This window comes from Schistocerca serialis, chromosome 6 (assembly GCF_023864345.2).
Source record: "Schistocerca serialis cubense isolate TAMUIC-IGC-003099 chromosome 6, iqSchSeri2.2, whole genome shotgun sequence".
Taxonomy (NCBI): domain Eukaryota; kingdom Metazoa; phylum Arthropoda; class Insecta; order Orthoptera; family Acrididae; genus Schistocerca; species Schistocerca serialis.
In genome coordinates this window covers 94,883,896-94,955,984 of record NC_064643.1, presented here as the reverse complement: position 1 = coordinate 94,955,984, position 72,089 = coordinate 94,883,896, and the positions used below count along the sequence as shown (strand labels likewise).

The window sequence follows — 72,089 nt, the reverse complement described above, 5'->3', positions numbered from 1 at the left end:
TCTCTTGCTACACACAGATCTCGCTGTGCTATGGTACTCAAAGGAGCCAATATCACATGGTTCAGGCCATTAATAAAGTGGAGTACTCTGCGGTAATTCGTTTTCTGCCTTTAAAGCGGAGCAGCTCACCTTCCATGCCGGAATGCTGGAAGTCATATGTCACTGTGGTTAGGTGGCACAGAGTCTTCCAGTGTGGTCAAACAAGTCTGAACAACAAGGAACAAAGTCGTAGACCATTTCTGAAGAGAACCAAGAGTCGTAAGGGAATTGGATTCGTTGGTGCTCGAAGATCGACAATGGCGAGACAATGGCGAAAAAAGTGAAAATCAGCGGTGGATCAGTTTTCATCTTGCACATTTGGAAACGGTCACCGCTTGGCCTCGCAGCTGCTCTCCATCAGTCAAGAGCCCGCCGAACTGAGACAGCGGCGGTAATGTTGCAATCCAGATGACTCCTTTAGCTGCGTAAGCATCGTGGACAAGTACTCGGTGCATCCGTACGACAAGAGAAGCACTGGAAACGTGTGAGTTCACTGCGGCCTAGAGAGGCTAAAACCCCACCATCACAAAGCTAGGTGACGGTGTTTTTCTGGGCCTGACATTGTACGGTGCTAACAGATGCCGCTCGTAAGGCTCGTTGACGAGCACACCTCAGAAATCAGAAATCTCCTCCCGCGCTGATGGGAGGCTGTCGAGACGGAGCGTCGTGCGAATCTGCGGGAGTGCTGCTCCACGGCAGCGGCCCGGCTGACTCCGCACAGGACACAGTCACACGTGTTGCTTTTTGAGCTGTCAAATTCTGCCTCACCCTCGTATTTACTTGACGTCACATGCACGTCATATTTCATCGGATGAAGAAATCACTGCGTGGAAGGCATTATCAGAATGATGACCAACCGATTTTCAAGATGTAACGTTTCCAAAACAGCGAACATGCACTCTAATAGTGTCAAAATCTCCACCTCGTCATTATCTTTGGGAAAAATGTGTGGCATTGACGGCTGAATATGCAGCATCCTGCCCACTCGTCTAATATAGGGTATGAGTGTGTGAGTGCTATCCTGTCATTCTGCGCAACGGATTAATCTGAGGTGTACCCTTTACCCTGTGGCTCCTGCAAGATGCAATTTCCACCCCCACACTACTACAGAAGTCAGACAGACGCTCCTAACGTTCTAAAGAGAAATGCCTGAAAAACTTTCAGCAATAAATATCTTCTGGAGTCGTCCGCTGTAAGGAAATTGATGTGTCGACAGAAGTGCCGACACAGTGTTATTTTGAGGGGGGCCGATATGCACGCTATAAGCTAACGCAGAATATCGTGAAGTCTGAAACAGGACGCTCAATTAATGCTATAAAGAAAAGTACGTTGCTTTTGGAATACTTAACTTTAATCCATCCTTGTTGTATACATCGTTCTTGTTGAGACATGCTTTAGACGATAATTATCAATTGCTATGTAAGGCTAATGGCGCCTTGATAGGTCGTAGCCATGGACTTAGCTGAAGGCTATTCTAACTATCTGCTCGGCTAATGAGCGATGCTTTGTCAGTGTAGTCGCTAGCAATGTCGTCCGTACATCTGGGGCGAGTGCTAGTCAGTCTCTCGAGACCTGCCTTGTGGTGGCGCTCGGTCTGCGATCACACAGTGGCGACACGCGGGTCCGACATGTACTAATGGACCGCGGCCGATTTAAAGCTACCACCTAGCAAGTGTGGTGTCTGGCGGTGACACCACAGAAATGACACAAAAATTCACAAAATTTCTTACGTAACTAGTGGGATACTTGGGTACTGGAGTAGTGCTAGTTAGTGTAAGAAAAACATGAAACTAACGAAAATTATTATTTATTTTGCAAAAATTCTGAGAAATCACCATGACACTTTTAGTTATGAACTGAACAAGTTATTTCCGGGTTCTTTTCAGAATGTGAAGTTACCTCTTCAGGATAGGATTCGCTAATGAAATTTCTATACAATGTTTAAGATTGTTATTGACTTGGCAGAATGGCTGATAGCCGCGCCTACTCAACTTGAATAATTATCCGTTAGAATGTTTCTAGGTACGGTTGAAGCTGTCGCATGTGAAATACAGTGAAGAGTATTGTTGTGGAGGAAATATGGGGCTCGCAATAGTTGTAGCGCACAATACCGTAAGCTGCGATGACTGCTGTCTGCGCCGCTCGCTGCTGACAAATAAGATAACTCTCGTTCTATCTGGAGTGACCTTTGCCAATCAAACTCTCCCTATGCCTTGATGAAGTCAAGGATTCCTTTTCGCCCCTAGTCTAACTATTGGTGTGGTACACCGGTCAGATAACCAGTCCACTGCGATACCACTCAAAAATTAGCTTTCAGGCGTTTAGTTTAAGGCGACCAATCTGGAAATCTGTAGCATCGGCGTTTGGCGTTTGCTGCCTCCCTGTGAAAACCTCTGAAACTGCGTGCTATGTTTGTAAAGAATGCGTAGGCTGGGCGCTCCCACACAATGTAGCGGAATTCTCTTTTAAGCCGAACACGGGGTCGTTCTGCCTTTCACTCGGGCAAACACTGTCCGCTCCATGGGCGGTCGCCGTCCGACGTAGATAGGCTGAATCGTCCTCTGAAGGGACCGGCCTCTAGGCGTGCGGTCCGCCTCTCCCGAACTAAAAGCTCTTGTGACCGTCGTGCCTTGAATGTGTGTGTGTGTATGCCAGCCTAGAGTATCTCAACCCCAGTGCGCACTTGTCATTTGTGTATCATTTACATGAATTCACACAACATTGACTTTATCTTATCGAGTTTGGGTTCGAATGAAGCGTCTTGATGTGCTAAATATGACTGTGAGGGCGGAATAAGTAAGCAATGAAGGTCAGGAGACCACGACGTCTTACAAGGGTGCCTAGGGAGATAGTTTCTCGGATCGCCAGACAATTCAAGCAAATCGTATTAATGAAGTTTATTACAGTAAATTAAAATGTCAATACTTAACTTTGCGTATTCACAAAAGTGTGTCACAAGCAATTGGCGACATGCAAATAATCAATGTCCTTCGGTATTTACGATGTCAATGCAAGCAAAGCAATACAATTCATAAGTCACTGCTTTAGAGTTTGTATGACGGCTCTTCTTCCACTCTGCCGTGGCGCTTATATTCTCTCCGCATAGATGCCGCTCCTGGCTTGTTGTCGTCCTAGAGAGGGGTTCGTCAGCGCACTAGTGGCTGACGTTGTCTCACAGCCCTCTCTGTTCTTCCGTTCTTGATCGTCGTGCCGACGCTTATAGTTACGCCGGAACAGCTATACAGGGCTCGGACGGAAATATGGAAACACGAGAAACACAGCAATTTATCATCTAGTGTAGAAAAACTGTTGGCATTCAAAATAGCTTCCTTTCGTCTCTGAATCGATCAATACAGGTCATCTGTCGCTTTCAGCGAAATCTTATACCATTCTGCTTGCGAAATAGTGACAAACCAGATAACAATGATGGAGATGGAAATCGATCACGCATTCGTCTGTCCATAGTAGACCACAAAAGCTCAATAATATTGGCATCCAGTAACTGTGGTGGCCAGGGCACATGCGACAGTTCATCTTTGTGCTCACAAAACCAGTCCTGGACGAAGAGAGCTGTGCGAACGGGTGATTTGTCGTCTTGGAGCACAGCCTCTGTAGTATCGTTGAAACAGATACTACTGCAACGCCGCGCCAACACAAGGTTGGCAGCCCGCCGTCTGCCGAGCACAGCGCACTCTAGCGGGCTGTGCAGCTCGACGGAACTGGAGTGCGCCTCGTCCACTCCTTAGCTAGATTTCACCCTAGTGAGACGCACTTTCATAATCGTCCCTCAGCCAGTTCTGTAATGTTTGCACTGATTCTCTGAGGAGGGCCCATCAGGCTTATTCCCTGAGAATATGTTGTATTAGTTCATGGTATTCCATGTTACAAGATTGTCAGTTCATAACCGCAGCTGCAGTCCAAAAAACTACTGAAGATTGTAACCTCCCCACAAAAATTTAAAAATGACAATATTTAATAGAAATGGAGCCAAGAAGCAATATCGTCCCCACAGAAATATTTAAATAAAAAATATAATAATAAATGGGAGCCAAGTGTAACCTCCCGCAATGAAATCTACTGACAATGACAATTAAACAAAAATTAGCAATCTGACCCAAGTATAAGTTCCTCACCAAAAAATGAAAGTTCATTCAGTGATAAGAAAATCTCAGTGATAATGATAATTCAATTAAACCGAAATATCGGTCTTTGGCCCTGTGCAAAAAATCAGAATTAAATTCTTACCTCAGTATAACTGCATGTCAAATTTCTCCTCTTATTGTTGGCCACGGCTTGGAGGAACTGCATTGCAAATAATATTTTTTTTTTTTTGAAATTTAACTGAAACTTTTCTTTAAGGGAAATGGAAGGAAATCGTTGGTTCAATTAAATGATTTTTTTTTGTTAAAAATATTGCTTTGAAATGAAAATTATTATTGGGGCACTTGTTGAAAATTAATTACAATAAATAAACTTTACATTATCTGATGATTACCTTAATTAACAATGTACCTCATTCAGCATCTTGACCAGAATGCCATCTCGACGCTCGCCGACTCCTCACACACAACTGCATTCGACTGCTACTACCGACATACTGCCCTGCTCACAGACTGCCCACTGACAGACTGCTCGCAACTGTACTGCACGACTACTACTAGCGTACTGCTCGCAACACTCGCGCGGTCAAGCGCAGACTAACCACGATAAATGGCTCTCTGGTCAGAGACTCTGCAATGCCTCGCCATCGCCGCCTCACAACATACGTGTTTCAAGATAAGTAATTTCATTGTACTATGTGTTTCTTCAATAATAATCCTTCTCTCTAACAGTGTGCCGTACCGCATATTATTGCGACCTGGACTCATTCAGCTCCTATCAACTCGGCCTCCTACTTATTTGCATTTAGTAACGAGCTGAAAACACCCACTAGTTTTGTACCTCTAAACAGTGAGACACAATAGCCTCACCACTGGAGAACAAAAATTGTATCACGTAATGATCCAAAAATTGGTCAGTTACCCTGTCAATAATGCGAGCTTGCGGAGTAATCATGCGGCCTTCGAAATACCACGATATGGCTGCACAAATCACCACTGAACCCACGCCATGTTTCACTCGTGGAACGTAAACTTGGACAGAAGTTAGCAACAAGACACGCTCCACCAAATGACTACCTTCCATTGCTCCACAGTCCAGGATTTATCGCTGCGTCACCACATTTTCCTGTTACGGGCAGTTGCATCGATGACGCGTGGTTTTGGAACTGCACCTCGCCCCGCAGTTCCCTGCTTATGGAGCTCCCTTCGTGTTGTTTTGGTGCTGGCAGGCTTCGCGAGTGAGACATTTAGTTTTGCACTGACTTTAGCAGCTGTCGTCACAATGCTCTTCGATGACCGTCTGCCACGACCGCTCAACACACACTTTCAACCGCGTTATGACTGAGAGGATGATGTTTTCTCGCTTTCCTTGTGTGCGGTACAAATCTTCAACAAGGTGTCTCTCGAAATACCAAACACTTTGGCTACCCTGCTTACGGAAGCGCCCAGTTATCGAGTACCTACAATTTGCCCACGTTGGAATTCACTTGCGTCCGTAATAATGCACTCACAATTTTGTAGTACAATGTTCTGATTACAACTGACACAGGGCAACTATTATTGATCTATATGAAAAAACTTACAAACTACGGCGTGTACACACTGTATTCAACATGTAAACGTCACTACAAGAATTCGGATTTAGGTTATGATATGTTCGAATCGCTAGCCATCACTGGCCTTGATGTGACGCAAGCGAATATCGAAATTCTGCATTACCCGCTGAAGTGTCGCAACGTTGATGCTGTCGATGACCTCGTGAATGGCTGTTTTCAGCTCGGCAATGGTTTTGAGGTTATTGGTGTACACCTCGTCTTTAATAGAGCCCCATGAAAAGGAGTCGCATTGTGTTCACATCCGAAGAATATGGCAGCCAATCGAGGCCCGTGCCAGTGGCCTGTGGGTACCCCAGAACCAGAATGCGGTCCCCAATGTGCTCCTCCAGGACATCAAACACTCTCCTGGTTAGATGGGGTCGATCTCCGTCTTGCATGAAACACATCGTGACGAAATCAGGATCACTTTGGATGATGGGGATGAAATCATCTTCCAAAGCTTTGACGTACGGTTCGGTAGTCACCGTGCTCTCAAGGAACATCGCACCAATTATTCCGTGACTGGACAATGCACACCACACAGTCACCCACTGAGGGTGAAGAGAGACTTCATGATCGCAAACTGCGGATTCTCAGTCCCCCACACGCGCCAATTTTGCTCATTGACCAACCGAACAAATTGAAAGTGGACTTCGTCGCTAAACCAAACCATACAGTGCATATTCAATAAAGCGCATATTCCCATCGTGTCCCGCGGCCAACCGTGCAGTTGGATCGTCCTAACCCAAATGTTAAACCGTTCAGAAATGACGATTTTATTTCATATATATGAATAATTGCCACCCTGTAAAAAGTATTGCGGACATTGCAAAGGTGCCGTTCGTGGTCAAATACGGCAGTGCAAACTGCACACTTGGCTACCAGTTGCATTTCTCTTCAAGCAACTGTTTCCGGCCGTGTTGCCATATTTTTGTACAACCCCTATATATACAGCATGTTTCACAACTCCTATTGTAGATTTCTAAGGTTGCAGAGGGGAAGTAGTAAATGACATCACTGCTAGAGTGACATTATGTTTGACCAAAACTACTGCCAGGACGTGCATTAGAAGTGTTCTTTAGGTGAAATGCAAGTGATTTATTTTTATTATGTGAATTTGACGTGAAAGATGACATGAAAATTATTAAAAAAGACATGAGTGATAGCACGAAGTATGTAAATAATGCGGTTTTATACTGCAACTAAGTGAGTCTCCCACTAAAGTTACCTTTCTGTGCTATTTCTGGCGTAAGAATGAGAAATATCTACAAAGAGGTGTCGCACTTCGACAGCAGGAGGTTCAAGTCCTGTCGAAACCGAGCTGCGTCTTTTCACGACATTGTTGCTCACGTTGCTCAGGGTCTGACGAGAACCGCACGTTCAGCGGTGGCTCGTTCAACGCCGTGTAGGAACTGACCAGCGGCACGCGACTAGCGCCCGAGGGTAGATGTACCAGTACTGTTCACTCGGCTGTGCAGTACCACGTAGCCTCTTCGCGTTCATTTACTTCAGTCGGAGAGCCCGACGACGTGTGGATCGGGACAGCCCGTCAGCACGGCGACCATCGACAACACGGAGACACCATGACGCCTCTTCAGACGAGTCCCAGTTCTGTCAGCAGAACCGCAATGCACATATACATTTGTGATGCTTCCTCTGAAGAACGTTGTCGTATTGCGTTCTTCATCACAATGTGGGCCCAGTATCTGGAGTCATGGCATGGGATCGATTACGATCACCTATTCTTCACACAGCCGATAATTTGGACAGTAGGCGTTAAGTGTTAATGCCTGTGGTTGTGAAACATATGGTCATGGGTTGCCAGGAGATTGGACGCCACCACTGTGCAGCCGCTATGAATAAAAAACTCTGGTGAGGACCTGTAGCGTCATGCAGTCATGGAATGATGCGGCCGTGTCTGTCCTCCAAGCTCAGTTCGAATCAGTGCCCAGCTGGGTCAGGCGCCGTTATAGCTGCTAAGGGTGCCAGCAGTGTGTACTCGATTTCGCACCTTGTGTCCCACAAATCACCTACGTACAATTTATGAATTGTTTCTGCTACACTATATACGTTCAATAAGTCAGGTATCGTTATTTGCTTCCACAATGGAGGCAGGTAGTATCAGTGTCCCTCAGGGTTCAGTACTAGGAACTATACTCTTTTCATTGTATGTCAATTGTCACCAATTTTGTCCCACTGCAAATATCACATGTATGCTGATGACCTCCAGCTGTATCTGAGCATAAAACCAATGAACCTGAATACAACTATGGAGAATCACAATACCAACCTGTGCACTCTATCAGAATAGGCACAGGATAGAAGGTTAAAGCTTAACCCGTCCAAAACCCATTCCCGAAATATCGAGAATTCCTACTATCTTTAAGCATAGAAGGGACAAATATTACTTCTCTGCTTCAGCAGACAGTATAGGAGTAATAATAGATGAAAATCTTAATTGGACTGAGCCCGTAGCATCTCTCCATGTCCTACAAAAATACAAAAAGCTTTTCCCTCTTGACCTGAAAAAGAACTTCGTGTAAAAATTTATAATTCCAGTTTTTGACCATAGCGATGTTACCTTGTAAGGTGTTTCTCAGGATAGCTCACGGTGCCTGAAATTGGTTATGAATGCCTGTGTTCGTTGTATCTGAGATGTTCTACTCTTAGACCATATTTGACCATCAGGTGCACAGTTATCCTGCCTTCGTGCAGAGCGAGTGCAGAGATTTCCATACCCTCTGTCTTCTCTACTGTCTTATCAAGAGAAAAATGCTTTCTGTTCATTCCATTGTTCAGCCACTTTGTCGAAGCCCTTCTCAGTAGCAGCAACCCAACTATGGAATAACATTCCGCTTGACATTAGACAACAGCGTAACATGTCATGATTCAGAATACAGTTAATGATATCTACTAAGCCGACGATAGGGACTACCATTGTCACTGTGTGCACTCGCTACCCTTGTACATCCTTCTTTCCAGCCAGATCTTCCTCTTTTCCCACTATTCTTAGCTGGTGCGATCTCCTTAAATTTCTTTTCCCCAGAACTCGCTATACCAGAAAATACCTATCCTGTTCATCTGCAGATTCCTTTTATATCTGAAACTGTCACTATCGTTATTATTATTATTATTATTATTGTTGTTGTTGTCACTATTAGTGGCAGCGTCAGCGTTGGGAAAAGTGCTGCCAGTATTAACTTTTTTAGATCGTAGTCAGCATCATTTACACACATTGTCACTCTAACAACTCAAATCATTTAAATACTATTTTTCGTATTAACATTGTTATTTCTTTAGGTAACTACGGTGTAAAAAAGGCACTGTATGTGTGAAGCCCCCGTCTGATGCAAAAGAGGACCTTATGGCCCTAATCAGATCAGGTTAAATAAATACTTCAAGCTGCAATTTTAATGTCCAGCAAGGTAGTAATATTTACGAAGTTGTGGGAAATTCTGTATTATAATTTAGATTTTAGTAATATTCATTCAGCTGAGTGTTTTTAGATTACAATTGCACGTGTAAAACGTACCTCTGCCGAATAAATGCTACTTTTAAAACAGCTGTTTAATTGAAATTTAATAATCCCTAGAAGACGACCTATTGGTAAGAGAGTAGATTACATTGGATAACATGCAGTAGCAACACCCATACGTACGACAGTAGCAGGTGACTCTAATACACAGAAAAGAAGATGGGTGGTGCTGACGCTGGTGATGACTTATCGCTTTCATTTTCTTTGTAAATATGCAGGGTGATTTAAAATTATGTTACCACTCAAGTGCGATGAGTACGTATGCATTAACCATGCACCAACTATGTACGATATTACACTTCAGTACAATAATTAAACAAATTAAAAATTCTTAAGGAACAAGTTGTAACATTATGTGATTGCCTTATCATTTTAAATCATTCACTAATCGAGCAGTCGCTCGGCAACAGCTACAGTTAGCAAATAATGTTGCGAGAATGTAAAAGGTGAACGACCTGTGACGTCAGAGATGCAGTGAGTTACTGACTTTGAAAAACCGCGGCGCGAAAAACGGACAGAAGAACACTTTTACACATTCTTTTGATGTACGAGATATTCTCGATTAACAGTTACTCAGTTACTCATTTTTTTCTTCTCTTGTGTCTTGTGACTTGTGTCGGACGCGCATGTCTTGCCGCCGTATTATTATCGTTAAAAATAATATTATTTTAGTGTAAAGTAAAAGTGCAATACTAAAAGTGCAATACTGCGTAGCAGTAGATTTATTGTGCGACGTGTCAAAGGAAGAGAAGAGAAGTGCCAGTCAAACCGGCATCCATGTTAAATCCTTCATTGCAGTGTAACTTCATCTATTAATTGTCATAAATTCAGAGTTAAATGGAACTGGTGTATGGACTATTTATTTAATATAGAATCTATGTCTCACTCCTTCACGTAGTTATTTAATTTTCTTTATGTTTCTGCCAAATAGAGAGTACACAGTCACGAATTCTTTCGTCGAAATCGGACGGAAGTTGCATGCGGCGAAATATTTTCTCCGCGCCATATTCTACTGGTAAATGCATGATAAACTACGGTCCCTTAGGAAATTCAGGTTGAGCTATCCAAAAATAATTATATTTTGAATAGGCATTTACTCTCCTCTGCAATGCAACTTCCGACTGATGAGACGATCCAACAATAAACACCCGCACACGGTCGGCGTTCGCAAATATATTTCCAACGCTGATTATAGCTATATGTTACAGCACAAAAGTAAACATATTGTTATAATTAGCGACTACGATGGGGGACATTTATAACTGTATGTTTATGTATACACATTACGTAAACATATCGTTATAAAGCTCTGCTCTCACCTGCATATAACATTAGTTAAATCCAGGTACGAAATTAACATGAGAAATTTAGCACATTTTGAAATTAAAACAGGAGTCGGACAAGATTATGGACTCTCTCCATAGCTTTTCAACTGTATCTTAGAAACTGCAATCCAAGAGTCGGGCAAACTAAAATCCGAGCTTGAAATTGACGAACAATTAGAATTAAAAAGAACCAATAGATTGCTTAGCTTTTGCAGTTCACCAACCTATTCTGTGAAGACACTAAAAAACAATGAATGTCTTAAATAAATAGTGGAAAGAGTAAGGTTTCAAATATCCTTCCAAAAAAATGTCTAACAACAATCTGGCATCCAAAATCGTATAAACTAAATGCAATGAAATTGAATTTTTCAGTTCACATATTTATCCGAAAGCATTACGAAAGCGAGCCTGGAAGAGATTAGTTACGAAATTCGTTGTCACAAAATGGAAACAGCTTTCACGTTCAAAAGAGACATCTATAAGGAAAAGTGCATCGCAAAACACGTGTGACTGTGACACTACAACACAGTCATCAAATCAGACTGTCTTAATGGGGCTGAGACACTTATTTTAAACAGAAAGAGAGACATTTGAGAAATTCAACGGAGAGAACGAAAAGTAATCAAGAAGAAGGAACGTACAGACTTAGAACAAATAAAAAAATTATAAAGTATGCCAATACGACTATATTCGGGTATCACAAATTCTATTGGCTTATCAAAACAATGGAACCAACAAGATAAACTAGATAATTTGTGGAATTCTGCGAAACTGGCATTAAAGCAAAAGTTGGAAAATAAAATGGATCGGTGCAGTGAAAAAACACCTGAGTGCAAGAATAGCACAACTTGATATACCAGGGAGAAGAATATTTACGCAGAAAATTCACGACTGGGCTCCTGACCTAGCAGAAAAGCCCAAGGAACAATTTGGACAGGGTGTGGGTATGGCGAATGTCCGGTGAACGTCATCTGCCAGCGTGTGTAGTGCCAACAGTAAAATTCGGAGGCGGTGGTGTTATGGTGTGGTCGTGTTTTTCATGGTGGGGCTTACACACGTTGTTGTTTTGCGTGGCAATATCGCAGCAAAGGCCTACATTGATGTTTTAAGCACCTTCTTGCTTCCCACTGTTGACGAACAATTCGGGGATGGCGATTGCGTCTTTCAACACGATCGAGCAGCTGTTCATAATACACGGCCTGTGGCGGAGTGGTTACACGATAACAACATCCCTGCAATGGACTGGCCTACACAGAGTCCTGACCTGGATCCTACAGAACACCTGTGGGATGTTTTGGAACGCCGACTTCGGGCCAGGCCTCACCGACCGACATCGATATCTCTCCTCAGTGCAGCACTTCGTGAAGAATGGGCTGCCATTCCCAAAAACGTTCCAGACCGGATTGAACGTATGACTGAGAGAGTGGAAGCTGTCATCAAGGCTAAGGGTGGGCCAACACCGTATTGAATTCCAGCATTACCGAGGGAGGGCGGGCCGGCCACTGACGCCGTGCGGTTGTAGGCGCTTCAGTCTGGAACCGCGTGTCCGCTACGGTCTCAGGTTCGAATCCTGCCTCGGGCATGGATGTGTGTGATGTCCTCAGGTTAGTTAGGTTTAAGTAGTTCTAAGTTCTAGGGGACTGATGACCTCAGATGTTAAATCCCATAGTGCTCAGAGCCATTTGAACCAAGATGGCTCACCGCTGGATTCTAGCGCACTGTCCGGGCGTATCTTGACCAAATATTACCTGGCAGATGGATCGGTGTAGGTGAGCGATGGCGCTAGCCTCACCGATATCAAGCGATCTGGTGGGAACAGGAAACTATAACGTCCATGTCATCGTTCCTGGATCACGCTAAACGTAGTTTCTTACCAACTTTGTACTATACAATCAAATTTTCAACACTAAGGCATAGTTCGAAAGTAAATATCAACCGTTAGAGCACAAATGCTTTAATATACATCATAAATGAAACATAGATTGAAATCCGTCGTTTCTTAATCGCAAAGCCAGGCAACACTTGACATTTGTGGAATACAGCTCCATCTACCACGAATGGAAACGAATGTTTCGAGTATGCCGCAAGTTTTTTTTTCCCCCTTGAGAAGATACTAAGTTGATCCCGGCCAAGGAGGGGTGGTTAGGAGGTGGGCAGTTGTAGTACAGGCATATGTCCCCTTGACTAATACTAACTTTTCACCTACATCATTTTTCGTGCGATGCGTCCTTCTCGAGATATTTAGTTGTCTCAAGTTAAAACAAACATGCCGTTTATCTATTAGTAAAACATCCTCGGGATTCAAGCCGCGTCAAGTAGTTTGCTGCCCACGACCTTTCGGCAGAGATCTCCTCTGCCATCGTCAAGTGGATGACTGTCGTGTGGTTGTCATTGACGTGCCTATACAGCTGCGCCGTCGCTCGTGACGTCACTGGTGCTCCGTCCCGCACCAGATATGGTAATGTTTTGGCCGCGCGACCGCCGGGCCCGCTTCAACTCCCTCAGCACCGGATCCCACGCTGTACTCAGCTGCAATTCACCGTCTCTACTGAAGGTGATGTCAGAAATTCTAATCTCTATAGCCTCGTTTATCACGCTATCCCAGAAGCCATTAATAATCGAATGCAATTCGGTGTCCGTTTTCCAGAGCATGCTCTGCTACAGCTGACTTTTCGGGATAGCGCAGACGGTAACACCTTTCATGTTCTATTCGGCCCTGTTCAATAGTGCGAACAGTCTGGCCGACGTAGAACTGCCCACATCCACACGGTATCTTGTAAATTCCTGGCGTTCTGAGGCCTACATCGCCTTTCACAGATTTCATTAGTTGCCGGATCTTTGCCGGAGGCCTGAAGATTGTGTCTGTTTTATGCCTCTTCAGTAGTCGACTAATCTTCCCTGTTGTCGAACCACAAAACGGTAAGAACGCAACCTGCTTCGTATCTTCTTCAGAGGTCTTCTTCCTTGGATGACAGTGCTTGTGAGATCTGTTCGTTGTTGTAACCGTTTTGCTTAAAAACTTTGCGTAAGTGACTCAATTCTTTCGGGAGGTTTTCAGCCTCTGAGACGGCTTCAGCTCGATGTACTAAGGTCCTTAAAATTTCTGGTATAGCGTGATAAACGAAGCCATAGAGATTAGAATTTGTGACAACACCTTCAATAGAGACGGTGGATTGCAGCTGACTACAGCGTGGGATCCGTTGTTAGTTGAGAAGCGGGCCCGGCGGTCGCGCGGCCAAAAAATTAGCATATAGTGTGAGACCGAGGACCAGTGACACCACGAGTGACGTCACGAGCGACGGCGCGGCTATACAAGCACGGCAGTGACAACCACACGACAGTCATCCACTTGACAATGGCAGAGGAGATCTCTGCCGAAAGCTCGTGGGCAGCAAACCACTTGACGGGGCTTGAAACCAGAGGATGTTTTACTAACGAATATCGCCGCGAAAGCATGCATTCGTACATGCTGTACATCTGGCTAAAACAATTATCATTTATTCTTCAGTCCCAGTTGCACATTATTAAATACATGACATGTTTCGATCTCTCTGGATGATATTCAGAAATACTTAGTTGCGCCAAAAACCCGTCTTGTCAGTGGCAGAACTTCATAACATAGCACTGATGTGAACTTCACCCTGTAGGTGTGGCACAAACAATTCTCATTTAGTCTCCAGCCTCAGATGTACCTTTTTAAATACACGTTTCGGTCTATCTGAATAATCTTCAGAATTATGTAATTGCATCAAAAACAAGTCCTGTCTGTGTTACAACCTATTATCTTAGTAATGATCTGAGTTTCTGATACGAGTTTCTGACACATACAGAACACTGATTGAGGTTCTGACATAGACACGACTGGTTTTTCACGCAAGTGTATAGTTCTGAAGATGATCCAGGTAGATCGAAACATGTCATATATTTACAACTCTGCAACTGAGACTGAAGAACAGGTGAGAACTGTTTTAAATATCAATACAATTGCTGTTTTGTCGTGACGAATATGTCGACTATAGTGAAAAATTCCTGGCTCAATTTTCACAAAGACGGTGAACAGAACCACTTGGGTAGCAATGTAAGATAGCATCACCTGCCCATAAAGCGTTTAAGGAAACCGTATAAAATTAGAATCACGAGTTGTGGCGGTGTTTGAAACCAGGACACCAGAACGGTTCTAGTCACGCGTCCAGCGTTCAAGCTGACGCTGTAGTGTTGTAAGAGAGGCGAAACAGTTGTACGACAGCATTTATCTAAGCAATGTGGTACTACGGCATTCACGATTGGAATGCCAAAGAGTATTAAGGCAAATTTAAAAGGGAGCTGCGATAGTTCTCTTCAGAAAACGGGGCGTCAGCTATTCCGCAGGAAAACATTGAATGAGGCGGCATCGACCTTGTTAATGTTCGCGGAGTCGACTGACTAGGCGGCGGGGGAGGGGCATGGTCAGCTGCCAGTGGGAGAGGAGGGGTGGGGGAGGGGGAGAGGGGGAGGCAACCTTATATAAGGCACCGGCCGCCGCCGGCCGCGACACTGCACGTCGTTCGGCGCCGCAACGGGACCATGAAGGTGAGTGGACACGCTAAAGTGCCGCGCCGCGCTCTGCGGGGGAGTTGCCGCCAGTCGGGTATCGGGAACGGCCTTTCGCACCTGGAGGTCACACAGTCAGCACTAGCTTTCACTCTCTCCGCCAGCGTGAATGTGCCCCGCAGACGTTCGTCAGCGTCTAGCTCAGAACACAGAGTGTGCAGTTTAGATATGTAGTAGATCTGCATTTCAGATGTGTTCTCATCCTTAACTTCCCTAAGCACGTTCGCTGCTTTCTCGACGTCCCGCATTATCATTCTACGCTGCCCGTGAGCTGAACTGGCTGCCCTACGACGTGTACACGAGCGCAGCAATGGATAGACGAGGGAGAAGCTTCTCGTTTCCGCTGCTGCAGGGCCTTGGAGCACGTCGCAAACGCAAAATTTCTCGTTCCCGGAGACTTCAATGCTTCAGCAGAACAGCAACATTACTTAAGCTCATTGTCTATAGTTGGGGTCGTTAGCTGCGTACAGTGAGTTATCTATTTAAGAGGATCACGTTTTTATCTTAGTACGTCAATTGCAATCGGCCGTATTAAACATGTCTACAAAGGCTAAATGGTTCAAATGGCTCTGAGCACTATGGGACTTATCATCTGACGTCATCAGTCCCCTAGAACTTAGAACTACTTAAACCTAACTAACCTAAGGACATAACACACACATACGTGCCCGAGGCAGGATTCGAATCTGCGACCGTAGCGGTCGCGCGGTTCCAGACTGAAGCGCCTAGAACCGCTCGGTCACACAGGCCGGCTACAAAGACTAGATTAGTTGTAATATTCCATGTGCATTTCACACGTATCGAGACCCTTAACTTTTCCAAGCACGCTCGCTAGTTCTCGAAGTACCGCATTATCATTCCACGCTGTCCGTGGGCTGGTTACCAATTGGCGGCTTTACGACGTGTCCAGGCGCATCGGTAGATTATCTGAAAGGAGGGGAGAGCGAGGCGTCTGTTTCCGCAGCCACTGTGAGCTGGATCACGGCACGAGTGGAAAATTTCTCAGCCCCGGAGGCTTGAACGTCCGAGTAGAAGAGCTGCATTGCCCATTAAGCACGGTGTTTCCAGCTGAAGTCGTTAACTGCGTAACAGAGCTGGTAAACATATGACGGAAAGTAAGTTGGGCTCTCTGGAAGTTATCTGTATTAATGGATCGCTTTTTGATCTCATTACAGTCCCGCCAGAGGTTCGAGTCCTCACTCGGGCATGGGTGTGTGTGCTGTCGTTAGCGTAAGAGTTAGTTTAAGTTAGATTAAGTACTGTGTAAGTCGAGGGACCGATGACCTCAGCAGTTTGGTCCCATAGCACTTCACACACATTTTTTTGATCTCAGTACGCCAATTACAATCGGTAGCATTAAACGTGCCAGATTAAGGTAAACTTACAGTCGTGTGATTAGGGCTAGCCGGTAACCTCCGTTCCCAAACATGCGATGGTCTGTGCATAACGTGGAGCATATTGCCATAAGAAACAGCAGGAGTATCAATATGTAGCGTGAAAAAAATGAAAAAAAATTGACTCCGCTATCGATGAAATAAAATCGGTCAATCAATGAAATAAAAAAAATAAATCAAAATAAAGAACATTACAACTTTAAAGAAATATACGCTAATATTTTTAAATTGTTTATTGTCCAACACAATCACATACGATTTCAAAAGTATTCGGTCATCGCCAGCCATCGTCAGATCATAAGAATATTCAGAAGATCACTTGAAAGTACACTGAGAAAACCGCGTGGGAAAGGCGGTTTTCCCAATGTGCTTGCGAATGATCTACTGCTACCTGTTATGATCTGAAGATGTGTGATGACGACCAAAACCGGTAATTTACTTTGGACATGTTATATGATTGTGGCGGACAATAAACCAATATAAAAAGATTTTTAAAATCGCAGAGCTTTACGAATTATCGTTCTTGCCGGTATTAATTACGCTCCAAACTATAATTAAAGGAATAGCAGAGGGAAAAGATTGCAATTACAGACCTAAATACGAGTACATAAGGCAGGGCGTTGATGATACGGGATGCGATAGGTGTGCTGAAAAAGAGAAAACAGTTGACAAGCTACAGTAATAGAGCGCTGCATCAAATCTACTTTAGTACTGGTGACCAAGGAAACAACGTCAGCTGTAACTGAGTAAGTCATTACGCACGTAACCGTCATTTTACAGCAGCGTAATTTTCAAAAGATGAAGCTACACGCTAACTGTAAGATTATGGTTCAGGTGCGTGCTGATTCGGTACAATGCACTTCTATACTATTTATAATTCTAAAATCTGTATGAGATGTTACCTATAATCTACTTGCTCTTCCAGCTGTGTAAATGAGTCGTTGTTGATCAGCATGTATCCGACATCATGAATACCTAATATATTCCAAAACGCCGCTCATAAAAACGAGATGTACCGCTTCTTGCCCTCGAGTTATAATGGTGATAAAAAGATAGGGACAAGTGCTTCGGACAGGCCTTGGGCAAGGGACGATTTTTATACCCAACAGAAGGATCATGTTCCTGTAACTATCCTACAATACAGAGTAAAAGTATGAATGTTACAAACATCCCCCTGCTTATGCAAACGGTGCAAATCGGTTTTTTCTTTTTGGATTTAATGTGGTTTATGGTGGTCTTGATGGAAATTATGGATGCACAGTTGGTTCATGGGTGGTTCCTTGGAAAACCCAGCAAAATGTTTTTTTTTCTATTTTTCGCCGTCACCAGCCGAGTATTCCAAGACAGCATTTTTGCAGTATATTGCTAATATCCAAATATGGAACAACCTTGAAAATATTCGTGATATCCTTATCTGTTTCCAGAACGCAGAGATACAAAGGTACACAACTTCCACACGTAAAATCCGTTATGAGGTGAAATCAAAATATTAACTAACCTTGTAAAACAATAAACAGGTAGCCAAGATCGCAGGTACACTTTTTATTCCATGACTACCGGTTTCGGTGAAACTAAAGCCGCCATCATCGGATCTTAGGACACGTACAGGTTACAACATCGAGGCAGACAATAGTGATATTAATAGTTGCCTATAACTATAATATCATCATTGTTTGCCTTGATGTTGTAACCTGTACGTGTGCTAATATCCGATGATGGCGGATTTAGTTTCACCGAAACAGGTAATCATGGAATAAAGAGAGATCCTGCGATCTTGACTACCAGTTTATTGTTTTACAAGCATCTAGATCGCTCCCACATGAGTACAATGTGCTCCCTACAAAACATATTAAATAACCGCAGAAAATTGCTCAAATTGTAACGGTACATTATCTGGGCATTTATGTAGGGGAGCCATCTCCCTATTTTCAAAAATGTTTATACGTTATGGAGAAACACTGCAAAAACTTGTTTTATGGTACCAGAACCCGAGTCGGCAATGCACAGCAAATGGCTGTAATTTTTACGATTTATTCTTAATGTGCCGATCTTAAACAACCTTGAAACTTTTCTAGACGTATTTATCCGTTTCCGAGATAGAGGTTCAAAGTTATGCTACATGCAGTCGTAAAATACAAGCTTGAGATGAAAAGGTAGTTTATACAGCGACGTGGCACAGAGAACAGAGAAATATGCTATATAGAGCCTCCGATATCATTTGGAAACCCCTTGTTGTTGTACTGAAGTACATACTAATTTTTTTTGCACGCAAAATGCGGTCTGAGGTGTAAAATTAGTTTTGCGTTATTTCAATTTCTCACAAGTAAACTAAGAGGGTCACTCCAAAAGAAATGTACACTATTTTTTTAAAATCCATCTTTTATTCTACATGTTTGAAAGTTTTACAGTGTGTAGATACATCCTTCAGGAACAATATTTTCACTTCTCCACATAATTTCCATCTCTCTCAACTGCCTTACGTCATCTTGGAACCAGCGCCTGTATACTCGCACGGTAAAATTCTGGACCAACCTTTTGGAGCCACTGTTTGGTCGCGTGTCCAAGGGAGTCGTCATCTTCAAACCTTGTTCCACGAAGAGAGTCTTTCAGTTTCCCACGGAGATGATAGGCACATGGAGCCAGGTCAGGACTGTAAGGCGGGTGTTTCAATGTTGTCCATCCGAGTTTTGTGATCGCTTCCATGGTTTCTTTGACTGACATGTGGCCGTGCATTGTCGTGCAACAGCAAAACATCCTGCTTTTGCCGATCTGGTCGAACACGACTCAGTCGAGCTTGAAGTTTCTTCAGTGTCGTCACATACGCATCAGAATTTTGGTGGTTCCACTTGGCATGATGCTCACAAGCAAGAGTCCTTCTGAATCAAAAAACACTGTAGCCATAACTTTTCCAGCAGAAGGTGTGGTTTTGAATTTTTTTTTCTTGGGTGGATTTGCATGATGCCACTCCATTGATTGCCTCTTCGTCTCTGGTGAAAAATGATGGAGTCATTTTTCATCACATTTTACAATTGTTCGAAGAAATTCATCTCCACCATTCTTGTACTGTTCCAAAAGATCACTGCATACCGTTTTTCTTGTTTCTTTGTGAGCCACTGTCAACGTCCTGGGAACCCACCTGGCACAAACCTTTTTTAATGCCAACACTTTCAGTATTCTGCAAACACTTCCTTCCCCTATACCAACGTAGCTTGACAATTCGTTCGTTGTGATGCATCTGTCAGCAGTCACCAATTCGTTAACTCTCTGCACATTGTCTGGAGTGTGTGCGCTACGAGGCCTGCCGTTGCGAGGACAATCCTCTATACTGCCGTGCCCGCTTTCATCACGTAACCTGCTTGCCCACCGACTAACTGCACTGCGATCGACAACAGCATCTCCATACACATTTTTCAGCTTCTTGTGGATGTTTCCCACTGTCTCGTTTTCACAGCACAGGAATTCTATGACAGCACGTTGCTTCTGACGAACGTCAAGTGTAGCAGCCATCTTGAAGACATGCTGTGACGGCGCCACTCACGGGAACAGGTTGAACTAAGTTTTAAAACAAGCGGGAAGGATGTATCTACACACCATAAAATTTTCACACATGCAGAATGAAAACTGTATTTTTACAAAAATAGTGTGCATTTATTTTGCAGTGATCCTCGTATCTAAAATTTATGTGCCACTACGTTTGTTTTATTGCTGCTGCTGGGAAAAGAACGAAACCAGTGAAGAAATGCTCCCCTCAGAGCACAGAACATGTGAGTACGTCCCCTTTTTTTCTTTTTTTTTCTTTTTTCTTTTTCTTTTTTTTTTTTTTAAAAAAGGCTGACTGCAAGTGGAGTGCGAGCTGCCTCATTCATGGTTGTGTTGTAGAGAGAGCAAAGGAGACAATGGTCGAGTGGCAGTGTGAGAGGGGGAGAGAGGCACAGTGGCAGTGGAAGATAGTTGACAGGAACAGGACAGTGCTAGGAAAGGAGTGAAGGTGATAGCGCTAGGGGGGGGGGGAGACAAAGAGAGAAAGAAAGTAGAAGGGGGCGAGAGCCAGTGATAATGAGAACAGAGTGTATAGCAGTGATAACGACGAAGAAGGAGGCAATGACAGTGAGAAGAGGCAGCAGCCGTAGGGCGGAGGAAACGAGATATTAGTAGTAACAGAGAACAAGAGGGAGGTAGTGAAAGGAGACTGTAGTAGTAGGAACTAGAGTTGCATTCCATTACGTTCGCATCTGACTACAGCGTCAGTTGCTCGCAAAGCGTCTCTAGTGCCGTGTGCTAGAATAATCCTGTGAAATGGAAGTGCTGTACCTGTTTCTGCAGTAGTGCAGCCAGAAGAAGATCCACAGCTAGAGGAGTTGAAAGAAGAATCAAATGAATATCTTTATAATTTGGCACACCTTACACTGTTTTCTAATATTCTTTGAAATAAAATTGATAATTCGGCCGATTATGAAAAAAAAGTACACGAGCAGGATTCGAACACGGTACCTCCAGCGCCGTAGCCGTGAACCTTTACCGCTGCGCTCGGAAGATATGTAATGTTGCGGGTATACAAAGCGGGCAATGAACTTCAAAGTCGATTTTCTCAAAAACCAAGGCCCGTCTCTAAAAAAAAACGGATAGCCAGGTACTCAGGGTAAGTGCCTCTACAACATATTTGAAGTGCATCAAAATCCTTGATTTACAGTATGTTGGGTCCCCTTGTGAACGTAAACAAAGAAGAGCAGAAAGAGTTAACAGAATCTTCCGTTGGTTCTTGGTAGAACAACATTATAATAAATGGCATTACTCATGCCATACTTGACTAAGCGCATTGTTAGAGGTTGCTTCCTGTCAACTGAAGGCTATGCTACATTCCTAGTTGACGTCCAGAGCAAGAGTCGCGACTCGCGGGTCCAGCGATATCTGTTACGGACCGCAGACGATACTGCAACCCCTAAGTGTGGTATTTGATGTTCATACCACAGGAGTAATCATTAGGTGCGACCTAAAGGGCAATGCCCACACAAAGCAGTTAGTAGGAAAAGCACCGTGATTCTTGGAACAGTCAAGGGAAATGTGGTTCACACACGAATTAAGCGACTTTCAGAACAAATTAGAGAACAGTTGTTCGACTGATTCATGAGTGTTGTTCCTCAGTCTGGGACGGTTACCTGGCTGGATTAATAGAGACGAGATACAAGAGCGTCGCGTTTCGCCACTGGATCGTCTAGTCGGTGAGAGATTGTTGTGGAGATATTCGACAGACTACAGCAGCAGACGCTGCAAGAGAGGCGTGGTGCGTCGCAGAGCGGTTTACCGCTGTCATTCCGAGAGAGTACGTTCCTGGAAGACTCTGGAAACAAATTACTTCCACTGACATACGTACGTCTCGCTAAATGACCACAATCAGAAGATAGGAGAAATTGGAGCTAATACAGAGCTTCACGAATGGAATAGAAAAGGTAAAACAGGTAGTGTGGCACCGGAAGTGTGCTCCGCCACGCACCGTAGGGTGCCCTGCAGAAGTAGATGTAGTTGTTACACCCCGCTGCATAATTTTTCTACAATCAGTATTAAGTGGAGAATTTAGAGACATTGTTCAATCCCTACGTATCGGTGACAGTATTCAGCTGATTACAACGCGCACAGAGGCATTCAAACAGCCGTTATTCCACAGTTCTATACGCGATTGGAACGGGAAGAACTCGTCATAGGTAGAGTTGCGCTCTACCAAAGCACGGTTCGGTAGTTTTAGTACAGTACATAAACGACGTAGTAAATGGTTCAATTGCCGGTAGTAGTTGGCAGCATTGGTCGTGAAAGGAAAACGACTGTACGCCAGAAAAAGTGGAAGCCGACAACTTCTCTTTGTTTTTTGTTTATTTGTTTCTTTGTTTTTCCCATAACTAGAACCGACATGGCTCAGCGTTAGACCATGGTGTATTTTATATCCTTACAAATATTTGCATTTTATAAGAAATAATAGGTAGTTGATCACCTAACATTTGCGCTCTTATGTAACCAAGACAACTACGTACTTTTGATACAAGCACAGTTAATATGTGCAAACATTAAAAATCTATATAATTATTGTTATTTTGTACTCAACAGAATGTTCATCGTGATAAAAGGCGAGAGTTCCTTGTTATTACTGCTAAGTGCGACAGTGTTGAATAACAGAAATATGTTTTATATAAGCCTGACGAAGTACTGAAGCGGTGTTCGACATGCTTTTGTTTAGTGCTTTTATTTTTTTCAATTTTATCTTTCTATGGAGGAAACCGCATTTTCTAGCGCTATGTGATAAATCTGCATGATTTTCTTAAAATTAATTTTTACTGTAACATCCATCTGCTTCACGTTACAAATCAAAAATTTTCGAACAAAACCTAAATTAAGGACTGACAATTTCAATTTTGCTGCTTATTTTTGAGTAACAGACAAGAGTACAACTATGTACAACAAAAATGTTCCGTAGATTCGTGGTCCTTTATACATTCTCATTTCTAGACGGTTCACCGCTTCTGTCTTCCAGAGGAATCTAGTAAGACACTGATCGCATATGTGAACAGAGCAGTCGATACGAGGTAACGTCCGACAGATATGCAACACACAGGCAACGCGAGTGCAATCATAACTGGCCAAGAACAAAGGGACAACCACCCTAGTCTACGCTGACTAGCCATCGGTAGTTATACAACTCTACTCGTACGAAATAGTGGGATGTACCCTCCGCCACGCACTTCACAGCAATTCGCAATGTATGTATGTGGATATAGATGATGCAGCATCCTTTGTAGGGGAAGATGTCGACAGCAAAGCGGGCATGGTAATGGAAATGAGCGTATGGGATTGTTGGCCGGGAGGTCCCATCCGGGGAAGTTCGTGGTAACAAAAGTGCTTTTTGTATTGTGATGTCACGCAGCTGCTGTTACCCGGAACCAGTGAGATACACGGGCCCTGAAGGTCTTAAACGAAATGTAGCGACCGTCTCTAGCTGTGCGTGATTTACTACTTCAGCCCAGTTTAATACTTCGCAGCTGCGCGTTTACATACACTCGAGCTATAAAAAACATATGACACAGTTAAGAACTTTCGTGAGTACCTTTTCTCTGACATACTAGTTTGCCGCCTGGCCCCGGACGTAGCCGAGCGTTCGCGATGCATATTGAGCAACACAACTAAGTAGTATGACGTCACAAACTTGTTGCGGAGGGGAGGGGGGGGGGGGGGGAGTGCGTGTATCTTGTGGGCCCCGGCCGCTACCGCTGATTCTGCTACATAAAAGTTTAGCCAACGACAAACGCCGGATGAGGAATTTCACGGCCAAGTCTGTTTATCCTAGCAGCTGCCGTTGCCTTGAACGGAAACACAGGCGATAGCTTCAAGCTACAGTAATCAGTTACGACTGTCCGCAGGCTGACAGATGGATGCGAGGCGTCAGCAGTTACCGCCAGCCGCCGCTTAGCAGCCCGAGTCGCCAGTACCGCAGGGAGGACAAAAACTCTTTCATTGTTCACTGTCGCACTCAACGTTTGTTACCTAATAGGATACATCAGCTCTGCTAATAGCAAGCTTGAATTTCCCTTCTATACGCGTACATATGTTGATTGGCATACTCTCTTTCAAATTCTGAAGGTCGCAGGGGTAAAATACAGGGAGCGAAAGGCTATTTACAATTTGTACAGAAACCAGATGGCAGTTATAAGAGTCGAGGGGCATGAAAGGGAAGCAGTGGTTGGGAAGGGAGTGAGACAGGGTTGTAGCCTATCCCCGATGTTATTCAATCTGTATATTGAGCAAGCAGTAAAGGAATAAAAAGAAAAATTCGGAGTAGGAATTATAATTTGCAGTTCGTCGATGACATTGTAATTCTATCAGAGACAACAAAGGACCTGGAAGAGCAGCTGAACGGTATGGACAGTGTCTTGAAAGGAGGATATAGGATGAACATCAACAAAAGCAAAACGAAGATAATGGAATGTAGTCCAGTTAAATCGGGTGGTGCTGCGGAAATTAGATTACGAAATGAGACGCTTAAATTAGTAAATGAGTTTTGCTATTTGGGGAGCAAAATAACTGATGATGGTCGAAGTAGAGAGGATATAAAATATAGACTGACAATGACAAGGAAAGCGTTTCTGAAGAAGAGAAATTTGTTAACATCGAGTATAGATTTAAGTGTCAGGAAGACGTTTCTGAAAGTATTTGTATGGAGTGTAGCCATCTATAGAAGTGAAACATAGACGGTAAATAGTTTAGACAAGAAGAGAATAGAAGCTTTCGAAATGTGGTGCTGCAGAAGAATGCTGAATATTAGATGGGTAGATCACATAACTAATGAGGAGGTATCGAATATAATTGGTGAGGAGAGAAATTTGTGGCACAACTTGACTAGAAGAAGGGATCGGTTTTTAGGACATATTCTGAGGCCTCAAGGCATCACCAATTTAGTATTGGAGGGCAGCGTGGAGGGTACAAATCGTAGAGGGAGACCAAGAGATGAATACACTAAACAGATTCAGAAGGATGTAGGTTGCAGTAGGTACTGGGAGATGAAGAAGCTTGCACAGGGTAGACTAGCATGGAGAGCTGCATCAAACGAGTCTCTGGACTGAAGACCACAACAACAACAACAACAACAACAACGTGTACATATACACTACGTAAATTATTGCGAACTGTATTGCTCATTTTATCGATTTTATATCCTATTCCATTCACTTACCAAGCGAGGGAAAAACTACGATCTACGAGCCTCTGCACATGACTTAATCTCTCTTACCATATCCTCACCACCCCAATGCGAGGTATACAAAGTAGCAGTAGAATACTAGCTGAGTATTCCTCGACTATAGGCGCTTCAAATATACCCAAGAGGGTTTATGGATCGACATCTACATCTCTACTCCGCAAGTCAGCTGAAGGTGCATGGCGGAGGGCACTTCTGCTACCACTTTCATTTCCACTCTTTCCTAGTCTTTTCACGAATGGCGTAGGAAAAATGATGAGCGGTAAAGCTGCGTATGACATCTAATTTTCTCGTCGTGATCACTTTGCGAAATGTACGTGTGGGAAAGAAAAATCTTGGCCGACTCTTCTTGTAACGTATGCTCTCCAGCTTTCCACAGAAAACGGTTTCGTGGTACTTAACTCCTCTCTTATACCGTCTCCCACTGGACTTTGTTGAGCACCTCCGTAACGACCTCGCAACGAGTAGCTAAACGATGCCGTGACGAAAGACGCCGCTCATCTGTGAATCTCGTCTATCTCTTGAATTAGTCCAACCTGGTATCGGACCCAGACCGGTGAACAGTAGTCAAGAATCGGTCGAACGAATGTTTTAAAAGCCACTTCTTTCTTGGACGAATTCCGTTTCTGCCAATGAATCTCATCTTGGCATCTGCTTTTCTTATGTTTTATGTGGTAGCCAACGGCGTTGCCGCAGTGGCAACACCGGTTCCTGTCAGATCACCCAAGTTAAGAGCGGTCGCGCTTGTCTGGGGCTTGGATGGGTGGCCGTCCTGGTCTCTGGAGCGCTGTTGGTGAGAAGTAGCCGCTCTGGTCACGAAAACCGACAAACGACCGGGAGAGCGGTGTGCTGACCACGTGCAACCTCCATATCAACATCCAGTGACGCCTGTCGGCTGAGGATGACTCGGCGGTCGGTCGGTACCTCTGGGCCTTGAAGGCCTGTACGGAGGATTTTTGTTTTTGTTTTTTATGTGGTTGTTCCACAGATTTTAGAGTGATTTGTCGCCTATAGCGTAATGGAAGTGTAGTATATCTCCTCGCCACTTTATGCGCAACACTTTGCATGTATTTATGTTTAGGGTCAACTGCCAGGCCATGCACCACTCGTCAATCCCATGCGAGTCTTCCTGTTTCTCACTATAGTCTTTCCTCTAGTACAGACAACAATATCGTTCGCGAATAGTCTCACAGAGACTCGGCCACTGTCAAGTAGATCGTTAATATAAACTGCAAATAGTAGTGGCCCTACAACTCACCCTTTAGCTACTCGTACACTCGTAACTCTACACACTCTAAGAAAAAGAAAAAGAAACAAAAAACGAAAAGGACGCACCACGAAGGAATTATGAGAAAGAGATGGATGTCGGTAAATGTAATGTACAGGTACAGACAAACTGATGATTACAATTTCAAAAAAACTGGATGATTTACTCAAAAGAAAGAGCTTCATGAATAGAACGTTGGTTGTCATCCGCGGCACCGTTACAGCATATCGGTACGACGACGATATTCTATTCTACTCCCCGTTTTGTTGCCCTTCGTGACAAGCCATCCTGGGCTTACATCTTAGCAAGATAATTCCCTCCCGCACACGGCGAGAGATTCTACTACATAACGTAATAAAATGAAACAGCTACAGCCATCGTTTTAATGGTATCATATTATGTTACAACCATTTCCGGTGATTTAGTACACCATCTGAATGCCTGAAGGTGGTGTATCGGGTCAGTTATTGGTTGCAATATAATAAAATAACATCATAACGACAGCTGTAGGTGTTTCATTTTATTACGCAATGAGCGGCTGAAGTCCCGCAGGCCATCAGTCAAAGGTGTGGAGAAACAAAAACTTTGTACTGCTCAACTTTGTGCTTGCCAAAACCTACCTTGGCCACCACGGTCGGCAGATCTCTCCCCAATGAAGAAGGCGTAGAGGATTATGGACAGGGCCCGCCAAGCACCTCGAGATTTCGACGATGTAACGCGCCAGTTGGGTGAAATGTGGCATGATATCACTCACGAGGACATCCAACAACTCCGTCAATCAGTGTCAAGCCGCATAACTGCTTGAATAAGTCCCAGATGTGGATCAAAGCGTTGTTCACTTGCTCAGATTGAGAAACCCTTCCTCTTGAATAAATCATTCAGTTTTTCTGAAATTGTAATCATTCGTTTGTCTGCACATGTATATCACATCTACCGATTACCGTCTCATTCGGATAAGTCTTTCGTGGTGCTTTTCTTTTGTTCTTTTTTCTTTTTATATTTTTTGTCTGACAGTGTATTTATGGATTCTGTCCCGTTAACACGTTGAGTTCTGCATGGAAGAAAGTCCTGAGTCCAGCCAATATCTGCTCCCATATTGGGAAAGCTCTAATTCAGCTCACTAAAATACAGTTTGGAACAGTACGGAATGCCTTCCTGAAGACGTGGAACACGGCCGCAACCTGGAAAAATTGGAAATTTGTGGTAAGATCTTATGGCATCAAACTGCCAAGGTCATCGGTCTCTAAGTTTACACATTACTTAATCCAACTTAAACTAATTTACACTAAGGACAACACACACACACCCATGCCCGAGGGAGGACTCGAACCTCCGACGGGGGGAGCCGCGCGAACCGTGCAGGACGCCCTAGACCGGGCTACCCCGCGTAGCCCGCAACATGGATAACGATGTCTACGGCGATATGGATCTCGTGAAGGAATAGAGTCAGCAGAGTTTCACAAGACCACTGTTTGCGGATTCTCGTTGATTTTTTCAGAGGAGATACCCGTGCTCCACGAATATAATAATGCACGAGTATAAAACATATTTCATAGTTCTGAAAGACCTTGACGTCAGCGATCTATAATTATGTGTGCCTGTCTGACGGCCGTTCTTGAAAACAGGAATGGTGCCCTTTTATCCAGTCGATAAGTAACCTTCATTCCTCCAGCCACCTACAATTAAGAACTGCTAGAAAGGGTGCCCGTTCTTTCGCATAATATCTGCACAACCTATAGGCATCCGGCCCAGCAGTTTCAGTTGCTTTTCTATTCCACGATCGCTCATCTCCGCATCCGAGCTATAACTCCACAAGTTGTTCGTCGTTTTTCTTCCAAGGACTCACATGTAGTTTCTCCGAGCATCTCTGTTGCACTCGAATAAGAGCTACACCGTCCTGTAACGATAATAGCACAGCATTTCTCAATTCCGACGACGTCAGCTGTCACTGTGCTTGATAACGACTACAAGCTGAGAACACCGGAGTTCGCAGCACTAACGTCTTGTATGTAATCTCCTTTTAAGATGCACTCCAATTTCCCAAGAAACATTCCAACAAATTTGTGTCTTCTATTCGCCTTCCCTACAACTGGTTTTGGGTCAGTGTACCATTTGATATCGCTTCTTAGCATTAACTCTAAATACTTATGTGATGTGTGCCTAAGATGTGACCAATAACCTCGTAATCGAATACGATCTTTTTTTTTTTTGTTATAAGCATTTCTTGTATTATTCCACATTTAAATAGAGCTGACATCTATTACAGCAAGCGGAAATGTTGTCCAAGTCTTCCTCTCGTTCCTCACGGTCATCCAGCGGCTGTAGTTTCCTGGACATGGCACCACCGCACTCCAGTGCGATGTACTGGTTTTTGTTAGTCACAGTTTCATCCAATCACTTACATATACTCCATAAGGAAGTACAGGGGTGGGACAGAAATATGGAAGCACAGCAAGAAATGTAGTCTCGAACAGACGCGTAAATACAGGTGGTAGCCAAACTTTCTGGTCGTGCTGTAGTACTTCACCACGAATGCCGCCTGTGCAATGAGCTCAGCACGTCGCAAGTGTCTGCCGCCGTCAGCATAGTGTTCTGTGCAGTAGTGAGTGCATTATGTCGGAGCTGAGTGACTTTGAAAGTGGGCAAAATCTTGGTACTCGTACGTGCGTGCTTCCACAACGAAGGTAGCCGAAGTGTTTGCTGTTTAAAGAGGCACCGTATCGAAGATTTGTACCCCGCATCGGAAATGCGGAGTAAGTCACAACGCACACGAAGGTATGTATTGACTAATCGTCGCAGACGATCATTGAAGAGGATTGTGACGAAGACTAAGAGGACGATAGCTGTATAACTCCCTGCACAACCGAAAGTCGCACTCGCGAATCCTGTCAGCACCGAAACAGTACGAAGGAAGCTTCAGAAGCCGAGGACCCCTGCAGGGGAGGTCAAGTTCCAAAATCACACATTTGTGACTCAAATCCTAATGACAGGAAAACGTGGCGTCCAAGCCATAACACCTGGTCTACGGAGCAATGGAAGAATATCATTTGGTCGGATGAAACTTGCTATACACGGCTTTCACCTCCTGGCCGATTTGCGTTCCCAAAGTGAAACATAGCTGGTGTTAAGTGGCGATTTGGGTAGCCATATCGTGGTGTTTCATGGGTCGCAAGGTCGCATTACTGACAGAGATTAAGTGACCAGTTTGGATGATCCTGTGGTACGATGTTTGTTCTCCAATGGTAAGGCTGTGTTCCAAAAGGACAAAACCCCTGGTCGCATCGTCCAGGACTGGTTTTGTGAGCAGGAAGGTGAACTTTCGCATCTGTCCTGGCCCCCACAGCCACTAGGTTTACTGAGCCTTTGTGGTCTGCTTTGGTGAGAATAGCGCATGTTCCCTGCCCACCTCCATTATCATTAACTAGCCACTATTTTGCAGAAAGAATGCTAGAAGATGACCCTGAAAACCAAACAGTATCTGTGTTTATCCAGTGCGAGACACTTGGGAGCTATTTTGAATGGTAACGGGTTTCCACACCGTATAAGGAACGTAAAGTGTTTGTGTTTAGTGATATTTTAAACATTTTGTGGCTGTGAGTTCAGCAACCATGTATGCAATTACACTTGGTGTTTCCATATTTCTGTCAAACCACCGTGCCGTGGTTAGTTGTCGAAGACGCGGTACAGTATCGCACCAACAGCACATGTCCTCCTACTGTGTATGTTTGTATAACCGAATTAATCTCGTCAAACTATGTTACTCTGGCGGCAATTTAAAAAAAATATCTGTGGTGTCGTCAGCAGAATGAGGTCTCACGTATAGGATGGTACCTCAAGACGACACCACAAGTAAAGACAGACGCAACAACGAAACGGAGACATCGGCGTCGACACGCCTTTAGGCCTTACTCCGCCGCAGCCGGAAAATTACGCATTTATGTCCGAGCGCAGTGCCGCTGATCCAACCGTCTATGTAATCAGGAATCAGGTGTTCAAATGGCTCTGAGCACTATGGGACTTAACTTCGGAGGTCATCAGTCCCCTAGAACTTAGAACTACTTAAACCTAACTAACCTAAGGACATCACACACATTCATGCCCGAGGCAGGATTCGAACCTGGGACCGTAGCGGTTGCGCGATTCCAGACTGTAGCGCCTAGAACCGCTCGGCCACTCCAGCCGGCGGGATCAGGTGTAACCGTAACTTGCGACGACGGTATCGCCGTAGTACGGACCGGCCTGCAACACTTGCACTGAACATTGAGTCATGTTAAAGTCAATTAGACTCTGATGTGAAACACAAAAAATGGCTCTAAACACTATGCGACTTAACATCTGAGGTCATCAGTCCCCTAGACTTAGACCTACTTAAACCTAACTAACCTAAGGACATCACACACATCCATGCCCGAGGCTGGATTCGAACCTGCAACCGTAGCAACAGCGCGGTTCCGGACTGAAGCGCCTAGAACCGGTCGGCCACAACCATGGTCGTTGTAAATAAGGTGGAAAACAGTAATGGTAGACAAAGCGATAGACAAGTTTACATCCGTATCTGCTTAAGCAGGCTCCTCCGACACCAGGTTCGCTGCCTCAAAGTGTTCAGTGGCGAATCTTCTATGTCCTGTTACATTTTTGCAAGCTGTTCCGGAAACAGCATGGAATGATTTTCAACAAGAAAACTTTAAGACTGTCTCCAAGGAGAGAAAGATCTTTTGGAAGCTAATCAGGCAGTTTAATGCTCATATGGATCAGGCGATTGGATTGCAGGGAACACCCGATGCATACGCCTGTCGCAGAGTTCTCTGTGACCCCTAGTCGTTTCATGCAGTCACGTATAACGCTTTGTGTAAAGTAGACCTGCTACCGGAGGTCCTTATAGGGTCAGAGGAAGTGAACGGCTCGCCCCGTCGCCTCCTGCTTTAGGAGATGGCGTTGGTGATACCATTCACAGCTGACGTCACTGTGGAACATAAGTGTCTTCACTGTAGAGCTTCGAACTGTCGTGGTCACAGTACGCAAAACGATTGCTGGCACTACAATACAGACCGAGCCGCCTTAGGAGTACCAATTATCATTCACCTGCGCCGAGCGTAAACTACGACAAAAAACAATAAAAAATTGAGACTGAGGCCATTGTACAATTGAATTTAAAAAATGAATAAGTAAAAATAATAATAGAACTGTCGTGCTATATGTTTCCTGGTGCAGATAAATATTCTTTTATATGAGCCCTCGTCTGTCACTTTAATATTTAATTGTGTGCCTAACTAATGGTGCTGATATAGCTTGCAGGTGTTTCTGTCACAGAGAAAGCTGTTGCAGAAAGACTTGTGACGGTTTCTGGAAATCGAAGCAGAATTATTAAATTTTCAAGTAGGCGTGACTGGACACAAGAGCGCAAATTTGATAATGAAGAAACTACGTAATAAAAGACTTCGTGTCTGGATGAAAAAGCTGTGATTTCATTTTGTCGCAACAATATATATATATATATATATATATATATATATATATATATATATATTCTGTCGTATATATATATATATATACGACATATATATATATATATATATATATATATATGTACGTATATATATATATATATATATATATATATATATATATATATATATATATATATATATATACTCCTGGAAATGGAAAAAAGAACACATTGACACCGGTGTGTCAGACCCACCATACTTGCTCCGGACACTGCGAGAGGGCTTTACAAGCAATGATCACACGCACGGCACAGCGGACACACCAGGAACCGCGGTGTTGGCCGTCGAATGGCGCTAGCTGCGCAGCATTTGTGCACCGCCGCCGTCAGTGTCAGCCAGTTTGCCGTGGCATACGGAGCTCCATCGCAGTCTTTAACACTGGTAGCATGCCGCGACAGCGTGGACGTGAACCGTATGTGCAGTTGACGGACTTTGAGCGAGGGCGTATAGTGGGCATGCGGGAGGCCGGGTGGACGTACCGCCGAATTGCTCAACACGTGGGGCGTGAGGTCTCCACAGTACATCGATGTTGTCGCCAGTGGTCGGCGGAAGGTGCACGTGCCCGTCGACCTGGGACCGGACCGCAGCGACGCACGGATGCACGCCAAGACCGTAGGATCCTACGCAGTGCCGTAGGGGACCGCATCGCCACTTCCCAGCAAATTAGGGACACTGTTGCTCCTGGGGTATCGGCGAGGACCATTCGCAACCGTCTCCATGAAGCTGGGCTACGGTCCCGCACACCGTTAGGCCGTCTTCCGCTCACGCCCCAACATCGTGCAGCCCGCCTCCAGTGGTGTCGCGACAGGCGTGAATGGAGGGACGAATGGAGACGTGTCGTCTTCAGCGATGAGAGTCGCTTATGCCTTGGTGCCAATGATGGTCGTATGCGTGTTTGGCGCCGTGCAAGTGAGCGCCACAATCAGGACTGCATACGACCGAGGCACACAAGGCCAACACCCGGCATCATGGTGTGGGGAGCGATCTCCTACACTGGCCGTACACCACTGGTGACCGTCGAGGGGACACTGAATAGTGCACGGTACATCCAAACCGTCATCGAACCCATCGTTCTACCATTCCTAGACCGGCAAGGGAACTTTCTGTTCCAACAGGACAATGCACGTCCGCATGTATCCCGTGCCACCCAACGTGCTCTAGAAGGTGTAAGTCAACTACCCTGGCCAGCAAGATCTCCGGATCTGTCCCCCATTGAGCATGTTTGGGACTGGATGAAGCGTCGTCTCACGCGGTCTGCACGTCCAGCACGAACGCTGGTCCAACTGAGGCACCAGGTGGAAACGGCATGGCAAGCCGTTCCACAGGACTACATCCAGCATCTCTACGATCGTCTCCATGGGAGAATAGCAGCCTGCATTGCTGCGAAAGGTGGATATACACTGAACTAGTGCCGACATTGTGCATGCTCTGTTGCCTGTGTCTATGTGCCTGTGGTTCTGTCAGTGTGATCATGTGATGTATCTGACCCCAGGAATGTGTCAATAAAGTTTCCCCTTCCTGGGACAATGAATTCACGGTGTTCTTATTTCAATTTCCAGGAGTGTATATACGTATTCTGTCGATTACGGATTTTTTTTCTTTCCTTACAAATGTAGTAGGATTTATCAATAATCAAGGTGACAAAAAGCCATGGAATAGCGATATGCAGATGTACAGATGGCACTAGTATCATGTACATGAGGTACAAAACGGCAGTGCGTTCGCAGAGCTCTCATTTTGCTCGGCTGATTCACGTGATAAGGTTTCCTACGTGATTATGGGCGCACGATGGAATCAACCGACATTGAACTCAGAATGGTAGTTGGAGATAGGTGCATGGGACATCTCATTTCGAAAATCGTTAGAGAATTAAATATTCCGAGAGCCACACTGTCAAGAGTGAAATTTCAGGCATTACCTCTCACCACGGACAACGCAGCGGCCGGCGGCCTTCACTTAACGACCGACAGCAGCGACTTTTGCGTAGAGTTGTAAGTGCTAACAGACGAGCAACGCTGTGTGAAATAAACACCGAAATAAATGTGAGACGTACTTTGAACGTATCCGTCAGGTCAGTGCGGAGAAATTTAGGGTTAATGGACTGGGGTAGCAGATGCCCGACGTGAGTGTCTTTGCTAACAGCACGACATCACCTGGACTGGTGACCATATCGGTTGTAGATTAGGTGACTGGTAAACCGTGTCCTGGTTGGATGAGTCCCCATTTCATTCAGTAAGGGATGATGGTAGGGTTGGAGTGTGGCGCAGAACCCACGAAACGACAGGCTCAAGTTGTCAACGAGATACTGTGCAAGCTGGTGGTGGCTCCATAATGGTGTGGCCTATGTTTGCTTGGAGTGGGCTGGGTCTTCTGGTCCAACTGAACCGATCATTGACGGAAAGGGTTATGTTCAACTACTTGGAGACCATTTGCAGCCATTCATGGACTTCATGGTCCGAAACGACAATGGAATTTTTATGGATGACAGTGCACCATCTCACCGTGCCACAGTTGTTCACGACTGGTTTCAACAACATTGAATTCGAGCGAATGATTTGGTCACCCAAATCATCTGACATGAATTCTAATCGAGAGGTCAGTTCTTGCAAAAAATCCTGTACCGGCAACACTTTCACAATAATGGACGACTACAGAGGAAACACGGCTATATGTTTCTGCTGGGGACTTCCAGAGCGTTGTTGAGTCCATGGCACATCAAATTACTGCACTAAGCTGGGCAAAAAGAAGTTCGACCCTACATTAGGAGGTACCCCACTGCTTGTGTCACCTCAGTGTATAATATAGCATGCTGTATCGACTGTGTTGAAATTTAGCCGTCACGCGTAATCTCTTATTTGACAAAGCAATTCCCGCCATAACGACCGAAAATACTCTGCACAGACCCCCCTGGAAGCATTCGAAATACACTCCTGGAAATTGAAATAAGAACACCGTGAATTCATTGTCCCAGGAAGGGGAAACTTTATTGACACATTCCTGGGGTCAGGTACATCACATGATCACACTGACAGAACCACAGGCACATAGACACAGGCAACAGAGCATGCACAATGTCGGCACTAGTACAGTGTATATCCACCTTTCGCAGCAATGCAGGCTGCTATTCTCCCATGGAGACGATCGTAGAGATGCTGGATGTAGTCCTGTGGAACGGCTTGCCATGCCATTTCCACCTGGCTCCTCAGTTGGACCAGCGTTCGTGCTGGACGTGCAGACCGCGTGAGACGACGCTTCATCCAGTCCCAAACATGCTCAATGGGGGACAGATCCGGAGATCTTGCTGGCCAGGGTAGTTGACTTACACCTTCTAGAGCACGTTGGGTGGCACGGGATACATGCGGACGTGCATTGTCCTGTTGGAACAGCAAGTTCCCTTGCCGGTCTAGGAATGGTAGAACGATGGGTTCGATGACGGTTTGGATGTACCGTGCACTATTCAGTGTCCCCTCGACGATCACCAGTGGTGTACGGCCAGTGTAGGAGATCGCTCCCCACACCATGATGCCAGGTGTTGGCCCTGTGTGCCTCGGTCGTATGCAGTCCTGATTGTGGCGCTCATCTGCACGGCGCCAAACACGCATACGACCATCATTGGCACCAAGGCAGAAGCGACTCTCATCGCTGAAGACGACACGTCTCCATTCGTCCCTCCATTCACGCCTGTCGCGACACCACTGGAGGCGGGCTGCACGATGTTGGGGCGTGAGCGGAAGACGGCCTAACGGTGTGCGGGACCGTAGCCCAGCTTCATGGAGACGGTTGCGAATGGTCCTCGCCGATACCCCAGGAGCAACAGTGTCCCTAATTTGCTGGGAAGTGGCGGTGCGGTCCCCTACGGCACTGCGTAGGATCCTACGGTCTTGGCGTGCATCCGTGCGTCGCTGCGGTCCGGTCCCAGGTCGACGGGCATGTGCACCTTCCGCCGACCACTGGCGGCAACATCGATGTACTGTGGAGACCTCACGCCCCACGTGTTGAGCAATTCGGCGGTACGTCCGCCCGGCCTCCCGCATGCCCACTATACGCCCTCGCTCAAAGTCCGTCAACTGCACATACGGTTCACGTCCACGCTGTCGCGGCATGCTACCAGTGTTAAAGACTGCGATGGAGCTCCGTATGCCACGGCAAACTGGCTGACACTGACGGCGGCGGTGCACAAATGTTGTGCAGCTAGCGCCATTCGACGGCCAACACCGCGGTTCCTGGTGTGTCCGCTGTGCCGTGCGTGTGATCATTGCTTGTACAGCCCTCTCGCAGTGTCCGGAGCAAGTAAGGTGGGTCTGACACACCGGTGTCAATGTGTTCTTTTTTCCATTTCCAGGAGTGTAGTTGTGACTCTAGAAGAGCATGAGCACTCATGGTACTGACGTCTCTAAAATTTTATTCTAGTCGGAACCAGTACGCCGACTATTGCGATCTCGCCTCTTACACATACTGACTTCGATCCCCGGTCGGTCACTCAGACCCTGGTTCAGTGTGGTTTCTTTCACACGTGGTGAATACTAGGACGTTTGCTTTGAAAAGGACACTGTGGTTTGCCTTCGCGGTTCGATCAGTCCGCACTTACGGTCATTTCTAACGACCACGTTCTTGATGAGATATTAAACAGTAACCTTAACTCTTACGTCTTTGAGCCTTGCCTCTTCAAGCTGTTGAACTCTGAAAGGGTGGAAGGAACTTTGTGTTTTTATACTCATCTGTAACTGCGTAAAGTCGTAAGTGAAATCCGATTACGAACATATACGCTAGGTTCCTCGCCACCTCGCACAAAAGCGCTTGTACGACTACTTGTATCGGATACTTGATTATCGCTATTTGTTAAAATGCTCCCATCTATGTTGACTCTGCTGGATAAGGTGCATTAAATTCCATTTAGAAACTGGAAAACATATGAGCCAGGGACAGGAAATCCCCGCTCTCGGTCAAACGTGTTAATAACTCGTGTCTTTTAGAAGTCACTCAGAAAATGTGTAGGTCGAGAACGGAAAAGAAGGTCAGGTTCAGCTTCTCCATTACGGTGCCACTGGGAATGAAACAGCAACACAGTTGGAGTATGTGAAGACTGGAATAGACCGTTTACTTGTTGAAGGAACCACTCTCAAATTTACCCAAAGTTTCTGTAAGTTCTATGTAAAGCATAATTGTTCATATTTAGTATATATTGACGTCTTCGACGCCTGGTTAAGTGCTGAGTGATTTCCGTCCATGCCCTCCTGGATGTTATTTTGATAGTTCTTCCAAGGTAATTCCGGTGCTTTCTCTGATGTCATGTATCCACCTTTTGTTTTCCTCTATGTCTCTGATCTTCTGTTCTTCCGAGCACCACAGTTCTTTCTAGTGGGTCTTCTCCTCTCACGAAATGTAGTATCTTGGACATCAAAGGTATTTTTGGTTTTATTTTTTCCAGAACTCTTTTATTTCTTACTTATCCAGTCCATGAAATCCTTAGACTCCTTCTCCAAACCCACATTTAAAAATTATGGACTCTCTTGCGATTCACTTTTTTCATTGTCCTCGACTCACATCTGTACAAAACTACGCGAAAGATCATAGATTTAATCATTTTTATTTCGGTCAATAGTGACAGTTTCCTTACCTTTAGCAACTTACTGTTTTTCCAAGTCGCTTACATGTTATTGCATCAGAACACAAACTGATCACTACTGTTGTAGAGCCCAGAACTGTATATTTATCTCTGATTTTCATCTGCACACTAATATTCATTCGCCAAAATTTTTGGTGTTATTCAAATCTACCCGCAGACCAGCTTTTTCGCATTTTGTCGTGTTTTTTCCCAGCACACTTTCAAGGTCATCTTCACTGCCTGCTGTTACCGTTGAAATTCGCATATCTTAAGTTTCTGATCATACTGCCATCTCTCTCCCCCTCCTCTCCCAACCATTCCCCCCCCCCCCCCCCCCCAGCCCACTCCGTTTTCAATCCAGTTTCTATATCTGTTTGAGCTGCTGTACCCTCAAATACTGGCTTTTTATTTATATTTAGACTTCTCCATCACCAAGCGAGATAGTGGTCTCACATGTATAAAATCTTCTCGGTGTCCAGACCGCACCAGATCGGAGTCAAAACTCAAGTTTTCGAAGATTATCATCCTCTTCGTCAGGAGGTGACTGTCTGCCGGGATCGAAATACTTTTATTGATCGAGTGACTCACTTCTGTTGGCGATGTGACGTCACCTGGAGGGGTGCGGGTCGACTGTAGGCATTTCTCAGTTTATAATCTACGTCTCCGTTGAAATTATTACTGAATATAACAATTTATACAGCTTCTTTTGTTAAGGAATCCCAGTCGGTTTCTCAAACAATCTTGTGCCGCTGAGGTTGTGTTCCGCTATCGCTGGTTTCTCAAGATTTCTGTCCTCGATGTGCCGTCCATATTATGTGCAGCGCTCGACTACATGGCGAACTGTTTGCCCTAAGTAATTTTCGCCACGTTCACACGTCAAATTGTAGACCACAGGCACTCTCAAATCAAACCCTTCACTGGACATACCAAATCCTTAATTTTCCGTGAAGGTCGCAATATTGGTCTAATATCATATGTACGTAATATCCGCCCGACGTGCCTTGAGGTCGATCAGCAAAATGGAAGGAATAATTCGAGTTTGTCTTTCAGCCTCTAGCTGGATGGATTTGCGCCTACGTTTAACAGCGATTGCAGCTGTAATTTGATGCGATTTGTATGTGTTTTTTTCTCAATTCGTACTTATTTTAACTGGACATAAATTGCGGATGACAGCGGTTCAAATCTCCGTTCGGTCATAGGGATTTAGGTTTCGAAAGATTTCCGTAAATTCCACAATTTCCACAACAGTTTCTCTGAAAGCGACACGGTCGATTCCCTTTCGCAATCGGGACTTATTCTCCAACTCTAATGACGTCGTCGTGGACGTGATGATAGGACCTAACATTTTTTTTAACCTTTTCTTCTCACTTGAAAGCGCAACTGTGATTTCTTAGCGAGCTGTGACAGATTTTTCTACGCTATCGAGACACACTCGGTCCCACCTAGGCGTTGCGCTGTTCTCTCACCTCTAAATTGTTGGAAAATTACCTTGCCCATTTAGTCGGTGCGTGTTAAGTAGGAGAGTTGTTGCACTATTGGGAAGCTAACAAGGACTGAACAGGAGGAGGCAAACATCTGCCTGAACCTCTGAAATGTTCTTTTTATTCAAACCACTACGGAAAAGAAGTAAATTTACTTACTTAGCATTCAAACCAGATACTTCAAAAATGGTTCAAATGGCTCTGAGCACTATGGGACTCAACTGCTGTGGTCATAAGTCCCCTAGAACTTAGAACTACTTAAACCTAACTAACCTAAGGACATCACACAACACCCAGCCACCACGCGGCAGAGAAAATCCCTGACCCCGCCGGGAATCGAACCCGGGAACCCGGGCGTGGGAAGCGAGAACGCTACCGCACGACCACGAGATGCGGGCTAAACCAGATACTTCAAAATCGTGCAGTCACTATACTGAGAACCAAAGGTTAGTAGTTTCATGCCAAAAACTTCATCTGTCCAGTTCATACCATCAACAAGGTGCTCCCCTGTTCAACTATATTATGTCCCATACATCTACATGTAGATATATATTCTGCAAGCCACTGTAGATTCTTGGTAAGCCTCTGTGTGTGTTGGAATCTAATTTTACCTGCGCGAGGTATAACTAGCAGAAAGTAATTTAAACTCAGGTGACAAAAGTCATGTACAGATGGCAGTACTATCGCGTGTACGAAGTATGAAAGGGCAGTGCATTAGCGGAGCTGTCATTCGTGTTCAGGTTTCCGACGTGGTTTGTGGCCGAATGACGGGAATTAACAGACTTCGAACGCGGAATGCAAGACGGAACTAGACGTATGGGACTTCGAATTTCGGAAATCGTTGGGAAATTCGATATTCCGAGATGCACAGTGTCATGGGCGTTCTGAGAATACCACACTTCAGGCGTTACCTCTCACCACGGACAACGCAGTGGCTGTTTGGCTTTACTTGACGACCGAGAGCAGCAGCTTTTGCGTAGAGTTGTCAGTGCTAATAGACAAGATACACTTCGTGAAATGAACGTTGACATCAACGAGGGACGCACGACGAAGGTGCCCGTTCGACTCTCCTGGACTCGTGGCGATATCGGTTGTACCGAGACGACTGTAGAACTGTGTCCTGGTCAGATGAGTCCCAATTTCAGTTGGGAAGACCTGATGGTAGGGTTATACTGTTGCGCAGACCCCACGCAGACATGGACACATGTTGTTAACAAGGCACTGTGCAAGCTGGTGCTGGCTCCATAACGGTGTGGGCTGTGATCCTCTGATCCAACTGAACCGATGATTGTTGGAAATGGTTATGTTCGGCTATTTGGAGACCATTGGCAGCCATTAATGGACTTCATGTTGCCTAGCAACAATAGAATTTTTCTGGATGACACAACGCCATGTCACCGAGTCACAATTGTTTCCGTTTGTTTTGAAGAAGATACTGGACAATTCGACTGAATGATTTGGCACCCAGATCTCCCAACGTGAAACCCACCGAACATTTATGGGACTTAATCGAGAGGTCAGTTCGTGCACAACTTCCTGCACCGGCAACACTTCCGCAATTATGGACGGCTGTACAGGTATAGAGGCAACATGGCCAAGTACTTCTTCAGGGGACTTCCAACGACTTCTGGAGTGCATACCATGTTGCAGTACGCCGGGAAAAGGAGGTCCGACACGATATTAGGAGATGTCCTATGACTTTTTCCACACCAACGTATACTCTCTTGGGAATGTATAGTTTAACAACAAACCACACCATAATGCACAACGTTTCTCTTGGAACTTCCGCTGCTTTAGCCGGGTGACCAACGCCGTACGCTTTTTAAATTACTGAATGAACCCGTCACGAAACGTGCGATAGACCGCTCGGCTAACCGGGAGGGTTTATAGCAACTTACAATAGTCTGCCACATAAGATAAAAAGTTTTAGTGAAGCAGTAAGTACATTCTAGGTTGATTGCTGCTTCTATTAATTAGGAGGATTCTCAAATTGTGCGAAAAATGGTTCAAATGGCTCTGAGGACTATGGGACTTAACATCTGAGGTCATCCATCCCCCAGATCGTAGAACTACTTAAACCTAACTAACCTAAGGACATCACACACATCCATGCCCGATGCAGAATTCGAACCTGCGACCGTAGCAGTCTCGCAGTTGCGGACTGAAGGGTCTAGAACCGCTTGGCCAACGCGGCCGGCCAAATTGTGCGAAACACAAGAGGTCTGAAACGAGAAATTGCGGTATCCCTTACTTCAATTAGGGCGAGCCTTCTTTAAATAAAGCAAAAGCATCATTTATTTACTGCAATATTATGGTTAAATTTTCTGTACTGTGTGTGTGTGTGTGTGTGTGTGTGTGTGTGTGTGTGTGTGTGTACACACAATATGTATAAAGAGATGATGTTTGCCACAATCTGGAAAGATTATCTGATGGATAAATAAATAAATACTCAATAGCGAGCATATAAAGCAGTGACGAAGATAACAGTCTTACAGTTCGTTGGCCCATTTTCCATGTCACCTTCACAAAATCGAACAAATTCACTCCTGAACACAGAGAGCTATTATGCTTACACAACATAGAATATTACAGAATTTGCTTATATTAAATTGATAACGAAGTCCCAGGATGTTTTAGAAAATATGAAGGTGAATAAAAACACTCGTAATATTTTCATATAGCGGGACGCGAACTGACAATATTTCGGATCATAATCTACTCCTCTATCAGAGACTACAGTTTTTTAATATTAAAATAGTTAATTGTGCTGAATTATTACAGAATTGTATGAATGCTGATAATTGACAGACGTAATTGTGAGTGTGTTTCTTTGATGATACGGTGTTCTGACGGCTTTAACCATCGATATGTCACTAACTGACATTTAATTATAACCAGTAGTACCAGAAACGACGTGCCTTGGTTAAATCTTTTGTGAGTTGGTGCCTTGTGAAGTCATACTTTCGTAGCAACCAAAATACGAAAAGCACCAATTGTAGATGCAAACGACGTAATCCATTGTGGCGCCAGCTACGTTCTGCCTCTGACATAGAAGGCGATTGTGCCTCTTATTGACCACGTTCCTCTCCATAAAGCAAAAATCCGGCGTGGCTGATTGGGCTTTTCACGCTTGGAAATGCTGCACAACGCAAAATTCTACGTTATGACGTCACAAAACTCGACTAGCTCCACGCCCGCGTTCTTCTTCACGTCCTTAAAGACCCGTTAGCATCAGCGGACAGAGACGTTACCACAGCACCAACGGGCACGCCGGAACTGCCGGTGCACACACACACACACACACACACACACACACACACACACACACACACAGCGGCACCCCACCACAGGAAGCTCACACACATTCTGCGCAGGCGCAGCTTCCTGCTTGCCTATCCACGCGTTTCCTCCCAGTCGCGGCGGAGACACGGCACTTTCTGTGCACGTGTACCAACCTCTGCGTCCTACTAAGCACTAACAAGGGAAACTCCCCATCGCACCCCTCTCAGATTTGGTGGTAAGATGGCCCAGAGGATACCCCGCCAAAAACTGAACACAGATCAAGCATGAAAACAGGAAGAAGGTATACTGAACTATGAAAACAGAAGCAAAATAGAGTGGTCCAAGCTCAAGATACACAACAACGAGCGCGTTGTAAGAATCGAGGAGTCGTGGTTGTGTGGTCTTTTTGTTAGAGTGGAAAGGGATGGAGCCGTGTTCAAATCTCCCTTATGCCCCTCTTTTTTACACAGAATTGTGAACTTTCCGTTCGGTCACTGACGTGTCCAATCTCCTTCTGTAGCCTTTGCAATTGTTCTACCGTACATTGGTTATAGTATATGAGTCATAAGGTAAGAATATATTATCGTCTCAAGCTAAAGTGATAAACAGTGACAGCACGCGACATGTCGCATAGACCTCTCACAGAAACGAAAAAAAAAAAAGAATGGATGTGGACTATGTTACAGCAAAGCGAGTCAAGAGTCAAAACTTTCAAAACGGAACGCTAGAGTCATAACATGTGGTACTTGTGTAAAACAAACAGGAGGTACGTAGATCTGTAGGAAACTTGCTTAAACCTCGCTGGCGAAAACGGACGGTACACCACCACAAAGACACAAATTTGAATACGGCGAACATACACGACAATCACAGAAAGGTCGTTTATAATTTCGTGAAACAGAGAAAAATATTGGGCACGTGGGAGATCTGAAAACGGACCTCGGGCGTAGCAGTTCAACATCGTGACCATATAACGACGACGCCGCAGCTATCCACATTCGATCGATGTTGCGCATCTTTAGGTTGTACTGTTCACTGTTTTTGCTTTGTTTCTTTCTTCACAGTTCAGTACACATTGTTCCCATTTTCATGCTTGATATGTGTTCAGTTTTTGACGGGCTGTCCACTGACCTCTGTTAGCACTAAATCTGAAGGAGCTGCGATGGGGAGTTTCCCTTGTAAGCTTCTTCAAGTGAACCTCAACTTATGGTTTTCGCGCATGGCAGGCGTAAAATTTCCACGTTAGTGCCATTAAAACGCACAATTGCCCCATTAACTGCGTGCTAGCCCTGTTGCTTTGGCTGTAGTATACATAAGAACAATTTTGTCACTGATTAAGATCAGACTGTAGGGGAAGGAGTAGAAGAAAAGGTTACAGGAGAATATGGGCTTGGGACAAGGAATGAAAGAGGAGAAAGACTAATTTAGGTCTGTAACAAGTTTCAGCTAGTAATAGCAAATACCCTGTTCAAGAATCACAAGAGGAGGAGGTATACTTGGAAAAGGCCGGGAGATACGGGAAGATTTCAATTAGATTACATCATGGTCAGACAGAGATTCCGAAATCAGATACTGGATTGTAAGGCGTACCCAGGATCAGATATAGACTCAGATCACAATATAGTAGTGATGAAGAGTAGGCTGAAGTTCAAGACTTTAGTCAGGAAGAATCAATACGCAGAGAAGTGGGATAGGGAAGTACTAAGGTATGACGAGATACGTTTGAAGTTCTCTAACGCTATAGATACAGCAATAAGGAATAGCGCAGTAGGCAGTACAGTTGAAGAGGAATGGACATCCCTAAAAAGGGCCATCACAGAAGTTGGGAAGGAAAACATAGGTGCAAAGAAGGTAGCTGCGAAGAAACCATGGGTACAGAAGAAATACTTCAGTTGATTGATGGAAGGAGGAAGTACAAACATGTTCCGGGAAAATCAGGAATACAGAAATACAAGTCGCTGAGGAGTGGAATAAATAGGAAGTGCAGGGAATCTAAGACGAAATGGCTGCAGGAAAAATGTGAAGACATCGAAAAAGATATGATTGTCGGAAGGACAGACTCAGCATACAGGAAAGTCAAAACAACCTTTGGTGACATTAAAAGCAACGGTGTAACATTAAGAGTGCAACGGGAATTCCACTGTTTAAATGCAGAGGAGAGAGCAGATAGGTGGAAATAATACATTGAAAGCCTCTATGAGGGTGAAGATTTGTATGATGTGATAGAAGAAGAAACAGGACTCGATTTAGAAGAGATAGGGGATCCAGTATTAGAATCGGAATTTAAAAGAGCTTTGGAGGACTTACGGTCAAATAAGGCAGAAGGGATAGATAAAATTCCATCAGAATTTCTAAAATCATTGGGGGAAGTGGCAACAAAACGACTATTCACGTTGGTGTGTAGAATATATGAGTCTGGCGACGTACCATCTGACTTTCGGAAAAGCATCATCCACACAATTCCGAAGACGGCAAGAGCTGACAAGTGCGAGAATTATCGCACAATCAGCTTAACAGCTCATGCATCGAAGCTGCTTACAAGAATAATATACAGAAGAATGGAAAAGAAAATTGAGAATGCGCTAGGTGACGATCAATTTGGCTTTAGGAAAAGTAAAGGGACGAGAGAGGCAATTCTGACGTTACGGCTAATAATGGAAGCAAGGCTTAAGAAAAATCAAGACACTTTCATAGGATTTGTCTACCTGGAAAAAGCGTTCGACAATGTAAAATGGTGCAAGCTGTTCAAGATTCTGAAAAAAGTAGGGGTAAGCTATAGGGAGAGACGGGTTATATACAATATGTACAACAACCAAGAGGGAATAATAAGAGTGGACGCTCGTATTAAGAAGGGTGTAAGACAAGGCTGTAGCCTTTCGCCCCTACTCTTCAATCTGTACATCGAGAAAGCAATGATGGAAATAAAAGAAAGGTTCAGGAGTGGAATTAAAATACAAGGTGAAAGGATATCAATGATACGATTCGCTGATGACATTGCTATCCTGAGTGAAAGTGAAGAAGAATTAAATGATCTGCTGAACGGAATGAACAGTCTAATGAGTACACAGTATGGTTTGAGAGTAAATCGGAGAAAGACGAAGGTAATGAAAAGTAGTAGAAATGAGAACAGCGAGAAACTTAACATCAGGATTGATGGTCACGAAGTCAATGAAGTTAAGGAATTCTGCTACCTAGGCAGTAAAATAACCAATCACGGACGGAGCAAGAAGGACATGAAAAGCAGACTCGCTATGGCAAAAAAGGCATTTCTGGCCAAGAGAAGTCTACTAATATCAAATACCGGCCTTAATTTGAGGAAGAAATTTCTGAGGATGTACGTCTGGAGTACAGCATTGTATGGTAGTGAAACACGGACTGTGGGAAAACCGGAACAGAAGAGAATCGAAGCATTTGAGATGTGGTGCTATAGACGAATGTTGAAAATTAGGTGGACTGATAAGGTAAGGAATGAGGAGGTTCTACGCAGAATCGGAGAGGAAAGGAATATGTGGAAAACACTGATAAGGAGAAGGGACAGGATGATAGGACATCTGCTAAGACATGAGGGAATGACTTCCATGGTAGTAGAGGGAGCTGTAGAGGGCAAAAACTGTAGAGGAAGACAGAGATTGGAATACGTCAAGCAAATAATTGAGGACGTAGGTTGCAAGTGCTACTCTGAGATGAAGAGGTTAGCACAGGAACGGAATTCGTGGCGGGCCGCATCAAACCAGATCACACTGTAGTTCCTTCCTTTGTAAAAAATGTTCAAATGTGTGTGAAATCTTAGGGGACTTAACTGCTAAGGTCATCAGTCCCTAAGCTTACACACTACTTAACCTAAATTATCCTAAGGACAAACACACACACTCATGCCCGAGGGAGGACTCGAACCTCCACCAGGACCAGCCGCACAGACTGCGACTGCAGCGCCTGAGACCGCTCGGCTAATCCCGCGCGGCTTTTAACTGTCGCATGAACGTCAAAATGATTCGAAATAACTGATCATAGGATAGAAAAGTAACTGCAATCTCTCAACAGAGGAAAGTCCACTAAACCTGACGGCAAACAAGTACGATTTTGCATAAAGCATGCGAAAGAACTCGCTCCTCTTCTAGCAGAAGTGTGCCGCAAGTAGCTGGAGAAGAGAAGCGCTCACAATGATCGGAAAAAAAGCATAGGCCATTCTCGATTTCTCAAGGGTAGTCGAATAGACGCACAAAATTATACGGCTGTATCTCTGGCGTCGGTGTGTTCATAATTTTGGAACGTGTCTTATGTTCGCGTATTATGACATTTCTGGAGACCGGAAACCTTCTGTGTAGGAGTCAACATGATTTCCTAAAACAACGATCGTGTGGAACCCAGCTCACTCTGTTCGTTAACTAGTACCAGAGAGCAGTAGACACCGTCGCCTAATTGATGCGGTGTTCCTGCTGCCTAACGGACAAAATTCGAGCTTACAGAATATTAGACCAGCTTTGTGAATGGGCTGAAGAGTTTCTAGCAAACAGATCACAGCATGACATTCTTAACGGAGAGAATCCTTCAGACGTAAAAGTAACTTCGAACATACCTCAAGGGAGAATAACAAAAACCACATTTTTTCGCAATACGTATAAATGACAAAGTGAATACTGTTGGAAGTTACACGAGGCTGTTTGCGCATGATGCTGTTATACAGGGTGATTTTTTTTTCACAGTGTACAAGCTCTAAAGACTGATTGATGAGACGATAGGGAAACAAAGGGACTAATGAACTTGTGTTCGGAAATGCTTGGTTTCCAAGCCAGAGACCATTTATTCAGTCATCAATCAGGGACTGTTACCGCTGATAGTGTACGATGTGTTACCGTGTTCCATGCTGCGCCAGAGCCGAGGACGCAGTTCTGTTCTGCAATGCTATTTGGATGATGTATCGATCTTCTCCGGGGGGGGGGGGGGGGGGGGAGGGGAGGGTTTGGTCTGCGTGGTGTAACCTGACCCATCTCGTCGTATTCTACGGCCTTCCGTGAATCATTCTGCGTACACCTGTTGCACTGCCGAATCACTTCATCCCACAAGAACAGCAATTTCCCGGATGGATGCATCAGATTCTGTCATGTAGATAATAAGCACTCTTTCAAACTCACTGATCTGACGATACGGTTGGCGTATACATCTGCCTGGCATCCTGCAGCTCTGCTCAAGTCACACTGATCCATTATCTTTGGTTTATAGCGACAACGAGAGGTGCAGGCACATTTTATCGGTAGGTGATGTTGCAACGCGATATCGATGTTGATCTTGAGCCCGTAGGTCGATCTGGTTCAAATGCTAATCATTTCTGCACAACATACTAATGTAAATTTCCTGTAAATATGAACTTCCTATTTGTAATCATTCAAGGTGCTCTTCTTTTTTTCTGAACATGGTTGGTTGATTATTCTTTCAGGATACATTCTCACGAATTTTAACAGTAAACAACCTCGTGATGCTGCAGTGATCCTTCGCTATCAGGATGCAAGGAAGTTAAACATCAAACAAATGAAAAGCATTTTAGATATAAATATTTACGATTCCTGCACTACTTAACTGTCATTGGAAAGAAACAGCTACAATGAATCTCTGTCTTTTGCTTCCCGCTAGTTGTCTAAGGTCGGGTTTGTTATGTGATGATCAAACACACTTCTTCGCCTTTTCCGTCACTTGTGAACATCAGATCTGCTGTTCACAACACAACTTTTACAGGCAAATGAGACAAATGGCAAACGTCTTCAAATGAGTGGCAAAGTAGCTTCAAATTGTAAGTTCATCACCGACTGACTACCGTAATATCTTCAGAGATCACAAGCTAAGCCTAGAGTCGTAGAATAGACTCGTAACTCTCGTATTTATAATTTCGCATTTCCATCGACAACTTTTAAGAAAAATAAATATTTTAATTACAATAATTTTATAAATGATACAATAATTTTAGGATCCTAAGAATTAGGGTTAAAAGAATATAGTATTGTATTTTAACTAAAGTTCAGACTTGATCACAACACTTACGTCTCAATAACATAGATGACCGGTTTCGGTTATACACTCCTGGAAATTGAAATAAGAACACCGTGAATTCATTGTCCCAGGAAGGGGAAACTTTATTGACACATTCCTGGGGTCAGATACATCACATGATCACACTGACAGAACCACAGGCACATAGACACAGGCAACAGAGCATGCACAATGTCGGCACTAGTACAGTGTATATCCACCTTTCGCAGCAATGCAGGCTGCTATTCTCCAATGGAGACGATCGTAGAGATGCTGGATGTAGTCCTGTGGAACGGCTTGCCATGCCATTTCTACCTGGCGCCTCAGTTGGACCAGCGTTCGTGCTGGACGTGCAGACCGCGTGAGACGACGCTTCATCCAGTCCCAAACATGCTCAATGGGGGACAGATCCGGAGATCTCGCTGGCCAGGGTAGTTGACTTACACCTTCTAGAGCACGTTGGGTGGCACGGGATACATGCGGACGTGCATTGTCCTGTTGGATCAGCAAGTTCCCTTGCCGGTCTAGGGATGGTAGAACGATGGGTTCGATGACGGTTTGGATGTACCGTACACTATTCAGTGTCACCTCGACGATCACCAGTGGTGTACGGCCAGTGTAGGAGATCGCTCCCCACACCATGATGCCGGGTGTTGGCCCTGTGTGCCTCGGTCGTATGCAGTCCTGATTGTGGCGCTCACCTGCACGGCGCCAAACACGCATACTACCATCATTGGCAACAAGGCAGAAGCGACTCTCATCGCTGAAGACGACACGTCTCCATTCGTCCCTCCATTCACGCCTGTCGCGACACCACTGGAGGCGGGCTGCACGATGTTGGGGCGTGAGCGGAAGACGGCCTAACGGTGTGCGGGACCGTAGCCCAGCTTCATGGAGACGGTTGCGAATGGTCCTCGCCGATACCCCAGGAGCAACAGTGTCTCTAATTTGCCGGGAAGTGGCGGTGCGGTCCCCTACGGCACTGCGTAGGATCCTACGGTCTTGGCGTGCATCCTTGCGTCGCTGCGGTCCGGTCCCAGGTCGACGGGCACGTGCACCTTCCGCCGACCACTGGCGACAACATCGATGTACTGTGGAGACCTCACGCCCCACGTGTTGAGCAATTCGGCGGTACGTCCACCCGGCCTCCCGCATGCCCACTATACGCCCTCGCTCAAAGTCCGTCAACTGCACATACGGTTCACGTCCACGCTGTCGCGGCATGCTACCAGTGTTAAAGACTGCGATGAAGCTCCGTATGCCACGGCAAACTGGCTGACACTGACGGCGGCGGTGCACAAATGCTGCGCAGCTAGCGCCATTCGACGGCCAACACCGCGGTTCCTGGTGTGTCCGCTGTGCCGTGCGTGTGATCATTGCTTGTACAGCCCTCTCGCAGTGTCCGGAGCAAGTATGGTGGGTCTGACACACCGGTGTCAATGTGTTCTTTTTTCCATTTCCAGGAGTGTATTTATATAACCATCTTCAGACCCATGGCTTCCTTGGAGGATGGTAGGCGGAGCTCTCCTCAGCTGCTACGAACTGATCTTCGTATATAATAGACAGTATAAAAGAAGTATAAAGTTTTATTTTGTTATTTCATTAGCCCCATTTTGTTTTTAATAACTCCCTTTAGTTTAAAATAAATGATGTGATGACAGACTTTCATTATTATACGTCAAAATAGGTGTTTACTTCACAGCAAGTATTACTTTAATTACTAGCAAGCTGAATGAAATAAATAGGCATATACGATGTTCCGAAACTAAGCGTTCAAATTAATTCAGAAGGTAGAGAACAGAAAAAAATGTATTTACCTATGATAGACACAGTCTGTGACGCCAGTTTCTCATGCTAAGGACGATTAACACAGCAGGTAGCTTAGGTTGCCAATTACAGGAGTGGTATTCACGGCAACTGCTCGAATGCTCGACTACTGGCGTGTATGCACGCAGTACATCGTCGGACAATTGACTGACGTGTCCATTGGAAAATTCGTGGCATGTCCGCAATGGTGCCAGCAGCGACGACAACTTTAGCGAGGAGGTCTTCTGTTTCCACAACGTTTTCATACACCAGCTGCTTCACATGCCCCCAGCGGAGGAAATCCAGGCATGTGAGACAAGGTGACCCGGGTGGTCGATCCGTAGGTACCTCACAGCTATACTGAAATGGGCTGGCGCCCCATCGTGCTGGCATCATGTAACGTTTACAGCTCCAGCAATCTTCCGTTTCGAAGATGTGACATCTCCGTCCGTTGAGGTGAAATGGAAGAATGTACGATCCTATCAACCTACCACCGAAAATGCCAGCCAGCACATTAACACCGAATCGCCATTGATTAGCATCAGGTCGAGTACGTCGTGGATTCACATGTTCGCCGGCCATGGTGGCCGAGCGGTTCTAGGCGCTCAGTCCGGAATCGCGCGATTGCTACGGTCGCAAGTTCGAATCCTGCCTAGGGCATGGATGTGTGTGATGTCCTTAGGATAGTTAGGTTTAAGTAGTTCTAAGTTCTAGGGGACTGATGACCACAGCTGTTCAGTCCCATAGTGCTCAGGGCCATTTGAACCATTTTCATATGTTCCCAAACAAGTGAGCTGTGGATGTTTGAACGTCAGCACACATTCCCAGTCGGCGACAGCGGCGCAACAGCTTACGTCAGCACCAGTAACAAAACGTCCCCTGGCATTACAAGTTAGCTTCGGAGACCATATGTTCGTTATCGAAATATATTTCTTTTGGTGTTCTCTATCTCCTGTATTAATTTGAACAAACTGTTTCCGAACAACTTGTATGTGACCAAATGTATCGCGTAATTCATGTATGAGTTGGTATCAACGGTATCTATAGACACTGGTTTTGCTATTACGGTGATGGAAATGTGCCTACCGCGGAGGTACATTCAATGCACGGGTGCTGAACAGACGAACACTTACCTCACCCGTACTGTCCGGAATATTCACATTTGACTTCTGATTCTTGATCGGAATATCACTTTGCATCACCCACCGCCTGTGTAATTTTGCAACTAAGGGTTTTTCCTTTACTCCCCTAATTTTTCTGTACCGCGCTCTCGCTTACACGGGGCGCGCACTAAAGGATTGCGGACTAGTTCCAGTGTTTCAGACGATAGCTCAGATGGCTCGTGCTTGGCTTTGCCACACCGCGATCTCGGCCTTTGCAGAGCAGTCGTGACTCTACTGAGTCTGCTTCGTGACTGGCGGAAGCAGTTCCTCGTGCGACCCGCAGCCACGGCTGGCGGTGAATCGGTTTATCGTCTTCACCACTCTTGAACAATTTCTCAGCTTTACAATACATTTGTCCTCATTCGGCGCCAGTTCTCATTTCTTCATTACGGAAAACAGCAGTATACTCTTCATCTGATTTTCTTTAACTCCATACGAACCACTTCCGTTGTTATTGTTGTTGTTTCGGTCGTGACTGGTTTGGTGGACCTCTCCACGCTAGCCTATGCCGCTCAGCGTAACTACTGCAACCTATATGCGCTCGAACTTGCTTTCTGCACTCAAGCTTCGGTCTCCCTGCGCAGTTTCCTCTATTTCCAAATTTACGATTCATTGACGTATCACGATATGTCCTGTCAGCTGATCTCTTCTTTAAGTTGTACTACACATTTCTTTTTTTCCAGTCCGATTCTGTGTCCTCCCATCAGTTCCATCCATCAAACCTTCAAAATTCTCCTGCAGCACCACACATCAAATGTATCTATTTACTTCTTGTCGGAACTCTTTATGGTCTTCATTTCACTGGCGTACAGAGCTACACTTCGTATAACTTCGGAAAAGATTTTCTAACAATTAAATTTGTTTTCGCTGTTAACAAATTCTTGTTTTTTTATTAATGCCATCCTCGCTATTGCTTATCTGCATTTTACATCATCTCTGCTTCTGCCATCAGATTTTTTTGCTGCCCAAATCGCGAAACTCATCTCCCGCTTTCAGTGTCTCATTTACTAACGTAATTCCCTCAGCCTCACTTGATTTAATTCGACAACGTTCCATTACCATCGTTTTACTTTTGCTGAGAGACCATTCATTCCATTCAACAGCTATTCGAAGTCCTTTGTGTCTCTGCCAGGACTGCAGTGTCGCCAGGAAGCCTCGAAGTTTTAAATCGTAAACAGGGTGCATGATAGTTATTCGCGAAAGCTGACGTGTGCGAGAGTATATGTTAATAGAATGGAAATAATACCAGTAAACATGGGACCCTCCTGCGACATAACCGCAGATGTGTGTTCACTAGCCGCCACTGACACCAGTGTCTAATATTGCCCTAGTTGGTATAAATCTGTCTGACATTTAATCTTTTCGATTGAAATACCCTCCAGCAGCGCTTAAAATCACCAAAAGGTGAAGTTTTGTTCTTAGCGCCGACTCTTTTTTCCTGGAACACCTCCACGAAGGTCATTACCATATCCTAATAAAAATGCTGACATGCTTGTATTTCCGAATACTTTTGTAAGCTTATGAATCCTCCTGACTTTTTTTGTCTCTGTACCTAGGGGTTAAAGGAGCTTTTCAAACCTCGAGACTTATCTCAGGCCGGCACATTCTCATGATGGATTATGTGTACTACCAATTGTAGTCACTGAAAGTGATACCTGGAAGTCAGTAGACTAAGATTCTAGACTGAAAGATTTTGCTACATTAAAGGCTAGAAAAATTTCAATAATTCGTTTTCATACAAGCGAAAAATTGTCGATACGCATGGTGAAGATGTGTATAAATTGTACATGATTGTATCAATACAATGTATCTTTCATATCACAGACAAATGTGTGTCTTCCTTTTCAGTCACATACATAAACATTGAGATAACTTTTATTAATTCTTAATTACCTTTATGGAAAAGTGTCTTAAGTTTAATTTCTTAGTGGTGAGTTTTCTTCACATTTAAACCACAATTTACTTCGCTCAGCAATGTCAACATAAAAGTTCACGAATTTTATTTATTTTTGACCCACTTTTCCTAACTGGAACTCCAAATAGTCGATAGATTATAAAACAAAAAAGTTACACAATTTAAGCAAAAAATAACAGATATTGTATACATTGCGCAAAAAAGTATAACTTTTTCGGAACCCTGTAATTGTCTCGCACTGCAACGTGCAATCGTCAAACATGGCTCGCAGGTGGATTCCTACGCAATGCTGAAATAGAGTGGCGCACCACGAAGTCACCCTCGGCGGCGCTTCAAACAGCAAGGTGTCAACACGTGCGATATAACGGCCACGGATCAGAACTTCATGCACGATGTTAGCTGGGTTAATGATGTCGCATTGGCACCACATTTCTCCACAATTCTGCCCAGTGCCATTGTGGAAGGAACACACTATCGAAAGGTCGTCACAGCCCCTCTTACCCACATTTCATCTTTCTTTTGTCGCCTCTGCGATGGAGCGCGACACCCAACGTTGCAACCATTCGGGTTGCTTATGGATGGCCGAGGAAGACATTTCAGACGCAGTACCATTCAGAATCGACACAGGAAGTCCTTATGAGGTAACATAAATGGCGTCAATAAAACTACCACTTTCCATTTCACGATCTAAAAACGACGATTCGCCGTGCCATGAGCAACAGATCGACTTTGTTGACAAGGTTAGACACGTATGGCACCCAGCGGACGATTCAACCCTACTCTAAGGACATTGTGGATCTTCCCTGTTTGGAGGATAGAGCGACAGCAAATGTTACTCTGTTGGACGGGGTGCAACCACCAGGGACCAATCGAAACCGGGCGATGTAATTTAAGCTCGATCCAAAGCAAGGGTGTGCTTTTTTGGCCCTGCTGTGCTTTTTTGGCCCTGCTGTTCACGCCCTCCTGTGGAGTGATCACGGGGCTGTGGAACGTTGTCACACAGTGGATAAAACTGGATAGGCCCTCTGTAAGACCGGCCAGTTCGGCAACACTGTAGGTGCCAGCCACGCACCTTTGTTCAGCACTTTTAAGACTCCCGACACCATTCATCGGAGTAGCGCTCTGCTGCTGCTCTCGGGCCTGGGAGCAGGCAACCCTTTCGACACTCCTCATACGCTGGAGCAGTCACGAGACACGGCCGGCCGAAGTGGCCGTGCGGTTAAAGGCGCTGCAGTCTGGAACCGCAAGACCGCTACGGTCGCAGGTTCGAATCCTGCCTCGGGCATGGATGTTTGTGATGTCCTTAGGTTAGTTAGGTTTAACTAGTTCTAAGTTCTAGGGGACTAATGACCTCAGCAGTTGAGTCCCATAGTGCTCAGAGCCATTTGAACCATTTGAACCATCACGAGACACGACTCAGCTGAATGCTGTCGAAATCTGTGGCAGGTACATTTTTAATGTGCTGAACGATGGTGCGTGGCTGGCACCTAAAGAGATGCCGAAATGGCACGTTTCACAGGGGGTCTATCCAGTTTTATTCATGCACATGTCAGTGTTGCACCCCTCCATGTTACATCACTGGAGTGCGTGAAACAGGAAGACCGAAAAAGTATGAACACCCTCTGGTGCTTTGGATCTAGTTTAAATTTCATCGAGCGGTTTCTACTGGTCCCTGATGATTGCACCCTGTCCAACAGAGTAAAAACTGCTGTCGCTCTAAACTCCAAAGCGGACAGATCGCATTCAGACCCACGATAGCCTTAGAGCAGGGTTGAATCATCCAAGGGGTGTCAGCTGTGTCGAACATTGTCAAAAAAGTCGTTCTGTTGTTCACCGCACTGCAAACCATCTTCTTCGACCTCGAAATGTGTGGGAATCAAAGCTCCAAGAAAAGTAGCGGTTTCATTGATGCCGTTTCTGCCACCTCCTGACAGCTTTCCGAGTCGATTCTGAGTGGCACTGTGTCTGAAATATTTTCGTCGGCAACCCAGTAGGAAAACGCTGGGTGTCACTGTTTTGAGAACCATCGCAGAGGCGTGAAAAGAAGGGGTGGAACGTCGATAAGAGTGGGTCCCACCATCTTCTCATCGTGTGACTCGCCCACGGCGCCATTCGACGGTATTGTGGTGAAATATGGTGCCAGTGTGACGTCATTAACCCACAAGTTCTGAACTGTGGCCTGTCATTCCCATGTGTCGACACCTTTCTGTTTGACCCATCGCCGAGGCCGAGTTTGACGTCGAGGTGCGCCACGCTTTTCCACCATTACAGAGGAAGGTTGTAGGCAGAGCCAGATTTCAAACGTTACTGCTGCAGTGGGACACTACCAAGGATCTTCCAAAAAGAGGGACTTTTTGCGCTTTGTATTTTGAGTTTTTGGACTCAGCTAAATAGACAGGACATTTTTTTGTGACGATAAAACACTACAAAGGGTCTGTTTCTTTCTGATTCCACTAAAAGCTTTTAAAGATCTCAGGAATTACCTTAAATGAGAATGCATTGTTTGTACTTTCAACATTTAGCACTCGAATAATATTCAAAAATTTATTTCTGTTACAAAGAAATGTCTGTGTAGTACTTAGATTAAAAGGAAACACACGTTCATTAGACCTAAATTTAAAGGTCTTATCCATAGCAAGAAATATGTGACCGAGAGTGAGGTGGCTATTAGGGATTAACTCGAAGTAGAGGAGGGATGTAGCAAAATACAATGTGAGATGCAGACTGGAATGGGCATAATGAGTCACTTGTCATTACCAATAGCCATGATTTTAAAGGTAACTATCGAAGATCATTCGAAGGTTGCGTTGTGTTTCATTGAAGTCCATATTTGTGACGTTGGATTTGGAAAGAGCAAACAGACACTTGAACTTTAAGTCTTGGTTAACGTGTTTATTGGCAAAAATAAATACATCATAGCGTATAAATGTTATTGTGGCATTTGCATGACTAAACATAAATAAAACATCGATCATTGGTTTACAAGTCGTTGAATGGGAACCCTCACCTCTCATTCCTCGCGTGCCTTTTCCAGTTTGCATCTAACATTGTATTTTGCTGTGTCCCTCCTCTGGAACTAAAAACATATTTGCTTATTTGACCCCGACTGGACCTTTCCATGACCTTGAATAATGTATCATTTAATACGTAATATTTGCCTGCCATTTCGAATCTTGAATCAAGTAGTAGGATTTCCATTAAAAAAAATAGTTTTAGCCTCCATATCACCTTGAAAATCACGGCCATGGTCCTCTTTGCCACCCACAACGTTTATCTGAAACATTTTGTTGTATCTCATCTCCATCCTGAGTTATTCCCCATTATGGATTAGAATGATCCGTCTTATATATGCATGTCTGTTTCTGTGTAGTCTAAGTGCAGTATACGTCTATTGTTCGCGTATTGGTCGCGGAAGAAGACTGCGTGTTCTGGGGAATCTTCATCCCTGCATGTGCATGTAGGTGTCGGTCTCAGACTCACATGGTTTAAGTGCGTGGGATAAGGTCAGTGTCCAGTTACGAAATGTACCATACCAGCTGGGATCGGATTGTTATTCTCAACAGCTCTCTTGTGTCAGGTAGGAAGTCGTGCAGTCTACGTCTCTTACTACTTACATCCCACTAACTTTGCGACATAACCAGACGCCAACTTTTCACGTAACATGTAGTCTGTGTAGTTATTGCATGCACCCCATCTCGTCTCCCCATATTTAACCACTACGTTGCGGCTCAGTATTTGATCCTGATATCTCTGGGGCATATTTTGAGCACCACACACAGTGGATACACTGAAGTGGTGCCGAAGGCTCCAGGTATCCTAAGTACGAGGACACTTCCTTGCCCTTGTCTGACTGATGCTTTGTTGGTAACCAGGATATGATTGTGCGCCCACGTGCTGGCTGCAAAGCTGAGTACTGATTCGGAGAGCTCACACTGGTATGTCCGTAGGACTGGTAGAGGTAGTCTGTACTGTTTTGGCCGGCCGAAGTGGCCGAGTGGTTCTAGGCGCTACAGTCTGAACCGCGCAACCGCTACGGTCGCAGGTTCGAATCCTGCCTCGGGCATGGATGTGTGTGATGTCCTTAGGTTAGTTAGGTTTAAGTAGTTCTAAGTTCTAGGGGACTGATGACCTCAGAAGTTAAGTCCCATAGTTCTCCGAGCCATTTGAACCATTTTGTACTGTTTTGAATTTAGCTTCACCTGTTGGTTTAGGACTTTCTTCTACTTTGTCTGTTGTTAGTTATGAGTTCGTGAAAATTCAATTTCTCATCTATCAGTACCTCAAGACAGCGCGTGACATGTGCTAGTTTTATGTTCGTGTCTCCTATTTCAACTGGAGGGTTCCTTTGGAGTGGTCCGTTCAGCAATGTGTATGTTGTTTTACTTTCGGCTATCCTGAGTTTGTTGTCGTGACACCATTTTATAACTGTGTGTAGTATTCCACTGACTTTCTCTCCTAGATAGGTTTTGTTGTTTGTGGCGACCACAACTAATAGGTCATCTGCGGAGACGCCAATTCCGTCTGACTTGTCATCCATATCTAAAAGTTGTAGGAGGGGTTAGATTGTTATATCCCAGATGATGGGGCCGCAGACCGATCTTTGAGGACAATCTTTGGTAACTCTTTTAATTACTTTCCGGCTGTCCATTTGCCCTTAGACTACTCGGTCTTTACAGTGGTCTAGGAAACTGCCGTATAGTGATTGCTATACTACCAGACTTTTGAAATATTGCGGGCCACCAGAAGTTATCGAATGCCCCGGCAGTGTCAATCATTATTGCCATAGCGTATTTCTGCGTATTGATGGCAGCATCTATGGACTTGGTGATTCTGAAGCCGAACTGGTGTTGTCTCGAACCGCTGAGAGCCCTGTGGGTTTGCAAACGATTATACAGTAGCTTCTCCTAAATATTTGTAGGATGTTTATTAGGCATATACAGTGAAACGCCAAAGAATCTCGTATAGCCATGCGTATTCAAATACATAGATATGTAAACAGGCAGAATACGACGCTGCGGTCGGCAACGCCTATGTAAGGCAACAAGTGTCTGCCGCAGCTGTTCGATCGGTTATTGCTACGGTGGCAGGTTATCAACATTTAAGTGAGTTTCAACGCGGTGTTACGTCAGCGCACCAGCGATGGGACATAGCATCTCCAAGGTAGCGATGAAGTAGGGATCTTTCGGTACGACCATTTCACAAGTGTATCGCGAATATCAGGAATCAGGTAAAACCCCAAATCTCCGACAGCGCTGCGGCCAGAAAAAGATCCTGCAAGAACGGGACTAACGATGACTGAAGAGACTTGTTCAGCGTGACAGATGTGCAACAATGGGCTATCATCAAGCGTCAGCGTGCGTACCATTCAACGAAACATCATCGATATGGGCTTTCGGAGCCGAAGGCCCACTCGCATACCCTTGATGACTGCACGAAAAAAAGCTTTACGCCTCGCCTGGGCACGTCAACACAAATATTGGACTTCTTGATGCGATAATTTACCAACAGCCGTATGTATTGTAGAAATTTATTTTATTTTATGCACTTCGTGTCGCCTGGCCACCGAGAGCTGTTGCAGGACGAATTGATTCACGGATCCAGTTATATGGCTCCTTCCGTGTATAACGATTTGACGACTATGACGAGTGGGGCCTGAAGATGGCATCAATACAATGCCGAAACTGGTAGCACATAGAAGTTCATAAAATAAAATAAATTTCTACAATGCATGCGGCTGGTGGTTAATTATCGCTTCAAGAAGTTGATGCCAGCCGTCGGCCCAAGTTCCATAATGGATCAACGAAGATCAAATATTGGACTGCTGATGACTGGAAACATATCCCCTGGTCGGAGGAGTCTCGTTTCAAATTGTATCGAGCGGGTAGACGTGTACGGATATTGAGACAACCTCATGAATGCATGGACCCTGCATGTCAGCAGGAGACCATTCAAGCTGGTGGAGGCTCTGTATCCGTGTGGGGCGTGTGCGGTTAGAGTGATATGAGACCCCTGATACATCTAGATACGACTCTGACAGGTGACACGTTCGTAAGCATCGTGTGTGATCACCTGCATCCATTCATGTCCTTTGCGCATTCCGACGGACTTGGCCTGTTCCAGCAGGATAATGCGACACTCCACACGTTCAGAATTGCTAAAGAGTGGCCGTAGGAACACTCTTTTAAATACTTCCGCTGGCCACCAGACTCCCCAGACACGAACATTATTGAGCATACTACGGTATATTGATAAGTTTCACTAGTGGACAGTCGGCAACAGAAACCAAAACATTGCATTAAAACAAGCGTTCAGTGCATAGTGCTGTGGAATGTGGAAAAAACAGCAAATTGGCTCTCATAGGGAGAAGAACAACACCAAAAATGCAACAGGAGCGTAATATGTAAGAAAATGTCTACGCAACCTGCCACTGATGATGCCTTGCAGAAAATAAAGGCGAAACGCGTATGGCACTAAAATTGTGTTTTATTCAGTTGCTGTCAGACGGTCCATAAGTGAAACTTATCAATATACCGTATTATTACGCGCAACTGAGGAGGACAGGACCACAAAAGTTGAAGATTATTGAGCATATTTGGGATGACTTGCGACGTGCTATTCAGAGGAGGTATCCACCACCTGGTACTCTTACGGATTTATGGACAGCTCTTGCAGGATTCCTTATGTCAGTTCGCTGCAGGATTACTTCAGACATTAGTAGTGTCTATTGTACCTCGTGTTGCGGTACTTCGGCGTGCTCGCGGGGGCCCTACGCGATATTAGGCAGGTGTACCAGTTTCTTAGGCTCTTCAGTGTAGGTCTGTAAGTCTTTGGATCTGAAAGTTCCCTGTCTTCTGCTTTCTAAATAATGACTGCTTTGGAGGTTTTCCATACTGTAGGTACTCTGGCCAACCGTAATGCACTGTTCAGTAGCGTTGTTAGGAACGGGGTGACGTGCGGTGCGGTGACTGTTCCCGATATTAGGCCGGTGTACCAGTTATTTTGGCTCTTCAGTGTAGGACTGTAAGCCTTTCGATCTGAAGGTCTCCTGTCTGCTGGTTTCTAAATAGTGACTGCTTTGGAGGTTTTCCATACTGTAGGTACCCTGCCAAACCATAAGGATCTGTTCAGTAGCATTGTTAGGAATTGGGTGACGTGCGGTGCGGTGAATGGTCCCGATATTAGGTCGGTGTACCAGCTATTTTGGCTCTTCAGTGTAGGTCCGTAAGTCTTTGGATCTGAAAGTTCCCTGTCTACTGGTTTCTAAATAATGACTGCTTTGGAGGTTTTCCATACCGTAGGTACCCTGCCCAAACGTAAAGCACTGTTCAGTAGCGTTGTTAGGAATGGGATGACGTGTGGTGCGGTGACTGGTTCCGATATTAGGCCGGTGTACCAGTTATTTTGGCTCTTCAGTGTAGGTCTGTAAGTCTCTGGATCTGAAAGTTCCCTGTGTGTTGGTTTCCAAATAATGACTGCTTTGGAGGTTTTCCATACTGTAAGTACCCTGCCCAACCATAAGGCACTGTTCAGTAGCGTTGTTAGGAATGGGGTGACGTGCGGTGCGGTGGCTGACTGGTGTGTTGGTTTGTTGCACAGGTGGTGCAGCAGGTGGCGGGAACAGGGTGACATGCGGTGCGGTCATTGGTCTGTTTGTCTGTCGCGCAGGTGGTGAAGCTGGCGGCGGGAACTGGGTGATGTGTGGTGTGGTGACTGGTCTGTTTGTCTGTCCCGCAGGTGGCACAGCTGGTGGTGGGAACTGGGTAACGTGTGGTGTGGTGAATGGTCTGTTTGTCTGTCGCGCAGATGGTGCAGCTGATGGCGGGAACTGGGTGACGTGTGGTGTGGTGACTGGTCTGTTTGTCTGTCGCGCAGATGGTGCAGCTGATGGCGGGAACTGGGTGACGTGTGGTGTGGTGACTGGTCTGTTTGTCTGTCGCGCAGATGGTGCAGCTGGTGGCGGGAACTGGGTGAAGTGCGGTGTGGTGACTGGTCTGTTTGTCTGTCGCGCAGGTGGTGCAGCTGGTGGCGGTGTTGCTGGCGGTGGTGGCTGGCGGGCGCGCGGGCCTGCTGCGCGTGCCGCGCGTCTACAACGCGCTCATCTCGACCAACCAGCGGCTGGCGCCGAGCCGCGCCGACACCGTCTCGCTGCCCGTGGTGGGGCCGGTGGCGCTGCTGCCCGCCGCCGCCATCGTCGCCGAGGAGGCGGCGCCGCCCCCGGCCGCCAAGAACGCCTCGGAGGCGGAGGCGGCGGCCAACCACACGGCGGCCGCGCTCGTGGCGCCGCTCGCCGTCTACAGCCCGTACTACTACTCGGCGTACTCGTACCACTACAACCCGTACCTGGTGCCGCCGCTGCTGCACTACGGCTACAACTACCTGCCGCTGCCGCTGACGGTGCCCGTCCCGCTCGCCGTCGCCCACCCCGCGCCGGGGGCGGCGGACAAGCCCGACCAGAAGAGCGGCGGCGACGCCAAGGCCGATGCCGACAAGGAGTCCGTCACCGTGGAGGCCAACTGAGGCCGCCGAGCCCCGCCACCCCCGAACCACCGCTCCAGGCTTTCCGACTTGACCTCCCACAAACTTACCGTCCACCGTCGACCGTAGAAAAAGCGCGTCGGTACCCGGAACCACCAGCAGCCACACCGTTTTGGAGTGTCATCACCTGTCAGGAGAACACTTTGCGATTAGCTACCGTATGGTCAGGAAGGCGTCCATTTCAACGTGTCACCCCTCACCCCCATACGTGTTAATTGGAAGAAAATTGGGAGATCTCTGTGAATATGCAGGTCCCACACTCATTGTAGGTGCAATATTTACCCAACGGGACACACAGTGGACCAACAACCTCTGCAGTCGTTCAGTCTCTGTACCGCAAAAAACTTCCATTAGTGGGCCACACACTCGATTATATTTTATCTGAGACACCCAGTATTTTAAAATTGCCTGGAAATCTGCCTGCTGAAGCTGCCTTCCTACCGATCGAAGTTCCAGTCGACCAAAACATTTGAGATACTTACTTTTTGTGTGAAGCAAAATGCAGTCTGTAATTTCCGCCGGAGTGCCTACTGAACATCAGCCTTTCTGCCACTCAAAACTTCCGGCGCAGGGCCAAATATGTTAATACTATCCAATCTTATGGGAGACTGTCAGTAATCTGCAATTACCGTTGGAAATGCTCTCTGAAGTTCAGATTTCGTGCCATGCGATAGCTCCGCAAGTGGGCTAAAAACGTTGAGGTAATTACTTCTTATGCCAGACACTCTACTCTGTAGTTAGAACGGAAAATCCCTGCTCAAGGTCTGCATTTCTGCCATCTAAAAATTCCGTCAGTGGACCAAAAATGTATACATCTTGCGTGAAATACTCCGGAGAAGCGTTGCTGTCTTGTTCAAGGAGGCATACCAAAGTCTGCAGCCAATTATGCCACGACGTCTCCGCTCCCAGACGCCATCAAAATGAAAACTGATGCACAACGATTTACAAATACTTATAGCGATCACCAAAATCTCTCCAAGTTGAAGAACATCGTATTAACGACACGTTTAATTACTTTTGCAGGATAAAAGAAAACATCAGTTCAAAAAGGCAGTGTTTAATATTGTATCTGTAGACTGATGAAATTCACCATGTGACGTGCCTTTACCACAGGAATATTATTCTGTGCAAAGTTAAAGACACTAAAGCTGGACTGTATCTGCTAAAAGTGAAATCGAGTCTTCACAAGGAAAGTAATTACATCTCAACTGTTTCTGTCCAGAGCATCCAAACGTTTCTCCTGTATGGGGTGAATGAAATTAAAGAAAAGCGTCAATTTTTTAAAAATCTGCATGATTGTAACTATTAATTCCGCCTTCAGTGATAAATAAATTTGACTGTAAATACACTGGAATACAGTGGCATGTGTTTTGCAATATCCGCAATGGATAAGCTTAACAAATAAATTTACTTCCAATGCTGTGGAATAAATCCGCGGTTTTTAATGCCTGTCATGGCTGGTACAAAATTTTAATCAGTTATGTTTGATATATCCAGTGTTTCTTATACACCGAAGTTATTAGTGGCTGACGATGGAATTTACATGCACATACATCTGAAGTATTACAGTCACAGTTTTGCCAAATGTAATGGAGAAAGTAAAATGGCGAAATAGATTCACTGAGGATAAGCTTCAACCAGTCGCCGATCCATAACACATGACGCTCCACTGATGACAGGCGAACAGTAGTGAAAAATTAGGAGCGGTACTGACTTGCACAACATCTCTTCTGCTACAAGTGTACGTCGTGTTGCAAAGACACACTCTGCGCGTATTAAGCGAGTGAATGTTGAAATCTGTAGCCAGGATACTCGCCAGTCGCGGGGCAGCAACATGGAACCACTAGTGCGTTGTCCAACATTCGAAACCTCGACCTCCGCAAGAAAAGTCCGCCGGCGAGACCCCGATTGTGGTCTCTGGGTCGCTTCCAGCACCACGACCTCTGCACCATCGCTTCCGGTCCTATGAGCAATCTACGGAGCCAATGAGGAGAGTCACTGAGCTATTTTCTTTCGATTATAAGTTTACTTTGCTCTCTCTCATGTTCTTTTATATACACGTCTTTCCCACTTTAAATGTTTACAGATATCATGATCTCTCTCTCTCTCTCTCTCTTTCTCTCTCTCTCTCTCTCTCTATCTCTCTCTCTCTCCCTCTCCCTCCCTCCTTCCTCTTCTTCTTTTTCTTCTTGCGCTATAGTCTTGCACGTAGCACTTTCTCATCATTTTTCCTTGTTACTTCTTTTTCCTTCAGTATTCCTCCACTGTTTGACATTCGTGTTTCTTTTTCTCCACTCGTTAGGCCACTTCCTCCCTGTTTCGCTTCCTGCCTTGGAAAACTTCCATTTTTAAAGCTTCCCTACGGAATATTTCCTTTTCCATAACGTCTTCTTCTCCTGTATTGGTTCTTCCAACTTTTTTTTTTTTTTTGCTGCTTCAATCCATGTGGTTGTTGACTTCATCTTGCCAATGAAATTTCAAGTCTTTTGGGTTAGTCTGTTAGTCTGTTGTCATCCATTCTGTAAATATGTCCAAATAATAGCAATCTCCACATCCTTATTGCTCTGGCATCTTACCCTTGTTCAGATAAACTCCATTACTTCTCCTTAATTTCCAAACATTCGAAGTTTCCTCTTCGTTTCTATTTTTTTTTCCTTTCCTTTTTTTGTAGTCATCGGCTTTCGATTCTTTCTTTTTCTTTTTTTTTTTTTTGAGGAATCAGGTTTTAGGTTAGCTTAATGCTTCTGCTAAATCTTAACGTAATTACTGCAACCATCATTCTCTATAATGTGTTTTGCATACTTTCAGTCTGCTCCTGCTCCTACTGTCTTTCTCCTGTACTGCATCTTACAGCGAGTAGGTCTAATGTGTAGCATTATTATTTTGATTTCTGCTCCTTATCTTACACGAAATATTTTCCCTCTGATTATTGGTAATGTAAATAAATGTACTCGGTTGTGTAAATGCGGTACAATACTGTATTTTGTTTGATGAGTTCTCTCTCTCTCTCTCTCTCTTCTATCTATCTCTGTCCAAAGAGGGATGTACATGTTCTTCTACGTTACCATCCTTTTGCAAAGTACTTTTTTGTATTACAGATAATCAAAAATGTATGTACTTACTTATATGTGAACCGACGCAAGCGTACACATGACACGGTTTTGGGTAGCGGACTTCATTTCTTTCCATCTCGTGCGCATCAGAACAGATCTCGCAAAAGTGACTGGTGATAATTTTTTTTATATATATAAATTTGTGAGTGTCGTTGCTGTTGCAGAAGTCGGGACTATTGCTGTTCTGCTGCGCCGAGGTGGACTCCGCTCTTCTCAAACCCGTGAGTCTCGCTGTCGGAAAACGACGCACCGAGAGGCGGCTTCGTGGCTTGCAAGGCGTGGGTGGGTGTTATCTTGCTGGAGCACCAAGTGCTTGCATGTAACTTGCATCTATCTCTGAACTCTTTAACCCACTCTTGGATTCATTACTGTTAACGCCAATATTCTTTACCATTCAAGACGGCTCCATAATGTTTTAAATATGTGTCTCATAACATATGATACGCTGAATAAATACTTCTTTGTTCTCTATGTTTTGATAACATTTTTAACATTGTGAGTGAACTTTTTGACAACTTCGTTGCTATTTTGTAACCTTACGTAGCTATTTTTTCCGTCTTGCTGTTCTTCTTCACTCATCTTATTGAGAAATACTTCTCATCTTCGTGTCTGTATACAATATCCCTCTCTTTATTCTGCCATTTATATGTATCATACAAACATTTTGTTCCTGGTAATTGCCCTGGGATATAATTCCTCTCCATTAATGCTGATTCTATCTAAATGCTTGTTTCTCTTCATACTGTTCTTTCTTTTGTCTTTTGCCTCCACCTTCGCTTTCCTGTGTGTTAACGTCCGATTTATCTTAGATTAATGTGTTCGCTTGTAACTAAATACGTCATACTTCTTTTTCTATCCCAAATACTTACTGATTGTTTTTGTTTTCTCTGTACTACCTTCTTTTAAGGCCATTCTTTTCTCCTATTTTTATCTCTGTTGAAATGCTTCTATTTTTATCTTGGCTAGAATGCTACAACTAACATTGCTTCTGTAATTAAATTTCAGAATTTTGATGTCCTGCACTAACTCTAACAATTCCAATATTATTCTCTATCGTATTTCTACTCCGACAATAACTCTTTTTCTACTCATTTAATTTTTTCCCAAGAAACACTATTTCTTTGTTTACACGCTTCAGCCCTGGCTGTATTTATTTATCTCACACTGAATTGCTACCGTTCTCTTAATGGCACCATACCCTACTGTCTTTAGTTGACTTTTTTCTGCATTACCTGCACTATTTTAAAGAATGGATAGAGCATTCTGACCTATAATATCTTCCGTTGCAGCTGTCCTTTTGCGTAACGTAGTGACCACTCTTATACTAGAAGCATTGAACGCTGAATCTGATTAGAATGCACTTTGTGGCTTTAAGGTAGTGCTCGAGAATTAACGGTGGTGGGGCACGTTGTGTGTGCCGTAGTCTGCCAGTGTTCAAGGGCCGCTCAGCGTGTGGCTTAGGCGGCACACCTACTGTGTCTACTTACTGTAGCGGCAGGTAGAGCAGCCGGGCAGGCGCCGCCAGCGACCTTTCGCATATAAACGGAGCCGCGCCGCTTGCTGTTTGCTCGCCATTGTGGCCGATCTGAAAGCTGCAAGGCCGTCCTCTCGGTACGTTATCTGTTCTCGGAACTTGTGTGTTCTACGCTCGGTCTGAGTTCTCGTTTTGTATGTGTGTTTTTGTTTTGTGCAACAGTTGTCTTTTGTATCTTGTTTGTGACTGTGCCGCGCAAATAAATAAGAAACGGCGAACAGATACGAAAGGGAAACAATAAAACAAAATAAAAAGAAAACTTGGAATTCTTTGTGCTAGTTCCCTGACAGCCCAAGATCATTCCTTTTCCCACTCAAAGAGCACTGCCCGTTTCAAATTCCGTATCCGAGCAGTTCAGTTTTAGGAAGCGCATAACACAAAGCTGTCTTCTTGTTTTATTACTAGCTTAGCACCAGCTGCTTTGCTCACGTAGACTGTACGGTCCGCAGAGATTTTTTTCTTGTTTTTATGTAATCAAATTTTTATGCTGTTCACAGACTGCAACATCTTCTAAACTTGTGGCGCTAATTAAGGCCGTAGAAGCATGGCCTTTTCCAAATGTACTTCTGACCTAAAAGCGGTTCCAGTAGTCGGAGTAAGAGGTCTTCGTTAATATTGCCCTTTGAGGTCTAGTGGTGATATTCCCATAGAAACTTCCATCTTTCAACAAAAATGGCTCTGAGCACTATGGGACATAAATGCTGAGGTCATCAGTCCCCTAGAACTTACAACTACTTAAACTTAACTAACCTAAGGACGACACACACATCCATGCCCGAGGCAGGATTCGAACCTGCGACCATAGCGGTCACGCGGTTCCAGACTGTAGCGCCTAGAACCGCTCGGCCACCTCGGCCGGCTCATCTTTCAACACTTACTCTTTATTTCTAAATAAGAACTCAAATACAAGTTTTCATAGATTTTGCTTTAAGAATGTTTTAACATAACGAGATATTTTCAGAAAAAATTATCATCCCCTGTTCACCACCTTAGGGGCTGAATATGCAAAAAGCAACGAAACATGAATTTTTTTGTTTCTAGCCAAGAAGTCAAATACGAATTTTGAGAGATTTAGTTTGAAAAATGCTTTCGTAATGAAATATTTTCATAAAAACTTTCATCACCTATTTTTACCCCCTTAGGGATTGAATTTCCAAAAACCCTGAAACAGTATTTTTTACTTCCACCGTGAATTCATATGCATATTTTCATAGACAGTGCTTCAAAAATGCTTCGTAATGAATTACTTCCATAAAAATTTTCATCCTCTTTGGTAACGAATTTTCCAAAAACACTGAAACACGTATTTTTTTTTTTAATATCTAACCAAGAAATCAAATGCCAGATGTTACATAAATTGCTTTAAAATGCTTTATTAGTTCATGATTTATTTGTTAAAAAAGCTTTCACCCACTATTTCATCCCATATGGGCTAAATTTCCAAAAATGCTAAAACACATATTTATTTATTTCGGTCCGAGGAAACAAATACCAATTTTCGTAGTTCTAGCATCAAAATTACCTTAATATCGACAATTTTCAGAAAACCTTTCATCCCCTAGTTCACGTTCTTAGAGTGCAATTTCGAAAAATCCATTCTTAAACCATGAGTCAATATCAGATCAACACCCTCTCCAAATTTCACGTTTCTGTCCTTACCAGATTGGGCTGCACAATAATGAGTCAGTCAGGACATTTAGAGAGAGAGGGAGAGAGAGAGAGAGAGAGAGAGAGAGAGAGATTACAACCGGTTTCGATTCTCTGTCATCTTCACGGTATAAAATATCATATCGAAGACAGACGTGGGACGTAACAGATACCTGATTTCTTAGACCTTGAAGATGGTTGCTAAAAAAATCGGTTGTAATACTGAAATAAAAACAGACAGGTCTTTGTCATCCTATTTCTAAAATATGTAACAGCTGTTGCCAATTTCATAAAAAAAAAATTATTCAAGTAGATCAATATCATAAAAGAAAAGCACAAAATTGTAGATGTTTCATGTTCTACAGTACTTCTTGTATTTAGTTTGTTTCGTTTTACTCAGATTGTTAATTTAATTTAAACTGTTATATAAGCTGCTCGGCTGTTTACACCAGACGTATCTCTTCTCTTCTGTTGAATATATTTGTTTGTTCATTTTGTCCTCCTCTTCTTCCGCCTTATTCTCTCTCTCTCTCTCTCTCTCTCTCTCTCTCTCTCTCTCTCACACACACACACACACACACACACACTCGTGATTTCCGGTATGTCCTATGTAAATTCATTTACTGATTTGCTCGAATATTGTCAATTACTATTTCACTCTCAAAAATGACATTGAATATATGTTTTCTCCTCACTATCGATATGGAATACCTTTTCTAACGTTCGACAGTACTGCATCGTCGTTAACACCTGCAGTAAGTTATAGTCTGATGACGGCCTTATCAGCCGAAAACTGGTTAACGAAATAATACTCCAGAAGATCCATAATTTTGAGCTTTTCAAGCTTTTCATTCAGATTAAGAATTTGTTGTACCAGACAGTAACGGAAGGATTAATTAACATGACTACATCAGTCTTTTGCCTCACAGTCCTCCATGAAATGTTTTGTTATACTATTTCTTGAAAAGAAATTTACAGGAACCAGCCATTTTTATAACTTTATTTACGCCAGATGCGTTATCAATTTGGCTCATCTTCAGTTAGCCTACTGCAATTATATATTCATCATTATAATGTTTGTTTAGACTCACAAGGGGGACCACGACGTTGGGATCACTGATTTACTTCAAACTTTGTGTGCTCTTAGTAGGCCGTTAAAACAATACAATCTGCAAGCAGTAAGGTGCACTACTCTGGCAATTCAGAGAAAACCGCAAGAGGAGCTTTACGCGTTTGCTATGTGGCTTGTGTATCTGTGGGTTCATGGAGGTCAAGTGATTAACATTCCAGCTTCATAAGACGTACGTGTATGACGTGACGGTTCGACTCCTGCCGAACGTAATCATTACTCTATTTTTTTCATCACTGGTCATATTATTTAATTTATGCGACATTTGAAAGATAATATAATAAAAAAACAACGTGCATTTGCGTGAAGTTACAATTTATGTTTTCCACGTCTGTACGACATATATCATCCTGCAACGTGTGATGTCGAGAGCACATCCGACGAGTAATTGTACATTACTCTTGTGTCTGGGACACTGTCACTTATTATATTACTGATTGTGAATAACGTCATTGATATCACTAGTCATCGAGGTTTGACTTGGGTTTTCCAAGCCTGTACCTCGTCCCTGAAAGTTTGATTACAAATAGCAAATAGTCAAATGATACATGAAATTGACTACAACTTCATGAAAATGCACTTTGCTGTTTTGGTCATTATATTACTTCTCAAATGTCATATAAATTAAATGATGTGACCAGTGATGAAAAAAATATAGATTAAAAAGTAAATGGTAGCGGAATTGGAACCGTCGCCTCCTCCACGAACAGCTTGACTATAAGGACTTCTTACGAGTGGCACCGTCGCACAGATGCATCAGTTATATAATACACGCGGAAACTTTCTCTTGCGATTTTCTCGGAATCTCCAGAGTAGTGCACCTTATTACTTCCACATTATGTTGTTTTAATGGCCTACTGAAGGTGTACAAAGTTTGAAGTAAATCTGTGATCCCAAAATCGTGGCCTACCTTGTCAGTTTTCAGTGACTAGTCAGCCACCTGGAGAATGCTGATCTGTAATAGTATATCAGTGTATTTGAAAGTTTGCATGTAGAACGTTGGTATTCTGTGACGAAGGGCCACAGGATACAAAAACCAATGCAGTTGTAACGTTCAAAATACTATCGACAAACATAATAATGATGAATACATAATTGTACTGAGCTAGTTGGAAACTGGTGAAAATTCGAAACGCGTTAAGTTATAAAAATAATGGCAGACTGACTGTCTAAAATTGATTTAATTTACAGTCACGGACTAAAACTAACAGCCTTGTGGATAAAGCAGTGTTTTTATATGCACTTGAATCTTTCGAAAATTACATTTTCTGAACAATGAAGGAGCACCTTTAATTCCTACAACTTACAGGACTGCAATCAAGTTGGAGCTCAATCGTCATTAACTCTCTTGTAGACGTCGCAACAATCGTATGTTGTATAGAAGCTGAATGTTTCAATTCGTAGCTGACACCGGATTGCAGGATACGAAGAACCAAGTAAAACGTGAGACCAGCCAGCTTTATGTGCAATAAAGAAGGTAATTCCATTTTATATTCCTACTATTCAATGCAGTCTAAAAGTAAATTAAGTTCTTAGATGTTCTTTCTCGTTGAAACCTAGGTAGTGCCTTTGCCAACACACTGCTTCGTAATTTGCTATTCGTACGCGCCACGACAGCTGCTGTCGAGGGATGTACGTTGTATACCTTTGTTATTGGCGGTCATTGAGCATTAGCTGCGATCTCGTGCTTCACTATTGTGTGAATGGGTCACGACAAAGTAACGTAGTCCCTTTACGTAAATTGAGTTGTAAGACTAACCGCCATGGCGTAGCAGACAAGGGAAAACGGTAAACCGTAACGGTGTACCCCGAGTTAGTGTACAATGTTCATAACTAATGCAGCAAAATTCGAGTAAAAATGAAGCAAGCACAGTATTTTTTTCTTGGGGACATTGCTACACAGGTGTCACGAGCCGTTTTATTTCTACAACGGAAATGCTTAAGAGGAGACAGTGAACGTTTTTAGATATTCCATTGGCCAATTGTATGAGTAACATATTTGTAACAACGTTCAAAAGAACACTCTAAAGATTCTAGTTTTTGGCTACTTATTTGATAAGACAATGCTATAACTAGTACATTCCAAAATAGGCTGTTTCCGTGGTCAAGAAGTTAACCCCGCTGGCTAATAAATCGAAAAACGCGGTTCGATACCTGGTGACTATTACTGATTTTGTCTGTTGCAAAGATCTGTAACTGTATATACTCATCATCTACTGGCCAGATGAGGAACTGCTTGAATAAAAAAGCGGCAAACCTGACGCTCAAGCAGTGGCAGGATGGCTTACTCCAGGCTGGTAACAAAATGACAGTTACTCAGTTACATACATGAAGAAGTAGTACCCTTCGAGGCTAAACCATTTTTGCAACGCTAAACGACTCAGAAAAAATACAAATAGATCTAATTCTTAGCGTAACGGACCTCAGTCAATAAAAACGGAACCCTTATAGGATCATTTTATTGTCCATATATCTGTCTGTCTGTCCGACTATTAAAAACCCGTTTTCTCATAATTCAGTTGACGTATCAAGTTGGAATTTATCCCACATACTAAGGTCTACGGCTCCGTGAGGGTAAAAAAAACTGAAGTTTCTAAACCAATGCGATCAAAAGATACGGCCGTTTATGTAATATATTTTGATACAAAATCACTCATCAAAACCTATAGAGGTACTTACCTGGAATCATGAAATTTATGAGAAGCGAGGTTTTACAGTAGAACTAAAGGAGAATATCCAAAGATCGTTAATTCATAACGAATCTTTATT

General features: G+C 44.3%; 1 protein-coding gene across 1 annotated transcript; it reads left to right on the top strand.

Moving 5' to 3' along the window:
* Positions 1-15,114: 15,114 nt before the first annotated feature.
* Positions 15,115-66,803, top strand: LOC126484597 (uncharacterized). The gene is made up of 2 exons (XM_050108160.1): positions 15,115-15,163; positions 61,373-66,803. The coding sequence occupies exons 1-2, from the start codon at positions 15,158-15,160 to the stop codon at positions 61,877-61,879; spliced, it is 513 nt and encodes a 170-aa protein (XP_049964117.1). The 5' UTR covers positions 15,115-15,157; the 3' UTR covers positions 61,880-66,803.
* Positions 66,804-72,089: the final 5,286 nt, after the last annotated feature.